The sequence below is a fragment of the Varroa destructor genome, unplaced genomic scaffold (genome assembly GCF_002443255.2).
Source record: "Varroa destructor unplaced genomic scaffold, Vdes_3.0 BEIS01000003.1, whole genome shotgun sequence".
NCBI classification, from domain to species: Eukaryota; Metazoa; Arthropoda; class Arachnida; order Mesostigmata; family Varroidae; genus Varroa; species Varroa destructor.
The window spans coordinates 44449108-44516968 of record NW_019211456.1 but is presented as its reverse complement, the minus strand read 5'-3'; the positions used below and the strand labels follow the sequence as shown (position 1 = coordinate 44516968).

Here is a 67861-nt window from a genome sequence, read left to right as displayed (position 1 = left end):
TACAAAGCTGCATAAATACATTTTACTCATTGAGTATAATTATATCATGTGAATGTGTTAATTAGGAAATACTGTCTAATATAAATTTGATATGCGTGATTTTCAAAGTTAGGCATCAGTACCTCTTAAAGATATTTTCGAATGTTGAAGCTCTCGTTGAAGCTACTGAAGCGACTAGCAGCGCAAGTATCCCGGGATGAGATATCGGTGCCGTCCAGCTTATGCTTCATGAAACGGACGTCGGTATGATTGTGCCTTAGAATAATCTGCACCGTAAAATCCAGTACTGGATATTGCCACGTCTAGCCAATTTTATCAATTGTTATCGCCACACATGAGATTGTCCTTTGAGCATCCACCGGACGTGAGGCGTATTTAGAAATTTCTCGAGATAGCGCTTATAGAGTACCAAGAATAATCTCGTCTTGCTACATCATAAGGAAGATATATAACTCGAAGAAATGAGGGTATTGCCATAAGAATTTCCAGACAAAACGGCAATTATCATATATCTAATAGCAAGATAAAAGTCATATTTGAGATTCAATGAGATAATTCTAAGTGTCTAAGCGCATGGAAACCGCATGCTCTTTTGCTTGGAATGTCCAAATAAACTTGGACTAGCTTGCTGTTTCTGTGTTAGAATTTAGCCAAACTCTTCGAATGGAACATGCCTAAATAATAGGATAAGTTGTTCCCGTTAGGCGTTGGAGTTCATTCTATTTTTCACCCAAAAACAATAAGAAGAATTCGTTCGTTCATGAAAAAAGTCTCCGTTGTTTTTTTTACGATTAAAAAAATAACTTCTCATTGACTACTTAGTAACAATCAAATGATCTATTACGAGTTACTTCCTAGAGCCGTATTTTGCATCGCCGTTAGTTTGTGATTGATGATATTACTTAAATAGATACTAATCATTATTGACATTTTTAAGACTCTATAGTTTATTATCTCAGGGTCCAATGCACCATCTTGAATTAGAGACGACGAATCACATTATTTTTTTATATCAAACTGTGATCGTTTGATTCAATGTTTATCACTAAGCGTTATTTATGTCAGGATAATCGACCAAAATAACGGCTCGCCGAACGTGATTGATTTATCATATAATTTAGACAGAAATAGTCACTCACGAAATACGGTAACGATAAGCGACTTCGTCTTGAGGACTATTAGTGATATCATTGTAAATATCTTAAGGTGTACGTAGGAGACCTTGTAAAACGACCAAAGGTCAGTAAAAGGACTAAAGAAAGAAAACAATACCATTGAAACTTATCATCACAGAATAAAGTGCAGATCGTGCTAAGTCTACTTACTGATCAAAAGAGTATCTCTGATAAGTATCGGACATGCGGACTCGGGAAAACCAGCAATTCAGTTCAATTCGAAATATATTCTCAAGTCAAGCTACTCTATCTTTGCCTAAAATCCTTAATATCAAGCGACTCTTGATAACTGGGGGAGTTTCAGTGGACTGATTTATTAATAGCACCACTTACATTTTATATGGTTCCAGACTTCAAGACTTGTTCTTCAAAAGTCACCTTATGCAGAATCAACGGGCCCGTTTTGAGTTACTGCTCAAGAAGACAAAGATTTAAAACGTGTATATTATAATAAAATTAACGACCAGCTTTTTCGGAATCAGTTTTTTCACACTTAAATCTTTTCGAACAATCAGTTCGAGTGAAACAGTCTGCTAAATGCTGATCTTATTGTCGTCAGTCTTTCTATCTTGTGCCATCTTTGTGGTGTGTCTTAAGAAGTAATGAAAGCAGGTTTTCATTATATCTCAAGATAATTCTGTCTGGTCCATTGATCTAGGTACGTACCCGCACATCAAAATTTCTTGCAGGGCTCACGTTTAAGAAATGTAAGCGACATCAACTCACGTATCATACCTTCCAATTCATCTGGTAGATGTGGCTCCGACCAAAACAATGTATTTGATGTGACCGTTCCATTTAAAGGATTAAGCAAACCCAAAAGGCGACACGAATGCCAAGCGGTTAGACTGCGACATCGACACCGGTCGTATTAGGCTATTCGACGGGGCCAAAAACCCTATTTAAATATTGGCGGCAAATCAGCAGCGCCGTTCTAAACAGCAGCGCTCTATGCAAAAGGTAAACATTTTTCAACAAAGGATAAAGCTATTAACTACAAAAAAAGATGATCATAAAGAACGTACATTAACATATCTATGTTTTAACGCACTCCTCTCTATTATTTACTATGTGCTAATTTGATCCCTATAGTTCCAGTTCTATTGGAACGCTAATATATTATACTGAAATAACATTGGAATAGTTTACTAATTATCGTTGTTATTCCAGGCTTCCACAGCACTCGGGTCAATAATCGTTGTTGTGGCGAAATGTCGTTTACAGAGTCGCCTAGAGTTATTCATAAGCGAAGTCAAAAATATCAGAAAGCCAGTAATGGACTGCATGAATTTAGGTTGTGGCAATTCTGGCAAGCTTGTACGTACAAAATTTATTGTATTCAAAGCTCAGTGTCCAGGACTGGCACAACCTTAACCTGTACTATACCATTTCAAAAATCTATCACGGATTTTTGAAAATGCTTTAAGTAAAAAGTAAGCAAATATCATAAGTTCTCTATACTCCACTTATTTTCGATTCGATTTTGAGGGGGTTGTCCGGATTCCCGGGACGATTTTCGATAATGTGGTGTTAGGCCTCATGTCAAATGAGGCGGCTGTAACCTAGCAACGTACCGTTCTGGCGGGCCGGATTCAAAATCCTGCATTGCACTCAGTTAATTAAACTGTTCTATTCCATCACATGTAAATACATATTAATGACGAGACATATACAGTTATAATATAATTGTGATAGATTATCTAAAACAAGTCTAGCAGTCACGAACGAATCCTTCTATTTGAATTTACTGTGTTAAAATGAAAAGCGCCAACTATTTGCTAACCCTCCAAATACCCATATTTATAACTTAGTAATAGTAAGACCCAGCTGTCTGGCCTAGTAGCTGCGGTTTATCGTGAGCTAACTAGAACGACTTCCTTTCCATGAGAGACGGAAGAAGTTGACAAAGGTCAATTTCTGTAAAGGATAGACGAAGAAATAAGAGAAATTTCATATGACATGAGCAGTATGCTAACTATGATCATATGAACCTTTGTTAAACAAAAATAGAACGAATATTATTAATCAGTCGACATCGCCTAAAATCATGTAGGTCTTATGACTTTCAATTAAGGTTCTAGTTTATCACATAAAAAACCTGCTTCGCTTAGAAATTAACAACGATTGTATCAACAGTACGCAAATCTTTCGCGACGTTCGTTATTAATGGTACACCGGTAACCAGCGCTCAGATCTCACGGAACTAACCAATCGTTGATACTGATTTGGTGTGTTAAACCTAATTTGTGTAAAAAGTATAGATGCAAAGAGCATTTCCATCTCATCTATCTACCGCTCTTATAGGTCATCAGCAAGTGGGTTTCCTATAAACGTTCTTCGTATCAATCTGTCGGATGTCATCGATCACACAATCGGTAGGTTTGGAAAATGCTTGCCTGAAATGCCATTCGGAACGCTGAGTGCTGGCGTTCTCAATACGCTCAAGGAGTACACTGCTTTTTTTAACTTCATACATCGGGAAGCTACTATGCTTAGTACACGAATTAATCAGCCCAACTACTGCGATGGCTGGCAGTTGTTATAATAAAAAAAACCATACAATACTGCAGGGACGCGGAATAAGAGCGCGCACATTTGAACCGCGGAGTTCTTTGACTTGCTACACGAAAGATGCCCTCGAGTTTCTTGAATTGTCTCATGTGTGAAAGCATCTGTGAAGCATTCGAAGCCAGACGAGGTATGGAGCCTAATATAACTCTGTTTATGGTGCAAAGAACAATTCATATGATTTTTTAGTTTTCATACCGGCGTTGTCGTTAAGCATCATTTTAGACTGCTTACGCCCAGTTCGAAAAAAAGTGTGTGTACGTCCAACTTTTTTTTTTAGATCACCTCGCGTGTCTCTATGTTCAGTAGGCAAACACGTCACTGCCGAGACAGTACAAGGACACTAAGTAAGCTTAAGGCAACATAGATTAGTTCCGAACCAAGATATTAGGATGCAAGACCTAGATTTTTGCTGATGAGAATCTCACACTATCAAACGAATGCACCACGGTTTGCTTTGAATTAATGCATTAGCCCTTTATTTACTATAAAAAAAACACATTATTAAAGAGATGAAGTATGTTGCCAAGTCAAGGTGTGAAAAGGTTTTCAATGATTTTTTGGTATTTGAGGAGAGTTGCCTTAATACAATATCATGCTATCATATCATGATGCTACCAAGTTGAATGTATTTGAACCTTTCTTATTCAGTGGTACTTAATCGATACTCTTTATAAGCCCCCAGCTAGGATTTTAAACTTCTGTATGTAGGAGAATCGTCCATTAATAACTAGTTAAAAGTTGTCTTAATTACGGAACTTACTTTATTTGAGTTTCGTTACTTTGTCTTTTCTTCAACTTCACAAAAATGGTCCTTGAACATGCCGACTTTTTTGTAAACTTTGTGGGTTGACCACGTTTGTAGTTGTGCTACATTATAATGGTAACTTTACTAATAACGCTTGAGATATTTCATAGAAGTTCACCTTGTCGTAACTAGGCACCGCTATCACTATGGTACAATCGAATCGAACGAATCGGCGGTTGGCAATATGGGTAAAATCAAACCGTCACACTGGACATAGTGAACAGCAGTAAGACGCTAAATGCCCTCAGCTCATTATAGCGTGTGTGTGACCGCAGCTCATGTGTTCATTCAAAGTATAAGTCTATGATATGTATAGCCATTCACAGATACTCCTTGGGAAAAGGGGGTACCGTATCGTAAGTGCTAGATAGAAAGCGATAGGTTTACATTTTTATTAAAATTCGGAGGTTTATAATCGGAACGCAACAGCAGTTGGGATCAGTTTTATGTAGAACTTGTTGTCGGTCTACAGCTATACGTATCTTCTACATTCTTCCGGTAGCGAAGCCTTTCTACCGCTTTGTCTCAAGACTTTGATGATAACTATAGGTTCCTAGTTATTTTCTCAAACAACTTACTTTTTACAGAAATCTAATGTTGCTACTTATCGTAAAAATGGGTAGAGTAAGCACCTAAATTTATTCATTCATCCTAAAATTACAAGGCTGAAAATAACGTAGACATTGCGTAACGTATTTGGTCGACAACCCTCGTATTTTATATCTTGTTTGAGTCATTATTATCGAGTCAATAAATTTGAATTTTGTAGATTCGGAAGTTCTGATGATGGACGCGATCTGTTTTCATAATTAATTTGAGTAGTACTTTTCTTTTGTTGTTAGTGAAATACTCCTCGCTTTGGTCAGCCAACCGGCAGTTAGTTAATAGCCGTCTGTCCCAAAAAAGACTTTACGTCCACGAGCACCAACCCGAAATTTATCCTAGTGTGGTGAACCAGTTCTATAATGAGGGAAAAATAGTACGGTGCGAGGCATCTCTGCCAGTATGTTAATCGTGCACATATACTGAATCGTAGGCGAATTTGGCAGTGCCGGATATTAGGCAACATGTGGAACATATCGTTGCCCTTAGACTTGGGCCCACGAAACAAACTCTGCACAAATACTCAAACAAATATTCAACCTTATGTATAAAGTAACTTCCTTTTCTATTTTTTAAGATAAACATGCCACAAACTGAACTGACCTGGACGACGTGTATTCACGGAGATGATCAGAGAAAACCTCCTACCAAGGTCGATATAAGCTAGCAGGTTAAACTACGGCAAATAAGGAAGCACCAAAGTGTTTTAGTAATCTTTGTTGAATCACAAAAAATATCGGAGGGTACTTTATAATTATTTGAATATAATAATTGTAGAAATTATGAATAATATCATGAAATGTACTTTCAATAACCTATAATGGTTATTATTAATAAATATATGCTACGTCCTGCATAAAAAGGGCTCAATTATATCGTAATATATACCTTCGGATTCACAATATTTTGTTTCCCTATGCAATTTATCTGTCCCCGTGATGGATCAGTGGGTAACGCATTTACCTGCTAATGATAAGGACACGTTGTGATATAGCTTCAAGTTTGGGCATAGGCACGCTTTGTTTGGCGCTGGAAACCAACCGTCCGGTGGAATGCTTAAGGGCGATGCCAGACGTAAAAACCATAACACGGCGAGGCACTTTATCTGAGCAGTTAATGCGACAACCCACATAGGCCCTTTAGATTATTAGCGCTTCACAGGACTCCACGTGGCCTGACGGATAAGGCCCCTGATTGCAGGTCAGGAGGAAGCAGGTCCGACTTCCCTCGTAGACGTATCACGTTTTTCTTTTACATGTGAAAGTACAACGTTAATACAGTTCAGTATTGACTATTTCACCACGGGATGTCTCATTAAACTTTTCACTTTTGTAGCACATGTGGTACAAGCGTCTAATTTTGACTCAAGAAGCGTACATGAGCAATATGATTAACCGTCAATGAAACAGAACTGAAATGTGATAGAATAAAAACAGCCTTTGATCACTTCAACCTGTCACAGATTAACATATTCTCTATATACTCATCTCTCACAAATTGAGCTCACTATAGTGACGACTAAGGAGGTAGATTGTGTAACGTTCATAGACGAAGAATTAATCTCACTTCTCGTCACGTCGTGGGATTTGGTAATAGTTTCAAATGGTCGCTATAGTGGCTCAAGGTACAACTGACTTTCGAACAAAAAATCACTTCAGTATAGTAACGTTGGTTTCACCCCTTCATTAACTTATATTTTACACACTGTGTGTAAATATATAATCTGTATTAAACGATCCTACATGTATGCTATCCAACATATATCATAAAACATGATTGCATACGCGTATGAGCATTGCTAGATATCAGAGTTTGCACATTAACGAGTGGCTTAGATAAAGCTCCTTGGCCCTCATAAACCACTTTTCAATGAACCCTGTACCATGTGGAGTGCTTTTTTTGCCATAGCCTGGGTAGATGAATGTTACTACAAAGCGATATCCCTCAATAAGATTCTACAGTGGGGGAACTAATGCAAGGTCTCCCAAGCCTTTTCAAATAGGGCCTGCGACGACACCTCAGATACGCCGTTGTACCACTATCGTGGTGGATGGCACTATGCAATAAATGTCTACAAATCGGTGCACTTTCAACCCAGTAAAAAGGTGCTATCCTGTGTGTGATCCCACCAAACCACGCTACCATCATGTCAGAAAACAACGAAGGGAAAACCTTTGTTTTAAGCTCCTTTTCGGTTTGCTGGCCAGAGAATTCCGCAGCTACTTAGAAAACGTACATGCTATCCCAACGGAGCGATATGGGTTGAATTTGGTTGCAATGCTCCACAGAAACGGCGTGCAAGATATTGATGGCCGACGTCAAAAGGGCATTGGCCACCGTGCAGCCCGTTACACTCGGTGTTCGTCAATTTCAAGGCGACGTTCGACTCGGCGCCTAGGGAGGCTAACGGTGGCCCAAGTGGGTGTGTCTTTGAGTGCGCTCTACGTTTTCGCTGCGATTCTACAAGAGAGTAGAATAATTGTTGAGGATCTAGTGGCTGAAATCTCGCTTTTCACACAGATGACTGGCCTAGCTCAGAGGACAAACCTGAGTTCATTCTTATTCTCTATCTTCCTAGAGGGCCTTCCATACCAATTAGGAAAACCGGGAAAATCAGTCGAACTCATCTTGTATCTAGAAGATTTTGTGATATATAGGTCGAACAGATTTCGAGAGTAGTAAGCACTTAATCTCACCTCACGCAATAATCCCAGATTCAGGACTGATTGTAAACCTGATTAAGATGGAGGCGATGAAGTTTAGGAGTCAGGACTGCGGCCACGGGCACTTTATACCTCCTATGGATGGCTCCCTTCCACTGTTTCGGAGATGTTCTCCTCCGCAGATGGCAGAACCTTAACTGCGCAAAAATGCAACGTCATCCGCGTGAGCGATCGGATCATCTCAACGCTTGTTTCTCGCAACCGCTCTCAGCTTGATCGACCTCAACCTAGCTCCGATCGCAACGTGTTGGATACGTGTCGTTTGCAAAGGTCTCTAAACTGAAAATTTCCAACAATTAAATCGGGTCAAAGCAAGCCTCCTGCTTCAAAAGAGAGCTGGAACTACACCTAGTGGCCCCAACATCATCGTGCGTATCTTCTAGCTGACCTGTCACTACTGTCCGAGGTCCCTAGTCCGAGGTCCGTGTTTTAAACAGCGGAGGTTTGAAAACCAGCTTTAGTAACTGGAAGCAAAATCTACGGGGACCGATAGAGATTTCTTTGCTTCAAGCATGATGTGGAATGACGAGTTGAAAGGCACGAATCAGCTAAAGAGGAACGTAGTCATTCGCTTTGCCATGCATGGGTTCCGCCACAGACTTGACAGTAAATTGGGTAAAGTTGACGATACATGTTGGTTGCCCATATGCGGAATTAATTGTGATAGCTAACACGCCACTCGTTCTTTCCTGATACCGTCTTTGGAACACCTGGCAGACTTTTCACTTCGTTTGATAAATTCATATAGTGTTTTAAATGGTTCTATGTACATTGGGATATTGTGTTGTTGACCTTTACATACCTAGCTTTTGACTACCACTAACAAAGACAAATAAATAAGTTCAGCATTCTAAGTTGGCACTAATCTTTGTGTCTCTGCGAATGTCCCACATGCTTCCAAAACTAAAAACCCAATACCAATTTTAATATATAGAGATGACACGTGGAGAAGCTGACAAGTTTCTCCGTTCACACCAAACAAATACCTATTAGCAAGTGTTCCGCTTCTTAACTTCGAAGGTTCCGCCCTGGTCCTGTTGATTTATAACCCCAGCTTGATGACAGAGTTGGTCAGAATTACTAGAGCCTACTCCAGGGGGTCTGCAAGTTTAGGGTGGGTGTTGCTATTATAAATATTGGTCCTTTTTAGAAGGCCCTTACGACAGCTTTAGAAGGTTTTCGGGTCGTATGGAGTTCCTGTTGGAATTTTTTTACAAAGATGACTTAAACTGAAGGCCAACACGATAGACCATTTAGGACAAAACACACTGTAGGCCATTGGTGTCCGAACTACAATAGGCATTCTGCTTAAATAAGAATGATTCAATGATTAATTTGAAATGCACAAAAGTTTGCGATATGTTTCTAACCATGATTGCCATCAACACATATATATATATATATATATATATATATATTAATAATAGTATATACACACATACATAATATTTTAAAGAAGGACAAGTGTAACATTTTATTAAATCGAGCCTTAAATTGAATTTAGAGAAGTCTTGCCAAACACAAGCGTTCCTCGCGCTCGATTATCTTTGTAAAGATAGTAGACATACCCAGACATAGTAGAATGAACGGGATAACACTGAAATACATAGTTTTCACCTCTAAAGATCAAACAAACAGCTGCTTCTGAATATGAAAGATGTACACGAGTGCTAACTAAAAATAAAGATAAACAGGAGAAAAGTATATGTATACGTTTTCGTTTACGAGATATTTTACCTTTATTTTTTATAGCTATTTCGCAGAACGCTTAACGGAACAGTAGATATCGACGTAATTACCCGCTCTTGAAATCCTTTGTTAGTGTTTTGATGCAAGCATCATTATAGCTTATTAATCATTATAGCTTGAATAAAAGCCTAAGCTCAGTCTTTTAGATATTTTCTTCCATTACTGGGTATCCACGTTCGACTTTTCTTGGAACGTTTCTAGGTATAACGTACCGCTTGAAACTGACCAACTTGAAAAAATAATGTCATGTAGACATCTTTCACATAAAAGTCGTCAGCTCAATACCACTAAAAATGATGGTCATCCAAAAAAAAAAACATAATCAACCGAGCCTGGTGAGATGTTTCATAAAATATAGTACTCGGCTATTTAATAATAATTTTGAGTAAAGCTATTTGTCCACTTAGTATTTATTATCTACTTATTATTTACCCATTACTATACTTATTAGAGCTGTATCATACACTTGATTACACTGAATATCAAACTTTATTTGCGACGATTAGTCCTTATCATTTAGGTTATTCCAGAGAACTTGATCACCGAAGATATAGCCGATAGTGAAGAAGATGTATTTGATAAACAAGATTATCAAAGCTATCCAGCATCTGGAATTGTTATAAACAGCAAACGTTCCATTCCACGAGGTAAACCCATGTATGGCCTCTTAGGCTCTTAAATCATCATCATCATCAACAACATCAAATATCTTTAGGATAAACTTTGTTAAAAAAGTGTTTGTATAATAAGCTTTAATAAAAGTTCCACACAGGTCAAAATAAACTCAAATTGACCAGGATGATTGATCTCTACCAGAAGGTCCTGCCAGAGCAAAGGCGTCATGGCACACTCCCATATAATAGATCGATGCAGCCGTCATAGTCATAGAAGATTAATCGTAGGAACAGGAGATGTAATAAGTCTCAGTGGAAATATTCCGAAAAAGAGTGGATTCCTCTACAGCTAGAGAAATATACCGGCTTCCTATAGTAACCTAAAAAAATCGACGAAAGCTATTTCATATGATTTCTTTCACTGATGCACAATGCATTTAAACTTGCTTGTTGCTATAACATAAATGGCGTTTGTAAAATGGTCATCGACAGCGCTCGTTTACTTCTTTGTTTCGTATTTTTGCCGAGCATCGTTCGATCAGGACATGTAACCTAAAACCCGTATCAGGCCAACGGCAAATTCCGTTGAGAGATAACTCCCACGTTACGTTGTTCATGGAATTACCGAATGAATATTCTGCTGTGTCGCTAAACGAATAACTTTTACCTATCGTTTAACCTCTCATTGAGAATATGGTGTACGTCCAATGTATTCATCACTTACTTCGAAAGTCAATGGATGCGTCTTGTGACCAAGGAGCAAATAAGGAGCTTCTCGAAATACATAGGTATTGTCGTTGACCGTTGTGCATTGATTCTTTAATCCAATTACCATATCGAATTCGTGACATTTCGATTATTATCTGTGCTGAAACGTCTGAGAAATGAGGTCAGACCCACGTGTCAATACAGAGGAAATAAGACCTAATATTATTGAATTTATACCTAACTAAAAGTACCTTTAAAGATTTTTTAAGTCCAATAAGGTTAACCTAGTCTATTCAGTTAAGACCATACATATATATATATATATATATATATATTGGACGTCAATGGTCTCTTTCACTACGTACAGGAACGTGATCATTGTCAAATAAGCATGCATTTAAGCTTAATGTAATGGAACTACGTTCAAATTTGCCGCCAGAAAATGGCTAATGATATCTCTTATTGAAAGTCTAACAAAACAACATTTGCAAGTTTAACTTAATAACGACAACACTTGCAAGAAACCTAGAAACGGTAGCGTCATTTTTGGCAAACGCTTCTTCTATTTTAACGATCGAATAGTTTACTGTTGTCACTTTAACGAAACCCGTGACAGCGCTATATGTGTATAGCAGCTTAATAGAAAAATGCGCAAATTTGTATTTAGAAACTGTTTCGTCATATGCTTTTAATTATGCTTCACATTTTTGCGTAAGTATCCATCGGTTCGTCCGTGCGCTTATTTCTCTACTAGACATCAATCGGAAATTCGATTTAGTTTACGTATATTCAACTTTTTGACAAGGTATTTACTCACTTTTTTTTTTTTGTTTTTTTGTTTTTTCTTTTCTATTGATTCTGTTCGTTCAGAAAAACTGATCATAACATTAAACATATGTACCCGTTTCGTCGAACGCTGGCCATTTTTCTTCACTGCTTTTTGTTGTCCAACGCGTAAGTGCTGAAGTCCAGAATCGTCTTCTCATACAGAAGTTTGGGCAGTGAAAAAGCTCGACAGAAATTGCTGGCCAAAGGATTTGTGTTATATGCGGTTGTGGTTGACTATGACGGAGCCACCGTTAGCAAAGAAGCCGATATGTTCATAGCAACTACAACGACAACTATAGCAAGTGTGCCAAAAGAACTGCCTTAGTATACGTAGTTTTTTATCGTATCGCCGTATTCTCATCATGGTTATTTCTGCTTTAAGTTAATATCTATCCGGTTTTGGCTAGCAATTGACACCAAGGCCAGCTGTTACACGTTCATCGAAGACCAATGAGCCATCGCCAATGAACAAAACACTGCGGACGCCGATAACGATTTTAACAAGTACAAAGTATTCTCAGATTCACGGACGCTTGCAGTGGGCTAAATAGTACATTAAGGTAATGACGACTCTGGCGATGGTCATGGTGATGTTACTACATGGAAAATAGTATCTGACCCAAACAGTCGAGAGTTACTCATTATAGAGGGCCAGACAGGTGGGCAAATACGGACACCTCATTTAATAAATACTCTAGTAAATTAAACTGCTGTAATTTCCCACTTGTTTACATTCATATTCTAACTGGGTGATTTGAAAGATGCACGTTCTAGGCTAGCAACTTCTAGTCATGCCTCTTTTTAACGCATCGAATATCACATATGCTTCATATTGTCTGTGCAATTATCGAGTTATAGTTGCTAGCCAAATGCTACCTAGCTTAGATTTTTTTTATGTTTGCAGTAGAGTTGTCGTCTCCAAACAGATATTTCTGCCCGTTTGCCTACGTTCGTACATCATTGTACTTATTCGATCTATAATGACATCCATGTTTAATAAACGAACTTATAGTTTATTCATTAATTCGTTATTACGTCATCGACAGCTGACCTGAGTAAGCAGATATTGGTGTGGCATCGGCGTATTGAAGACGCATAAACTCTGTTTCTGGAAAGCCAGAGTAGCTTTTTTCGTATTGTATATCCCCGCTATGTACAGCAATACACAGACATAGTAAATTTAAGAAAAATGATTCCGTAAAAGGCAATAGAATCTTGCCAAGCGAGGCAACTTTGTGGCACCGTTCACATAGCCAAGTCCGAAATTTTAAAACGATCTCAATAGACTATGGCAAAAATAGGATTCAAAGCGCTCAAATCTGTATAGTAGGTTACGTTATGCGCAGGAAGATGCAAGGGCATTTTCTCTAGTCAGTACCGTATGCAAGGTTTCCTGATTTCTCCTATGGAAACTCTGCAGTTTTGCTCGACTATAGATAATCTGAGGTAACATCGGACACCGTAAATAGGTCAGCTATATGTCCTAGTGTAAACCTTGTAATTAGCTCGCTTCTAGGGCAGGACTGTGAAGTGTGTGTTCACGCTAATTGATCCGATTCCACTGATATCTGCGGTTCACGGATATTTTCAAAACAACGTATTCCATCGTTTCGCTGAGGCATAAAACACAAAAACCAGAGGCGGTCTGCGGGCGCACCCAGTACCGCTAACTGGGTGTAAACAGAGCGACTTCTGCCTCGGTAAAGGCCAACCCAACAGCTGCGAGTTGGTGTTCATTGATGTGTTATTAAGTCGTCGTTTTTTCAATGTTATAAAATAGTTTTAACAGGATCGACGTTAGCGAAGAAAGGCGCGTACCTTACCTCGTTAACAACTCGGTAAGACGTCTGTCTTTCACATGTACTAGTTTTGAGACAAAACCAGAATGGAACGATTGTACGGTAGCATAGTTCCGAGACATTCCGTTGAACGTATATAGATAGTCGTTATGACGAAGGCATCCGAAAACGTTCTGCGTGTATCTAAGGAACGGCCAGTGAAGTTCTGTGTCCCGACAATGTTGTGCTGAAGTACAGCACATAGCTCAGAAGAGCAAGCGGCTTGGCGAATTCGCAGATGCTTGTTAGAAAATTGGCTTATGTTCGTTTCAACGTTTACAGCCCTAAATTTTTTATTTAGAGAGAATTTTTTAGAAAGAAACAATTTAGATATTGTCGTTTGCTGCAGGAGTAGTGGCTGGGGGGGACCGTAGCATTTGTAGAGGTTTGAGTGAGACTAATAATAATATTATTGCACCTCGCACCAGCAGTCGTGTTCTTCTGAACAGAATAGCACAGAACAATGATTGAAATCATTGTACAGGTAGCTGGTGAAACTCTACAACACTGTATGAATCCATACAATCCGTGTAGCTATGTAGGTTGAATGAACGAAATAATCATGCACTAACTGCCAATATGGTGACGACCTAAAATAAATTATACCTGAAAATCAAAGTACCTTAAAGAGTGGCGGACTCCCATCAACATCCACAACCAATACGGTCCTAAACAGCGCGTGCATTTATCGAAAATTTATCTAAAAAGGCGTCAACAATTATTTTTCTGTCAGCTAAAACTCGATACCTTTGAACGCCAACAGATTTCTGCAGGTTTGGCTCTATCGCGTGTTGCGATTTTCGCATTGATTTACTGTGGCTAGAAATTGCTAAAAGTTTCAAGCTAACATTACATTGGCATAAAACGGAGACGACCGCAAATAAAGGATTAAGAAGCTAGAATAGCGTTGAAGTGTTCAATCTTATCTAAAAGAATCGTCTATAGTTGATAATAATATTGATAACTTCCTCATCAAAAACTTCCCTTACAGATCCTCAATATTTGACTCCACGTCTGCATTTCTAGATTTTGCGATCTGCCTAAAACTTTTGGAATGGTGTTTGTATTGCCGCAAGTTGAACTTGATCGACTTCGTCCGACCCGAATAACGAGAACAAATAGTTTAATAACAATAGATTTGAGTACTATTAACGCTTAGCGCTATCTGAATTTTACTGGCGAACATAATAATAAGATTGTTATGAAAGAATATAGCTTGTATTCTCAATATAATTAGATTATTGCAGGTTACATAACGTTTCACCTCACTGATTTCTAGATCGTGGATAGAAAGAATTTCTAGATCCTGCATTGGTCGCCGTCATATAGAGTACGAAAGTGTAGAAGGACCGTTTTATATTAGGCTCTCATCTGATCACTCACTTAACAACTTTATGTCTAAAATTAAGCACATATTTAATAAACGCATAGTATTGGAGGCTTCCTTTGTTTTCGAAACTGCAAACTCGTTCCATCACTGTTCTCTTAAAAGGTTCTCGTCCAGAAAGTACCTTCCCAGAGTTGTACCGTTGCTCTTGATACCGTGTTTACCTCTTCCAAATGCGTCTTCCTTATTTCATAAATTGCGCGACTTTAGGCTTTTTTATGGAACTAGATACTCCCAGTCATCCTGGCTTATCATAGATTCATAACAAACCGTTAACTCTTTCTTCTAATCGCCAGTGTCCATTTTCCCGAATAACTCGCTCAAACAGGCGTGCCTAGTCCGACTGCCAACGGCCTGCATCGATGACTGGAAGTTTGCCTAGCTGCCGGCTGAACTCGACCTTCGATTGTCGGGGCATCCGGTCAGCACTTCGCCCTAATATCGGTTGAAAGCCGCCATATTTCTCTCCGCCTAGCCTTCTTTCAATTTCTCTCGGCAGAAGCAGATGCTGATGCAGAGCATACTTTGAGTTTTCGAGTCGTCTGCGTTTCTTGCTAGGAAACGCGACGCACATACATATACTTCATCGGTGCATCGGGGATGTTAGGCTTCGGGCCGCGGTTCTGGAGCCCCGCACTGCGTAGATTGTAAAAGGTGTGCATAGAGCATTCCTGCCACCAGCGATTTTCAAAAAAAGTCGCTATTAATATCCACCCATCCTGGAAGTAAATAGCTTTTTAGACATACAAATACAGACGTTTATGCGACAGACGTATGTAGCCCGATGCAGTCTTCTAGCAGACGACGCAACGTGACCACTCGAACGTAGCGGAGTATGCTAAATTTTTGGTATTAGTTTGCCACATCTAAGATAATTATGCACGTGTCCGTGATAGCTTAGTGGGTAACGTATTTGCCTGCGAACCTTAGGGACACGTTACGGTCTGGCTTCAAACCAGGCCATAGACTTCGTTTCGTGCTGGGAGCTAGCAGTCCAATGGAATAGGTAACGGAAATACCGGACGTAAAACTCGAAACGTTGGGGAGAATTATACATATAATATTACAACGTATGTGTTACCTGTTACTGTAAACGTAGCGATGTATGAATGTTAATTACACCTATTGGAAGCGGCCATCGAAAATCTGCAAAAGCTAAATCCAGAACGTCATCTCTCTGTCCTTACTTCTACTCTTCAGAATACAGACAGTTGTTTATTAGACTCCTATTGTACATGAAACATATACCCATTTGCGGAGGGTATGGTCAAAATAAGCTAAGAGTTGCGTAATATCTTAGTTTGTGATTTATAATAAAAGTAGATTTTCTCGGATAATGAGCGCAGGTATTGCTCCAACGGTTAGCGTACTTTTTCATGATTGACATTTATTTTTCCTAAAGATAAACTCATATTTCAGTGAGATTAAACCCTATCCCCTTGAACCTTTTTTGTACTGTATTTTACATTATTAATACATCAGGAGAGTAGGTTAGACATTACGACGATGATTAGAGGTGAACTTAGCGAACCACAAGACGAGAGAAGTATTCATGTAGAAGATTAGTTAAAACTAGCCAGTTTTGAACGTAAGGATTCAGTCTGTCTTCTTTATTTCACACCTAACTACTACGTATAAATCCAACAGACATCTCAAAATTGTGAAGGAGTCAGTGCTTTTAGTATACGGCTAATCGTTTATTGTTCAAGATCTTACCAGCATTGACGCAGTAGATCTTTTGGGATGCTTCATAATTTTGCTAGCAACCGAAAACGTTGCTCGAAGATTGTAAAATTCTGATGGGTTCCAGACGACGTTTCAATTTGATGTTTGACATCGCTGTTGGGCATTTCGTCAGACGGATGGCACGCAGCAAAGTGTGTCGATGCCCGGATTCGAAGCTAGAGCGCACTGTGTCTCTACTCGTTAACTCAGTTATGGATATTCTGTCATTTTCGGCTTGCTTAGAAAGTGTTACAGCGTTCAGCCTAGCTCAAATACATAATGAGAAAACGGATCTGTTGATTTCGTATATGATATCGATATAGTGTTGCTTCGTACAGTTGTACGTTTGCGTCAATTATGCGGAACTCATCTGCAGACCTACTGAGTCGAAAAAGTTGTTATTACTAAATTAATTAGTTTTCTATATAAACACTTGCTGCGCTAATCAGTAGCCTGAAATCAATTAAATATCTTAATATAGACTTTTCTCTAAAAACAAGCTAGCCCGAGCCTTGACATCTACCAATGACAACACGGTCACGATGTCAATGTTTTTTTTGTCAAAAAAACATGCTACACACAACGCAGCTTGTTGATGTTGTAAAAAATACGATTCCCCTGTCTATTAGAAAAGCCTATATTAAGATATTTAATAGATTTCGGACTACTGATTAGTATTCATATCGTAAACTAATAAATTTCGTATATTATCTAATACTACTAACTATAATAATACTATAGTTTATAGCAATAATGAGTACTACATATATTCTCAGCCCTATACAATACCAAAATGTTATCTTTGGGCACAAGTTATATTTTTGACGATCCTAAAATCGTTACTGGCTGAAAACATTCAAAGCGGCTTGAAACATGGCTGAATGCCCGTAAATAAACAAAGTTATGATAAGGTACCAAAAAACAAACACCCCACGGTATTCTAATCTGCAGTTCAGTGCCGTATCATTGATGGAACATTATAGGGTTGTGTGGAGATCAGCCAAAGTCTAATTTATGATGCATCGCTAATGTTAGACCCATTTTTTTTTTTACTATTATGAAATATTTCGCTCTGCTTTATAATCGCTCAGCAAGTATTCTAGCCAGTCAGTTTGCCAATTAGGAAATTTGTTAACTTGTCATGATAAATGTCGTCGTTTGGTCCATTGTTGGAGCGCGACAGCAGAGGCATGAAACGTACCTATTAGTAAGCAGGACTGCAACGTTCTACCTGAGATATCAGCTAATGTTAAAAATGCCTTATGGCCTTCAAGTTTAGATATTGTCTGTAGATTTTGTGATCTACTACCTAGCGGAGACCACACGTGTTTCGTCAAGAACGAATCTACCAAAGGCGAAGAACTTCCACTATCGGATTTTCCTTAATTTATACGTAACAGAAATGTATTCAAACCGTGGAAATTCAAAATCGTGAGGCACTAAAAAAACAGGTTTGTGATAAGATCATGTTTATTGTATACAGATATTTACATATTATACAGTGTTAGATTTGGCACCTGAATATGTTCGCATTCGTGCTGGCAGTGGTTTATCTTAGTTTACTTTAACTCAAGTCACATGATTTTAGACTTGGTGTCCTCTTGAAGATCTTAAAACGATTAAGATGCAAGAGGAAATTCGGTTTTCCCATATCACAGTCTAAAAAGTTACATATCGCTTTAAGACAATTAAGAAACCTCTTTTAAAGCTTTTTCACTCGCTTCTCTCGTGGAGCTTCCATATCGCTCATGCTATTCAAGAAGCTCGCGTGGCAAAGAAGCTTGCAATGGTATCAGAAAAATATGTATATAGTAAATCGTTGTTTTTTTTATAAATTGCTCTTCTTCCGACGATCGCTGGCTAGTTCGGGCCCAAGATTTCTGGGCTTACCTTGCCAACCAAGTCTTCTAAACGTGTTAGTTCTAGTTATAAACTTTATCTAGTTCGGCCGAAGTCTATACGTGTGAACTTCGACGTTTCCGCTGGGCTGAGAGGCCGACCAAAGCCAGCTTCACCATGCTCGTTGCGCACCTAAGCGTTGGAGGTGTAATCTGTAAACAATAAAATGCAGAAAAATTTATTTCGTTTCACAGGTACGTATTATCCATAGTCGAAAAGAAATGTAGACCATAGACTACGGCAAAACCAGATCGGTTGTAGATAGTGGCCTAAATCTCTTGAAAGAAGGGTAGAACCGCGAAGGAAAGAGCGCAGATTGCGCAATGCTGTTGCTAAGCTTGAAGGTCGCTCGAATTGTGAGTACAACTCGACTTTTTTTATTACTACTCACGTGACCTAAACTGCTACTTCGGGTCCTTGTCGAAGTTCGGTTTGTGTCCTTTATACTAGCATATCGGCACGTGACTGGCATGAGGGTATGGTCCTTAGTGAATGTGTAGAAATGCTGAGTTGAATCTTTAAATGCATGTCCACGTCCACGGACATCTTCGATAATTTTCTGTTCAACGAACTTTTGTAACAGGAGCGTCACCTTTTCACGAGTGATCTCCTTGCTTTTTGGATCGAACAGTGTGTCTTGATTCCGCTCAAGGTAATCCAGCGTCCATGTCACAGCGTCCTTTCCAGCAAAACAGTTCGTAAACATGCGGAACCCTTTACGATACTGTCGAACAGGTAGCTCACTCTGTACCGCCAACACAATCGTGTTCCACGTTCTCGTGGCACGAAACTGCTCCGTTGAGTGTCCTTGCAAGGCCATCCTCTGTGTGTTATCGAGCAGCTTTTCGTTGCTTTGTTAAATTGCTAAAACGTTTGTTTGCTATAGTAATACACTATTTCTTCAACAACGTCTAGTCCAGGTAGTTCTGCCACTTCGTTATACGACAACACCACGCCCCACTGCACCATTAATAACGTCGATTTTTTCATCAATCGCTAGCCTGACAATGGCGACCGAACCGACAAATGTACAGTATTTCTTTTAATGCCGGCATCAGTTCCCTCGCCGAAAGGAGAGGGTATCCGCTTAACCGCAAACAATAACCCAGTAAAAACGCAGAGCCCGGTCTAGTCATTATCTCGCTGCACTATTTGAATAGTAAATCTAAAGGCACTTGCCTATCCTCCGATGCGCTCAGGACCATCGGATGTATTCAAATGAAGTTAGACAGCCATAGCAGGAATTAGAGAGACAGGAATAATGCTATACTCTAGGCATGTAAACTTATTCACGAACATATTCATAGGTCAAAGTGAGTCATAGTCATCATTCGAGGGACGTTCAGCGATAGCTGTAACAGAGTTTGTTTATAGCTATTTCACCCGAAGTGCGCAATCGTACTAAGTAAATATTTTTTTTAGACCTATGTTGGTGCCATATTGTCTACGAGTTGTGACGGTTGTCTGTCATCTTATATGTTGTACTACGAGGTAAGCTTGCTTAGAATGGACATTGCTTGTTTGTGAAACTTTATGGATCTTTCTATTTGTTCGTGTAACACTTGTCAGTCTGACCCTGCAATTCATTCTGCGTGTCCACGTAGTAATGTTAAATGATCGACGATCTGTCCGACTTCAAATCCTTTTCCATCAAGGTTTTTTTTAGGCCTTAATGTGACAATCCTACTTTAATCGCTTCGTCGAGAAAAGCACAGAATACGATCAGAAGCTTGTAAACCGTAACCCATATATTTGAGCCTCAATATTGGCACAAACATAAGGAAAAAAAAAAAATAAGACGAATATCTGAGACAGTAATTATGTACCAAGTTGAAACAATCTGTACTTTGATTCATATGACTACACGGTTATTTTGTACGGGAGGCCGAGACACGTCACGTTTGGTTTTACAACTTTCCTAAAATATGACAAGAAATTTTGTTATATCAGGTTTATTTTGCAAACAATCTATAGTTAATACGATATAGTGAAGCTTAAACCAGCCAGTTCCTGCTTATTTCAGTGATATACATATAGCCACCCAAGCTATTACGCCCACGACATTCACACTGACCAGTTTGGTCAACGCTAATTGTTGATTGCTATGGGTAGCTCACTCGCAACCCGCATTCGAGTACGCTAGAGTACGCCATAAGATATTTTAAACACTCTCTTGCGCTTCTAGAATTGTTGGCATATAAACTCACCAAACGCTTTTTCATTTTTATAAAATTCAGCGGGATATATGAATGTCTAAAAAATAAATTGGAGGAAGATTGGCAAACAAACCATCTATGTAGCCATGTTAACTCATTGACTTTCAAAGGCCTGCTTGCCATACGTCCCTTGCTGTAACGTTGAAGCGAGCAGCTGACCTCACGTATGACCGACCATACGCTTCGTACACTTACGCTATATATACGAGCAACGATACAGAAAATATATCGCTGGTACGAGTTAGCAATGGCTACATTGGAAATGGAACCTAAATTGGGATATAGAAACGGAACGAAACGCTTTGACCTACTTCAATCGCTCGAACTGGACCAGTCGACATAGGAGCTGATCACTAATGTAGCTAGCCATTCGACCTTGCAGCCTAGATCGTAAAACTTTATTCTATAATTTACAACAATTAACGCAATAAGTTGTATCATTACGATTGCCCCGATTATCAACTGAGTCTTTGATGACGTTCGGAAATGGTACTACTAGCTTTTGCCGCCCGTTTAGCAGTCATTCACCATACTGCCGGCACCCACGTTAATGCTGACCGAAAAGTTTGACAACAATGGACATATAACAACGAATGGAATTGTCGTCTCAACCATAAATCTGTCTCTGTTACGTATGTGTGGGGTTTACGAGTGGGTAAAGGTGCGCTCTGATGACATACATGAGCGACCGGCTGAACATGCATCAGCATCACTCGTGCCTCGTAGAACGTCTTCCGTTTTACTGATTTTCGATGTTTGCAAACATTCTGAGCTGAAGAAGCAACAAAGTTTGTTATGCGACACTCACCACGCGAGTATATGGCATTGCTGTTCAAATGCCTAGAATACAGGAAGGATTGATTCATTCGTTCAAAGCAAGGCTTGTACTGAACATAAGTCCTATATATCGTGTAGGATTACGAAATTGGGCTATATAAGAAATAAATACATACATACCGGTATCATTTTTGCAAATAAACACTAACAGTTTTTGTGGTAATTTATCCATACGGTGAAATAAAATTTGGGGGGCGATTAGTTTTTGGCGGAAACTCTACGACGTCCGTTTGCAAATGTATACAGCATTTTGTATATGGCTATGCCTGGACCAATTTTAAATAAGTAAAATAATAACTTTCACTTGCCAACAGTGTATTCGAGACACAACCCGATTAACGTACGTTGTTTGTCGATATACGGAACAGATTGCTTCGATTGGACCAACAGCAACCTATACTTGGTAGTAAAATCCTCGTAGGTAACAAAAGATCAACTGTTTCCGTGTGATCATCAGAGACAATCATTTGTCTTTCCGGTTCAAAGCTGTAGCACTACAAAATATTCAGTGCTACAAAAATGCTCATTGATATTGATAAAAGGTGTTCATTGATGCTTTGGAACCAGTGATGTCTTCGGTGAGTATATGTTGTACAATGATAAAGGTAGGTCTGCTAGTCGTCGCATTGTGGTCAACTCACTCTGTTCTCTACTCGTTGTGGTTTTAAACAAATGATGGCTTTTCTCGCTAGTGCTTACCGAGAAGCATCTGGTTGGTATCTTATGTGCATTTCGAATAGATAGACAAATAAATTTCCAAAATCGGACCGTATAGTCCGATTAGCGAAAACAATTTATCAGAAACTAGCACGACGCTGAAAAAACCAGTAAGAGTAGTGCACATGTCTATTCTTGAGACTCTTCGAAGGGCCTATGTGTTTTGAGGTTTAACTCCTGCATCGCAGTCTTGCACACAAAACGTCTACGCCCAGATTCAAACCTAAACCACAGCGTGTCCCGATATTTTGAACGGGGCTTCGGGAGCATTTTAGTCAGGCATATCACCTATATATATATATATATATATATATATATATATATATATATATATATATGCATGGCGGAACGTCTAAATCCAGGCAGAGCTGTTTGTAAGACCATATCTAAACAAAGCAGATAGTTAAATTAAATCGTTTAGTTATACTAGAAGCGTTATCCTGCGTTCATTCACCGTCGACCGAGTTTTAATCAATTCTAAATTTTACATAATTTCAGTTTACATGATAAGGGCAAAGGAGGGTTGAATATTGTGCGTATAACTTTGGCAGTGAGCACTAAACAAGTCAGAATTTTAGAAATTTTTACATGTTTATATGAAACGTAGAGCAGAGACTGTGCTAACCGTTCGGAGTGCGATATTATGTAAGACTTAATTAAAATGATGAAAAAACAACGGTGCAGTAGAAGAGTTCCGTCGATGAACAGATGCTTTTGTTGAAGTTTCCATCCGTGTTGCGCGGAGCTAGTTCCCTTGGCCAAATTCAGTGCATTGATATATTTCGATCTGTTGTAGCTCTAAACTCTCGTTAACTTCTGGCGTTCGGCATTGCGCAAAAAACAAGTTTTAGATTCTAACTAAAAAGTGTCACCGCAAGCTATCCGCATATCGAGCCTGTATGCTCGCTACAATCTCGTCACGCATCAGCACGAAGCTATTACAAAACAACGATAGACAGCCCTGTGGTACGAAAACACACATTAATTTGTTTATCTTTAATTGACATTGCAGTTATTTTACTTGCTTTGGTTATTAAAGCCTCAACAGCCAAAAATGTCACCACTGATCTTGTTATCAGCTTTGAGCGCATAGCTAACCCTAACGGCGTCTGGTATTCTACGCGTGGCGTTCGATGGGCACGAAAATATTGTCGGGCCCTTGGCGACCAGGCCTGGCCTGCTTATGTAAATGAGTCATGACAAAGCTTTCAACATGCTATTAACTCAATTTGCTTGATTCGTTTATACAGTTTATGATCGTGACGCGTAGTGGCCGCTGATTTGTTAGGCGTATTGCAACAAGGCAGAGTAGGATTTACACAATTTCTACTTGACAACATCTCTTAGTATAGAGAGAGAGAGAGAGAGAGAGAGACTAGTATAGAGCTGGGACGAGCGCGTAACTTTACAATCAGAGAAATTACTGTATATAAAAAAAAATGCAATATTATCCGATTTGCGTTCACATTGTATCTAGATGTACGTGCCGTATTATGGTATCATAAATAATTTAAACTTATAAACTGAATGAAGATATCCGTGGGAAATGTTGTTATGTTCTAGCTGAAGAATGTTTTTGTTTTACCCTAACTTTATTAAATAAAGAGACAAATTTCCCCGAAACATGCTTAATTGTGCTGCTAATAGTCGTAACTATATGCAGTGCTTTATTAGCTGGTAAGCCACAACACGTGGCCCGAATAATAGATAGCATTAACAAGCAAACAACTAACTCGAATTTTGCAAGCAAGTTACTGTCCATAAAATCTGTGGTTTATTAAACTTAGTTACAGCAAAGTCAACCTGAGTGAACAATAACTAACATCACATAAGCATGCTTCTAAGCAGTGGTCCTTATTTTATGATGGCCTTATTTGAGTCAATTTGTAATGGATACGACTTATGAGAGCTGACCATACGGTTCAGTAGTTTCACTGTAGTTTTCAGTAGTTTTTACTGAGAGCGAGCATTGTTCTATCTGACGAACGCTTTGGATTTCCAGGCTACTTTATTATAACAGTAGAACCGTAATAACATGCTACTACAGCATTTACTCCTTTCAAGGCGCTCATCGAAGTGCCTGGAACCCTCTGTGCTGGCTTGACCTGTGATGCTTTTTATGTTTCGATGACAACATTGTCACCGAGAGTTTCGTGGGCTTTCGAGTAACAACAGCCAGCAGCAGCAGCAGCAGCAGTAGTAGTAATAATTGTTAGTCTGGCAGAAAAAAAATGCAGACAAACACCGGTAGCCTGCTATGTGTCGTTCGAACTCTAAATGCAGTTTGAGCTGATAGACAAAGTATACAATGCATCGACGCCAGAGCTCATGTAAGATTACTCCAATTAGAGCGTATCTTTCGATACCGCTCTTTTGGTTTATCTGTATGTAACACGTGTTGCTCTATACTATTTACCTTACCTTCATCGTCATATTTACTATCAACACCAGAGCCTCCGATCACTTAACAGGCTAAAGACGTCCATAAATAGCGCCCTATGATGATTCGACATTTATCTTGCCGGTGAAAATGTACGATATGTTATGAACGGAAGAGTTTTCTAATGTTTCTCTAATGCAAGTACGTTTTTGTCTAAAACCAGAGCGAGTTACGCGAATAGGACAAAGAAATCGACCGAACACTTCCGAGTTGACGTCAGCCTGACGATGCACTGCTTTTCAATAGTTTTTTGTTTTTCCAGACGTAGACTCGATCTATGATAGATTAAATGAATATCTTTTAATACACAACGAGCTCGAGGAAGACCTGCGAGACCTCATGAAAAGAGTGGTTCTATCGTATGCTGTCAGCGGTCGAGGAAGTACTACGCTGTACAACGAACACACATATTGTTTAACGAGCTACTGGCCTCGTTCAGGCAAACTGAGGTCATTAGTCCTGTTTGGTTTGTGCCACGTAAATGGCTCTGTTACATAATATATATGGACCTTTTAAAAACGTTACTTACAATTAACTAAAGCCATCTATTAAGGTGAGCAAAATGTAGTTAAATAAAACTTATCTCAAAAGAGTCTTGAGCTGTCAGAAAACTTTCAAATGGAAAGAGTTGATAGAAAAACTGAGTCATTGTATCATTTTCTACTAGAGTGTGTGCTTCGGGCTCTTAGAGATACAATAGAGTACTTATCTACTATGATTTGTAAGTAACAAATCAGAGCGCAGGTTCTTACTTACTAGAAAATAGCAAGCAATTATCCTTTATAAAAAGCCTTGATATAAGCTTGATATAAGCCTTGAAAAAATTGATATAAGGCTTTTTTAATTACACAATGTTGATTGGCGGCCACAACGCGCACTTTCTGTACGCCACAATTTGTCTTGCTTTGTATTACTATTTCCGATACATATATATTTATTCTGGCAATGAAAAAAAAAAGTATGTATACTAAAGAATAAACCTGCACTCCATTGCTTTCTCACCCAAAAGCAACGTTTATTTAGATAGTGCAATATTTGAAATCTCGCATGTATATTTGCATTCTTATGGGCCTTAGCCCATAAATCAGTTCATCGTGTATAACCTTAGAATTTAGTACAAATAGTATGAAAAAACTGTAAAAAAAAAAGAAACTAAATTAGTAAGTAATGATTTTCAACTATCTGCGTTACCATTAATGAGGCACACTTCGATTCTACCAGCTCGCATTGAAACTCGGCTAGCTGTAGAGTTTAATCGTTACTGCTCATTTATGATGTGATGCATAGGTCTATTTCATAAGAACTAACGGCCACACGAAGTAGGCCTAAAAAGCCATTCATGTTCCATTCGTTTAGTTACTACTACTACTATTAGCACTATGCCTAGATGCATGGAAAAGGCATGTAGGCAGAACTAGGCCTGCAATATTCACACCATAACAGTTTCCGGCGCAATTCCCCTACATGTAGTGTAAGACGTGAAGAAACCCTTTGCCTTCAGGTTCATAACTCTTCCCTTAGGCAGTGTATCCCTTAGACAGCAATAAATGCACACATTTGCAAACATGCCTTTTCCCTCTGAAATTTGTGTATATTTCAGTTTTATGGAACGAATAAATGTAATCTTTTCAAGCAGTTCCGGCGGCAGTGCTGCATGATACGTACATGTGTGAAAAATCTATTTTTGAGAAGTTGAATTTAGAAATAAAAAACGGCCGTCCGCTAGTTATTCAGTTCGATTACCGAAACAGTACGCATTTGGGTAGCAATAGTCTAACTATCCAGCAGAATTTGCATTTTCGACTAAGAAGATGGGTCGATTTTTCCAAAAGGTATGATAAAAGCGGTCAGGTCGGGCGTGGATTATAGGCTGAAAGTAAACAGATTTTGGCGTGCTCAAAAAAAATGCCTAAATCACAAGGGACAAATACAAACTTACGCTATTGGAAAAATAAACTTCGAGCAGAAATAGAGATTCTTGGTACTTACGTGTAGAAAAACATTTCAAAATATTAATTATTGTTACAATTGGATGTGTTAAAAGATGACGGCGAAACAATATTAACGAGCTCCTCTGATAAATGTTTCTGTAACACCTGTTCACACATTGTCCTAATTCACTCGTAGCAACGCCTGTGTATATGTTAATGCACTCTTACTTGTCGCTCGTCCAATACTTTACACAAACACAAAGATTCTGTTTTTCACCTCTTAACAAAGCTTCATTGAAGTGAGGCCTGTTTGTCAGGGAGGCTACCCTATGAAGCCTCGTCAGCTCATTCATTTCTAGTCGATTACTCGATTGAGACAGTTACAGCAAACGTAATTATAGCAACAAAGGAGAACTGCTCTAAAAAGCCTAACTAGACCTCATGTGACTCGATCAGACCCGCAAATTCGTCAAGGATCTAAAAGTCAATGAATTAATGATAGCTAATAGCGACATGACGCCACGCATATAAACAATACAGGCATACCTTTTTAATGCTTATTTACATATCCTGGACAGATTTAATATATATATAAAGGGATTTTCATATGGCATAGTTGAAGGTCTACTCTGTGAGCCTATTTTGTATAAAAGTGTGGGCCTACTTGTGCCCCTTTCCGATGTATAGTTGGCAAACGTTTACACGTTTCTTTTAAATGTAATATTCCCCTGTAGAAGCATTACTACTTGGACAATCAATTCCAAATAAAAGTTGCGTTTTCCATAAAGTATAGCTGTGTTTTCATGAACGCCGATACAAAGCAGTATAATTTTTATAGGTACATCTGGGGCAAATTTTGCTTTCGACGAACACTGGCGAAATGCAGTGTAGAATGATTACCAAAATTATTAAATTATAGATCATTATAAGATTGTATAGTTAGATGGTTTTCGAAACCGATATATATTAGGCGAAATTACTTAGGTTTTCAGCTTTTAGATCAACAACAATTAGCATCATCTAACACATACAATTAGGGAATGAACGCGTATGGTGGTTTACGCAAGAGGTTCAACAGAGGTGCTACGTATAAATGAGAAGAGTATTATTATATCGCTATATGCTACTCGTACACAACATTGCTGAGCATTGTGAGAGTAAAACGTTATCATACCGCTAGTAGCGCTGCAGTAAATTATTGTTATTATTGTTATTGTTATTATTACGGAGGCCAACTTCGTTTCGGGTTTGATCCTGTTCTCGGCGAAGTTTTTTTCACATCGTTTTCTCCAAATTTCTATTATTCCTGCCCGTGTTCCTGCTATTAATTTTAGCAGACGTTTGTTTGTATCCATTTGCCTCTTTAGAGACAGGGAGTTTTAATTCTGTAGGCTTGGGAAATTTCGGACGTAGACTATACGTCTCTATCCGACAGGCCTTTCCCTAACAACGTTGAATCATCGTGCCGCTGAAGATGCCCTAGCATAATTGCACAAAGGTTCGTGACTGCTAACGTCTGGTAAAACTGCCCACAAGTCGCTTTGCAGCGGCGATAGTTTCTGGGTATAGGATTGGGCAGGTTATGTGTTCATTAGCACAATTTTAAATAGCTAGCTTGATTTCTAAACGTTGTATTGTGAAGAACGATTCAACTAGAAAGATATGCGCAGATAACAAACAATAACGTGTGTGTCACTATTACTATCCAAGATTAAAAGTTTTCTAAGCAAACTATGCATTCCGGGCAAATGGTATATATGACCAATACCCCGTACTCGTAATAAGGTCGCTCATCTATTTTACCTACAAACCTTTTGCGTCATCCCATATTTTCTATCATTTTCATTACTTCGAGGTAAACGTAGGTATTCTGACCAACTATCACAATCGAAGAGCTCGCTGTTTCCTTATTCTCGTAGTTCAATGCACTTACTCTGATTGTTCTGTTGCAGATGTTTTTCCGGGATCTTCCTGATAATCTAAATCCTGGTCGAATTTCATTGTCACCAGTGGGGGGCGTGGACGGCATCATCACGACATGCGACGCATGCGGCGAATTCAGTCTTCGACGGGTGCTCGGGTCTTGCGGACACGTGTTCTGCTGGAGCTGTTGTATCGTGAGAAATAGTCCAGCGGGTCTGGAACTTCGATGTTCTGAATGCAAAAAGAATTCGGCTTGCGAACGCGTGGAGTTGACAGAAAGTTTCCTTAGAGACATGGCATTTATCTGCGGATGCGGGCACGAGGGTAACTTAGCGCAAATCAGGGAACATCTTTGGACTTGCGAAACCGATCATTTTATTAAAGACCCATCGTCGGCGCCGTCATCCTCTACTCCAAACCTAGCAGTTACGACTAACCAAACTTTCCAAGATCATGCGTCCCAAATGGCATTAATTCCTGCAAAATCAGTTGTGCCAGATAGTACCCTAGCAGCGGCAAGAAAGGAAAATTTGATCAAGATAATTCAAGCAGAGTTAAAACCGCTTTGGATGATATCCGCCCGAATCGGATTAGCAAAAACGAAAGCATATTTCTGTTTTGAATTGCACAAGCTCATGGATGACTTTGTATATAAGAGGTTTACTCAGGAACACTCAACATTGACGTGGGCAACTGGTGAATACCCCGCTCAGGTTTATTGCAAGATCACCGTTGTCGCTGACAAACGCTATTTGAGTGTTTTTTTCAAACCAATTAACGACCCGCCATCATTCAGCGGCTGGCCAATGAAGAAAAAAATTATTATTGAACTGTACAATATCAAAGGAGAACCGGTGCATAAAAAGATGGCGGTGACATTTGCCAATAATGAGCCGACATGGGATGGATTTATTCGTCCATATCATCCCCAGGAGCTGGGTGGACACGGATTTGAAAAATTCTACGCCATCGATGACCTCTTGACTTATGACCCTAGAATCGTCGTTAATGGAAAGGTGTGCCTATCCGTCAAACTGGAAGATCTATAGATAGGACTGAACGGAATGCCGTCAGCGCCCGTTGAACTGAGTGGGTAGGCCATTGAAGCCCAATACGTTATAGAGGCATGTTCGAGTTATCATATAGTTTTGCTACGCTTATTGTTCCAAAAATATTTTTTTGTACATGCCGGCTGTTACCCGTCAGTTGGCTGGTTGATACATGAAAGGTACACGTAAGTGAGGATTTTTGTTTAGATTTTGGAGCATACGATGTCTCATCGGATGATTTAACATTATGAATAATAAACTCAAATGTCTATGTACTTTAACGCGTCATTTGTATTAGCTAATATATTCGAATGCATCAATACAGTTAATACGATTCGAGTGTATCGAAGCCCAAAAATTTCGCCTATTCTTTCTTGGTCGACCCTGAGTTAGGGGAACGTCCTAGCTTACGTATCTGTTCTCACCACGCTGCCATGAGAACCACAAAGTGCGCGCTCGGCTCTGTAATGGCGGCGTTCTTTACACGTGTCGCACTAACTCAGCAGCAAACTTCAACTTCGTACTCAACTTCTTATTGCAAAGAAACTTACCTTCTCTAGGTATCAAGTAGCTGCTATTTTACGCCAATTCGGAAAACGGTAAAAGACATCCACGGATACCATACCAAAGGAGTTTATTATTAATAATTTTTAACTGTTGCTATGTTTCGATGGGTAAAATCGATCCTTGGTAGTGATGACATGAACAAAACCACCGGAAACTTAATCTCTGTGCGATTATAGGCTTAGAGACCTGAATATCATTTCAGCAAAGGGTCGCTGGCTAAAATTCTGTTATCGACACATAGTATGCGACAGCACATGTGATAAAGTTAAATATAATATCACTATCTTACCGAAGAAGTGGAATATATATTTAGTAGGATCGGCACCCGTTACACGTGATCACTATTCTCAACACGGTAACAACCGGTGATGCATACAAACTGAGATAGATGGTTGGGTTCTGTCTATAGATCAAGCTACACTATTAAGTAGCGAACTTTGCCTGGTATTATCAACGTGAGTTCGTGACTTTAGATTCTTGTCAAGCATAACTTCGAAGTGACTTCTGAAGCCTTTCTGAGTCTGTCTTCATTGAGTGTTTTCGCAGACAAAGTGGTCAGTTTTTCGCAATTCCATTGCCTTCTGCCCGTAATATCTCGCAAGCCTCATCCATTTCTGTGCCTATACATCGAAATATTGAATATTTATTACAATAATTAGTACCGTGACCGTAGAGAAACTTTCGAAGCTGCGATAAAGTGGGACTGCTCCATATTTTTCTAAACGACTTTTAAATGGCACAAGGAAAATCGATTTTGGCTAGATCTCGCAAAACAACTCGCGGTTTAGCGTCGTTATTTAAAATAATAGCTGATGAAAGAGTTCTGCCATATAGTTGATAATAGTGTGTTGTTCTCTCTTCGTAACGAAGGGTCACAATGGACGCTTTGTCAGGTCGTACGCACTTCGCTAATCTATACTACAGGAAGATTTATCGAATTTCAACTGCGTTCATCCCTAAGTAGACAGTTCATTGCTAATATTTCACTGTATTATTGTAAATTTGAACGCACGGACGGATCCTACGGTTGAGAATTAGTATGGCCTTTATGGTGAGTGTTGAGGAACAATGAAACTTCTTGATAAACTAAGCTGAGTGAAGATTACAGTGTTGGCGGGGTAATTATAGGCGTTCGGAAAGGGCATCTGAAATTTCGGTTCAGTTTATTTAAAAGTTCGGATACTCATCAGTATGGACTACACGGGGATTATGAATGTTATTTAGGTCGACATTTAAAATGTTTTCACACAAACGGAATGTTTCTTTATCAGTATATATATATGATACGCTTCGGATAGTTTATTTGAACTGAACAGGGAGTCCGGCTCCCTAATCTGCTATGGATGCATTCATTAAAAAGTAGTTCATTAAAGAAAACTTTGGTCGAACCAATCGACTAAGGCGAACAAACCTAACTTTGCAAATATTGGATTGCAGACAATATCTTTGACACTGTAGAGTTGGCTGGCGCTTGATTCCCTTATTGGCGTCTCTGGTTACTTGCGAGTGGGTTTCGGAACCGTATAACTTATCGGAAACAACGTAATTACTTCTCATTCAAAAGTTTTTTGCTAATCGGAAACAACAGTGTACGGATGTTTGTGCCCATATGATATGCAAAGTGTTTCCGTGCACTGTGAGAGAATATACTTTTTTGATCTGATAGCGTTTTAGTCACCGTTCCGGCTGGTGGTGAATTAATTAAAGCTTCGTAAAATTGTGTAGGGTACGCGTGTACACGAATTGTGAACTTGAATGTTTTTTGTGAGCTCATTGTACCCTTTAGAGACGTTTTGGAGCGCTAAGAAGATGAACTCGAAGAAATAATTCAACCACTTGTGTAGGGCACGAAAAGGAACAAAAAATGCACGACTCCCGAAACTGAAATGTCGAAATTTCCCGTTTGCACGGAGATACCTTGTTAACTGTATAGATATATTTCATTGTAGGTTGAGCACCTGCTTTGTAAGTTATAGACCCGATAGAATATATATGAGTACCACGATCGCTCTCCATATATATATATATATATATATATGGTCGTTCGACCAGGAACCTACGAAACTGTGGTGACAGATAATTTGTCTACAGGGTGTATAGACGACAACTAATAGAAAATGTTAAAGATGCAACGTACAGATATCAATTGCATGCATGCCTTAGAATCATTCAGGAATTAGCCAGCCTAAAATGGCGTCAATAGGTCGCTGCAAACGCATCAGGCTACTGCAGGTATTAAGTGAGCAAGTTTCGCGTCTGCTCACCTGTAGTGCTTGTTTGCAGATGTTTTTTCGAGAGTTACCGCAGGAATTAAATCCCGGCCGAATTCCGCTGACTCCGCTGGACCGAGCTGCCAGGTTCGTCACGCCCTGTGATGCATGTGGGGAATTTACTCCCCGAAGAATCGTTGTATTATGCGGCCACATCTATTGCTTAAGTTGTTGTCGAACTCAGGAAAGCCCAGAAGGCCTGCAACTTTTCTGTGCTGTCTGTAAGCAACACACTATTGGAGAACGCAACGAAATAGGCGAGTCCTTCCTTAAGAGTATGAAGTTCGCTTGCAGCTGTGGCCAGGAAGGTAGCCTTACCGAGATCAAGGCGCATCTCGCTAAAGGCGACGTTGAACATTCGCTATACGACGAAATGGAGCAAACTCCATTGGTTTCTGACGTACTCTATAACAATATACGTCCCCTGCAGCAAATGAGATCGTCCAATCCACCAACAGTGTTAAACAGACGCAAAGCATATTTTTGCTTCGAACTGCAGAAGAGGATAGACGAGTTCATGCAGACAAAGATCACCCAGGAGACATCAAGCGTCGCGTGGACCAGCGCCGAGTACCCAATAGAGGTATTTTGTAAAATTGCCGCTTTTAGCGGCGAGTGCTTTTTGGGAGTTTACATACGGATGCTTGGCGATCACCCCTCGTTTAGTTCTTGGCCAATAAAGAGGAATATCAGCTTTGAATTGTATAACACGAATGGGGAGTCCGTTCATAAAAAGGAAGCGGCTACATTTGCTGAAGGCAAAACAACTTGGAAAGGTTTTATCTTTGCTTGCCGGCCGAATAACAACAAAGGGTGGGGCTTCAAGAAGTTCTGCAGCCTGGAGAAACTCATCTCCCCTGAAGAAAATCTACTGTGCAATGGAGCTATGTGCGTATCGGTTGAGTTTCAGGATTTAGACTACGTTTGAAGCTGGCTGGTAGAAAGAATACTAATGAATCTGAAAGTGTAAGCCCGACTGCACCCCACGTTTTCTCGTCAAGAAGCATTTGAATATTTTTATGTTGGGTAATAAACATTCGCTTGAGCACTGACACGCAGGTACGTGCGATCAATTAAAATAAAAACGAATTTATTGACTAAAGTGTCTATGAACTATCTACAGCATCAGACATATTTCGATTAACACATGAGTACAGTCAAAGAAGTGGGCAAAAAAGTTCTATTATTTGAGAAGCGTTCATTGCGTTGCTCAAAGACAAAAATTTGTATGCAGTAACAAGCGGTGCGAGGGAAAAGCTACCGTGCTTGCTAAACATGTTTTATCTTTCTCGTATTTTTTCTTTAATCTATTCAACTAGTTCCGTTCATCCATCTTTATCATAATGTGCTAAGAGCAGGGACCAGCACCCGTTACGTTAACACGTGACGTTAGATTCTACATGCCATTTCCGTTATTTAATAACCTACACACATGTGATGCTCGAGCTGAATGCACACATACTCCAGAGATGCCTATAAGAAACGACATGGAGAACTGACAGACTGTGAACTAGCCACCTTCGCCGGCCTAGACGAAACCAAATCTGCCCGATAATCAACACCAGACGCCAATGCCCCATCATGCACCCAACTATTTACTTGCGACTCTGCCTAATTTACGCATATCTTATATTCCCTCAACCCGTTTACTCCTTGCCACTACTGATTTGGCTTTTTCGCTTCAGTTTGCTAACCGTACTTTCATGGGACGTCCTTTCGGCCGACGCTGTTTTGTTGAACCTCGGCGCACAAGTTATAGCGCATGAGCAAATACTGATGTGCCCATCCTGCCAATTTTGTACTCTGCAATATCAAACACAAATGTATTCTTAGCACGTAAATTTAAAACTATGAATTTATATTTTCCCGCCAGAGAATAGATTTATTATTCAATAAATCAATTGATCTTATTGGTTCTCACCATCTATGGGTTGCATACATCGTATTATATTAGATAGCACAAATAGTTCAATAGATTCAAGCTCTGTTAACTCATATATAGCGAAACATCTGATACCTGTCTTTTTCATGAATTGTTTCTAAAACAGTATCTAGTCAATTTTATAATTCAATTTTATATACTCAACACGATCAAGCTTCAGTGGCGAACATAAAGTATTAACTAGTTAATCTTGAAAAAAATACACACCACATATAAACACTTCGAACGGAATTGAATTTCGTTAGTAACAATTGTGGTAATAATAATACTAACCGAATTGGCTAGTAAAAGGCTGAAAATCTAAAAAAATCAAGGGTTGAAAACAGTATAGAATCAAAATGGCCAGCCGTTTGAGCTCACGCGAACGATCCGATTCGCAATTGATATTCGTGTTTGTTAAATGGTAGGTCTAAAAATTTCTGTACGAAAAATCTAGGCGTATCAAGTTAGTTTGATGAACCATTAAAAGCCTCAAATTTAACCCCTGTTCAAAGTCTGCGTCATAGAAATCTTCTTGGGATTTTTGAGAAGCTTTATGAAAACTACCAGAAACTGATAGCAAATGGCAAAAGAAGTTACTAACCATAGTGAGGATTCGCCCAGCGCGAAAATATTAAATATATATATTTCTTCTATTGTATATTTTTTTTTTAGCTTATTTTCGCTTGAAGTAAGAAACGACGTGCTATTTTACTCAATAATGAGCTCGTTATTTTGTTCTAGAAACAACTGGCTTTCATTTGGTAGTGGGGATAGCGGGTGAATGCATACCTGCATGATAAACGGTCCATCAAAATTTGCTAGGATGCCCATTCTGTGGATTCTAGGCTGTTACAAGCAAAGATGATGGACCTTGAAACTGAGTGATTTTTACTGTGTAGCTAAGTTAATAGACCAAAATTGGCTGATAAATGTTTCTGTCTTCTAAAAACCTGCAAGCGAAAACCAATTGAATTTGCCATAGGAGAAATAAATTCAAAGTAAAAGATGTCTTTTAATTTTAAAAATAAACACTCGATTGTCAGGTTTTTGTTCTTCGAAGATCACACCGTTGTGGAAGATTACCGACAACAGTTGAGGACATTAAACAAAGAGGCCTTAAGCAAGAGCACAGTATGAAGACGGCGCAAATGTTTCGAGAACTGTGACCGGAATATTTAAGATGAATAAGGAAATGGCCAGGTGCCGGAACCCGAAAGGCAAGAATGCATTGCCACAATCGAGGAAACTTTTTACGAGGGCAAAGCATAGAATCTGAGGGCCTTGTTGGTCAACACTGGTATTTCACATATAACATGTTAAAGGATTATGACCCAAAAACTGGGTATCTGAAAGCAGAGCTAAAGAATAGACCCTCGTAAACTGATTCTAAGCCGGTTGGAAATTCGTGTGATGTATTCCACTGGCAATCTGTGGAGGTTTAATGAATAAGAAACCAGCCTAGACCATGCGGTCACCAAAGGTGAGGCATGGTTTACTCTCCTGCCGGTCAAACAGGGATCTAACCAGAGAATGGCGTCATTTTGAAAACAACTTGAGTTCCATGACTATGTTTGAACGTAATATGATGATAATAGTTGAAATGACTATCAGGAGCATCTGCTACCATGAGAGACTCGTTTAAAATAAAAAAAATCACTGCGGTCCGCTATATCAAGCTTCTACTAACTGTAGCACTGTTAGCATGGCAATGAAGAGCACGCAATCTGATTAGTTTATGACAACGCCTTGCTTAGTAGAATGCTGAGTCAGCTCGCAAACAGAACAGCTACCACTATTTTCGGTTGTAGAAAAACTGTTCGTGATTTATTTGCTGGGTCTCAAATATTCACGGAGAATGCCCCTGCCGGTTCACGAAATATATCGTCGAGCCTTTTAGCTGGGTCGAAGCTTTTAGCCTTTGACTGGGTCGGAGTAAGCACAATACTGTTAACTCATTTAATTGTCGTATTAAATTGCTTTTTTACTACTTGTGATAGTTGCACGATCAGGAAGTTACTATCTCTAATATACCGCATATGATTCTGGGAAGCAAAGCTACAATAGGAATTAAGAAATCCCTGAAGGCTGTTCTCAACGCACATATACGGGCGTTGATGTTACCGATTATTTTGAAAGTTTTTTATTGTATTAAATAGAAATGGTAAGATGCTAATGATACATGCACGTTTCATTTTCAAACAATGTTTATCTCGCAGGTAGATTTAACGCTGGAAATCTGGAAACATAATGTTTCCTTTTAAATTTTATAGGATGCACACAAATGCTATTATCAAGTAATGTTTTTTTTCTTTGAAGTAGGTAACGTCTACGCTGTTAAATAGGCTATTGGTTCTCACTAGAATCAAAGAACTGGGCCGAAACTATTATCTCTAGAAATACATAATTTAGAATAGTTCGAAATACGGAAAGCGGATTCCATGTTCAGCCCAACAGAAGTGTGCTGCATTCCAAATTGTGTACTTTTGAGTGAGCGCAGAGTCAATGTATTGGCAATATTTTCTCCAGATATAGCGTCGATTAAGCAACATGTAGATTACATTTAAAAATAGACAGCAATATATGCTATAAACTACTGCTGTCTGCAAATGTATATTTATAAGTTTCATTGTATATTCGCAAAAAAACGTTTTCTGCCTCATATATATGGAAGGAACGTTCGAACTGACACAAATCGAGAGGCCCTATAACAAACTTTAATTGGGAATTTAGCCCGCGAATTTCGAAACGCATAGAATCAGATAGTGATTTGTGCAACGACTCGTGTAATACAATGACTACACGCATATTTCTGTTTGTCCAGTAAAGTTTTTCAAGCCTTTCCCATTTTATCTCGATTTTATCTACGTAGCAACAAATGTTGGCAGTTGCTTTTGTTTTTCTATTTCCAATAGGTTACAGTAACGTTTCGATAACAGCGAAAAACACATGATCACTTTAAGGCGAGGATTCTGATGCTATATATGATATATTTCGAATCAGTATAACATTTTCGTTCTTAATGTAATGTCGATAGTCAGACTGGGTTGGTAGATTGACATCGTAGTGAATATTATATTTTGGCGGGCTTGCGCTGCGTCCACTAAGCCTTGACACGAATATGCATCTAATAGTATATAAACTATTACTCCAATAGGCTTCGGATCGGAAACCGGATCATCGCGACGACAATTTACATCCTGCAATAACAAAAAATCACTTACTACTAATTAAAATAATAATATAGAACAGTAGCGGTTTTTATTTGCAAAAATCAATGCAATCTCGTATGGCTGTTGGTTCTACAATTCTAAATTTATTCTCGATTAGAGTATGTAACAAAAAAAGTTACGTAAAACTGATGTTTGCGACACCAGAATCAGTATAGGAGTACTTATTATTTACAAATAAACACAAAATCAGGCTCTGTTAGTTTATCATGTACTTCAGGTGAATATAACATTTTTTTTCTAGTTTTACCAGATTAACATAATATAGTAGTTTCATAATACTATTTTAAGCTTAGTTTACACTTTAGACTAAGATTAAGAAAGGTTGTGCAGTTGAAGGGATATGTTGGATTACGTATATGATTGGAACTTATATGATTAGCGCCTAGGCACAGCTTCACCCCATTCACGTTCCTACTTTTTGTTGTGCGTAGGCCGTTAGAAGTATGAGAGGCAAAGGGGAAAATCTGCTATGCTCTTACCACTCGTTTGATGGGTTCATGTGGAAATGTTAAGGAGTGGAGTGCTGTACGACTTGTTGAGTTGAAATGGCAGACGCTCTGTATAGGCATGGGCAAAATTAGCAAATATTTTTTTCGAAAAAAAAAAAAACGATGAGGAGCTGAACGTACAGAAAATTTACATTTTTAGCAAGTTCGCTACAACGATAACATGAAACATAAATTACTTCTACTTTTTTCTATGCTAAGATGAAAAACAAATAATTGAAACTAATAGCCATTACCACATCAACGAAAGTGATAGTCACTGAATAGGTCGATACAATTTTCTATAAGGCGACTGAAAGATTGTCTTTGGCACACATTGTTTTTCCTTAGCAAGCTTTACATACGTGCCTGTATTATGGCATTGACGAAATTGTAATTATCTTTTCTATCGTTGTCGTTAAAATTGTTTTTGCCAGTATGAACTGCCTTTGGAACGATCTATCACTATCATGAATCATTCGTACTTAGCCTCACCGTTGTGTCATATAGATTGGTTATAGAAATAAAATTAAACCAGAAAATAAGAGAAGAGAGATAATAGTATGCTATAACAATACGGTTTAAAATGGGCTTTTCTTTTTACAAAAAAAATCAAGGAATTATCGAACTTTTCTCCATTTACAGATGCAGATATATCCTTCTTCTTCTAAAAGCGTCAACTCGTTTGGAAATGTAAGGACTTGCTTTTTTTCTTTATGAATTAATAGATGCGCATTACCTTTGGTCTTGGTCATTAGTTAGGACTGACTCAAATTTGACCATCGACGTGTAAGTGAATGGAAATAAGGAACATGAAGTTACCTATCGACGGGCAGCCCGAAGTCTAAAAATAATGGCTACTTTCGAACTTAGAGAGTTGGGTGTGTGAATTATATAATGCCCGATGCCATCACAATGCTTTTGTCTTGCTGGCAGTGTTTAACAAGGACGTCAGAAACTACATCTGCCATTTTAGCGATTCAAGGCTTTCAAACCAAGATAGGCAGAAAGCACACCGATTTCTAATAAAAAAAAAAAAAAAAAAGAAAACGTTTATTAGGTGTTAAGGATATTTTAATCCATCTGAACTGTTGGTATAAAGTCAGGCTAACTGCTTTAAGACCTTGTAAAATGTGCCAGCCATATATTAGAATACTGATTATAACTTTAAAATTAGTATATGAAAACAAGACATGTGTCTATGTGAAATAGAACGCTAAGAGCGCGTATTTATAATTTAGCTTTAGCGCACTTCTAACCAAAGGTTTTGCGTGCCTCACAAGTACTTTGGCTCAAGGCTTGGGCGACAAATTCGCTGAAAATAGTTCCACCATACAAACACATTAAATAGAAATCGACGGACGGCTACGAACGCAAGCTACTTTTTGATAATCAGATCACTACCGGACCATCCTCGAGGCTAGCCGCATCAAGCTAGCAAACAGAAAATTTTGAGCTCGATTGTTTCAGTGAACTAATTCTTCTGATATTTATTTAAAACGAAATAGACAATCGATTATTGCCAGCCACGTATCGCAGATTTGCTGTCGAAATCTTCGTCGCATTGAAAGCGCGGCCATCATCTGGCGGCGGGAGCTGTAGTTATTCCGGGGTGGTGCACTTACTTCGAACAGTCAAGGGCTCCTAGATATTCCCTTCTGATTTAGAAAAGCAACAAGCAAAAAAAGCCGTGCGGTGGTGCCAATGGCAATGCAGTGAATCTTCTGGCACGATCTTTTTGCCGACAGTGGCGAAGTTCTTTGGCGACTAGGGTATTGGGATACAATGACTGATATGGCTTCTGGTCTTTTGCGCGCTGTTTTTCTGAACCCTACCGCTGGTTCGAGCCCCGGCAGGGAGCCCTGAAACTGAAGTGCAATTCCGGACTAAACCTTGATCTTGGCCACCCTCTGCTCCGACTGAGGGTCAAACGTTGATCGTATACCGAGATAAGCAAATATCCGCCAATCTATAGAGCCAATTATACCATTTACGTTCCATGATATCATTCTAGACGTTCATTTCGAGTACGGGAAAATAGCTGTTGAAAATCGCTAACCACGAATTGCAGTATTTTTACTCGGAACGTAAATACCTTGCGTCGAATAGAACATTTTTAAACACGAATTTTCTAGACTCGGATCAGAATTATTTTCCGGTGTCGTGATCAGCTTGGTGTACAGATACACTATTAAGCAATAATTAGTAAATACTGTTCCAATATATACATAACTTTGATTAATATGAGTATTTATATTTTCCAGATTGCGTCCTTTAAATCCGATTTTGGCCTATTTAATAAACGATGCTAAACTTGTTGTGTGTCAGAGATCTATATTAAATCGTATTCAACGCGACGATATTAGCAAAAAAAATAGCTTATCCTTAATTTTGAATTCTCTTTAGTCGTGATTGCAGGTATCTATATGGAAAGGAAAATTGAATATAGAATAGAATTTGGTAGACGTGTTAAACCTCTATATTAGTCTTAAGGCGATAGACTAGCATACATTTGTACCTATTTATTCACGCTCTACACAAACAGATACCGTCAATTTCGTATAGTATTCTTGAAAGGCATACTTAGGAGGCAGCCCAATTCCTAGAGTCTTGAAGGCTGATAATATCGGTTCAACTATTATTACAAGTACCAGGACTCCAAATGAGGATAAGGAAGCATTCATTCTACGTAGACACTAGGGCGAAAGTTGGCTTCAGTATGTCAAGGGACAAAGTACATGGCTAATCGTCATTCACACAGTTCATGACGAAGGACTACACGGGCAATGCAAAAAAGCTCAAAAATATGTGAGCGTGAGGCCTAAGTTAGTACAAAAAAATTGTCGCTGCTTTTTTGTTGAAGTGCTCGTTGAAACTATGATGGGGGTTTCTTGATAGAAGGCGTCGAATTTAGCAGCAGCTAGATTATAAATCACAGAAACCTGGTACAAATCTACGATTAACGTAACTATTTATTTTAATGAAGTAAATGGAAATGTTATATCATTGAGCTGATTGATAGGCTTGTGGGCACTGTCGCGTGCCCAGAAACATTTCGTCGTAATCAAGAACGTTTTCTGCGTCTGTTTGCGATGACCCAGCGGGCAAGGGCGAGTAGTGACACAAAAAGATAATACTACGCGAAAGAAAGCTATCTTGGATGGTTTCATAATAATTGACAAGCATTATATAAAGAGTAAAAATTGTCGTGTTTGACAGAAGGGCTAAACCTCGAATTAGGTAGTAAATATCTACTGTAACATTCTGTTGATACAGCGTCCAATGTAGTCTACAAGTGTCGTAGTTTTCTGTGCATCCAGAAAAACTGTGAGTAGTGTTCAATTAAAACCAAATTAGTCAGTTAATAAAGTACCTTCCCTCATAGAAAGGAAGTATTTCAAATTTAAGTTCTTCTCAATAGACGCAGACAAATTCTTCCTCTTTTAACAGAGTCGATGACGCTTAATACCAAATCTACAATACTCGTCCTTTAACACCGCAGTTGTAAAAAAATTAGAAGTCAGACCGAATAACGTCACATTCTTGAAAGCCATGTTTTATTTTGTTGTCAGATGTTCCTAAGTCGATACACAGTTATTTGTAGGACTAATTAAATATGCGTTGACGCATTTCGGTTATTAGGACGAAAACTGCTAAGCTCACAAGGAGACCAATATACGAAGCTATAAAATATCGAACGTTCAGTATATCAATAAAGCTAATTTATTTACTATTGTCAAATGACATCTCGAAGCTCTATAATAAATACATGCACATGTACAACAGCTGGCATACTAAACTTTATATGATACCGTATTTATGACGGCCTTATGAGTCTAATTAAAGTAAATGCCATAAAAGCACTCCTGGAATAATTACCCTAGGGATCACGAGGGTATTTGTTTAGGACCTCCCTATAATTGCATTAAACATTATACACTATGATACTGTCATTCTTCACTGAACATTCAAACTAAATTCAGCTGTCCAGTGACTGAATTTGTGTGCAGCGACAAGCATGATACGGACCACAAGATTGTCTACAGACGCGACATTCATTAGATTTACGAAACTCTTGTACACGGCATAGAAAATGCTAAAAACTATGCGTTGTGTAGCGCATCACTGCATGCCTATTAGGCCGATAAAGTCCCTTCCAGGTCTCATCCGGCGTGGCCTCCCTTTAATAAAAATCGGGATCAATCTCTGCGTTCTTAGAGTGTTGGAATTAACCACAGGTCAAAACTGCGACGGAGCTCTTGTGGTATAGCCGCCAGAAAATAGGTAGACCTGTTATGGGTTATCCGATGCAATCCTAAGGCTCTTTTGAGGAGCGAGATTTTTGTTCGGTTCAAATGCTCGAATCTTTTCACTGGTAGAGCATTACAAATTAAGTTCACTCCATAAGAAATAACTGGTGCATCTTTTCGGTCGAAAAGTTACAAAGCGGGTGAGAAACGCAATCCGTGAAAGCTAAGTACCGAGGACGAAGCTATCAAGGCCTTTCTGTTTTTTTCTCTAATATGCTAGGAAAAACTTCGGTCGCTGTACGGGATCAGCAGTTCTAAGTAGGTGAATATATAGTATGTGTCAACAGTCAGCCCGAAAGATATGGCGTGTCACAAGCCAACTTTCCCGAATTTCATTGCCTCGATTTTGCTTTGGTTGATAGTCAGTTCCAGTTCCGAGACGGCGGAATATAATCTGGCTAGGGTCTACTGCACATGGAAGCAACTACTCCCGTAAATAATCACATTGTGTGCATAGAGAAGAACCTCCACCATATTTCTAGCTTTAAGTACCTCGTTCGCAAGATCCTTGAGCAAAACTAAGAAAAAGAAAAAGCTTAAGTTATTACTTTGGGTTACGCCGATAGTCTGAGAGAACGTTGGCAGCTCCAAAATGTCACCATCGTTTGTAACATTGTTGTTTTTGGGGGGATCGCAGGTTATCACACATTTCCAAAAGCTCCGACTTGACGAGAATGCTTAGACCTCACTTCCTTATGCTCGAAGGCAGCTTTGAATTCTACAAATACCGCGTACGCATACTGTCGAGGGCTACTTAAAGTTCACTCGATATCGTCAAATAGAATCCTGCATACCATCTTTATCGAATGCCCCCTCCTGAATCCGACTTGCGCCTAGGGCATTGTGCTTACGTTCTCCATGCGCACGTTTAGTTGTCTCATATAAAGGAACTTTCCTCATGACCCTACGCTACGACGTTGATTAGAATCGCAATGTATCTTCCAGTAGATTATTTTGAAAGCCCCGCTGCTGATTGTAGTGTTTCCGGTAGTCTAGCAGCGACCTTGGTAGTTCAGGCGAAATGGAAACTGCAATTAAACTACGACCACGATATTTCCTGGCGCGGGCTGGACGAATCGAAACACCTCGACGAAATGAAGAAAATAGATGTCAAAATTAATCGAGTTTGGTGTTGGGATGACCTCACTAGTCTGTTCCAGGATTTTCCAGTTTGTGCGGTAATGGTTCATTTCTCTGGGGGAGCAACACTCCTAAGGAGCTTTTGAGATCTAATCCGACGCGCGGAGCTGCCCCTTATCACAAAGAGAGTAATTCTCTCCGACGTATTTACTTTTATACCCACTCGCGTTCGTTGCAAATGTATCTATAAGAGGGTTTTCTAGAGGATCGACAAACGTTGATATCACGTTGGAGTTGACTATCCAGAAATGATGTTCCACGAGCGTGTCTCAAAATTTTGACGTTCGTTCAAGTTAAACTGATCCGGGTGCGCATCGAAGTGTGCTGCTACAGTGATGGGAACGCTGAAAGTAACGTCCGCCATGGCCCGTAGATTGCTGACAAGCTTCTTCACGAGGGTAAGTGGACTCTTTGTTATTTGGTGGTACGTACGTTGCCACAAGCGGTATTCTGTAGCCAGACGAAGGCCATGACGTCGCTTTCCGCAAGACGCAGTATGACAGCCTCAACTCCATGATTGTAAAACAATCGAGATTCTATCATTAGCGCGGCTACGGGCAAGCTTTAATGAAACTGAAACTTAATACTGCGCCTGACCAGCAAGAGCAAAACACAGCTCGAATTGCACCATTCTGCATGATTTTTTATAAGTCTCACCGTAGATGACAATACAGTAATGTAATCGTAGGTTACACGCAACGTAAGGCTAGTGGATCCTACTATCGCGAGGATAGGACAAACATTCGAACTACTGCCTTACAGGCAATGAACATCGTACGTAACGAGCTGCACGGTGTACCCCCTTGACTTCGGCCACCAGGATCCTACGCATGATCTCCCCAGAATGTGTTACTATGTTGCTATGCTACGCTTTCTGAGTAACTGTTTAGTCTCAAGATCAGCCGTTGTTTCGACGTTGTGGCAAAGAAAGAATTTGGATTTTTTACTAGCTATGCTTTGTGTCCATTCGAGATGATACACAATCGAGACTATCGTTGGCCGAGAGTCGGACGGAAATGTGATCTGCGAATAGAACGGATATATACGAAGAAAAATCATAGCTAAAGAAGTCCTAAGGCAGTATTTCAACGTTTCGTATTCTACGACAGTGCTGCTGCTAGTGGGAAAAGCGTATCAATCAACACAGTGGTGGTGCCAACGGCGGCGTCTCCCATTTTTTGTTCCATAACTTTGCCATATAAATTAGCTGAAAATGACGCGTCGGGATTGTCGTCTCGGAGAGAAAGTATTGCCAACAGGATGTCGTACTTCAGCGAACTGAAAACCTTGGAATGAGGAAGAGACTAGTGAGCTGAGGGCTACTTTAGTGGATCGTAATTGACGAAAACGACAAAGGCACACTTCATTTATCCAGGCTTCAACTAGATTCCTGATATGACAATGAGCTATCAGTAATTGGTAATAGCAAGATTTGTTATTGTTATTACGATAATAGTGCCAATATAACGAGCAATCATTATAATAGTGCAAGGTTTAATCTAAAACACAAAGCTCATTCATCACAAACAAGAACGACATAATAAGCTAATGAAACGGCTGAATATTTGAGGCGTGGTGTGGTATTGTGTTCTCGTATCTGCTTCCCAAATGGGTTCGGTTTCTAACCGATGCACTGGTAAATTTTAGCTAAGTTGATTTATAGGCTATGTATAATAGCTTGATATAATATATGTCCACATAATAAAGATTTGCAACGTATCTGTGAAAAGTACATTCTATGACTATTAAAAAAAAACAATATTTTTTGTTTTTCTATACAACTCTAACGTATATTGGGTGAAACGAGACGGTTGTTTGAAAATCAGACAGTGTTTGAGTACTTTTGAACGATTTACACGAAAAAGCTGCTTAATCCAAGTTCATAGTAAAAACTTCATTTATTTTTATCTCGAGGCAAGAAGCTATGGTTTGGCCTCGCATAGTAAGCAACTTAGAAAGCGCTTTTCACTAAATATAGCGCCAGTTGAATAAGCTTCACTCGGGGTCATTTAGGGTTAACCTGAAGATGCAGGCGGGTTATTAGCAAATGGGCGATCTCTCGTGAGCGGCAACCGTCGGCGATTGCTATGGTCGTAATAGCTCATTAACACATAGTTCGGTAGATTCAAATAGTCTATCAAATAAGCAATCGGACGAGCTATCGTTTTTTTTTCAGAGCCGCAAAGATCGCCCGAAATAGGAACCTTTCTTATGTCTATGTTTTTTATGTCTGTGGCATTAAATGACAAAAATTCATGTGATCATGGAGCCGATTGTTACGCAATGTCTGCTATGTTTCCTAGCTTATTGGACAAAGCCTATGACGTGCAAGTAGACTGGTTGCAGTCGTGCACATGCAGCACACAGAAAGCACCAAGATCAACGGGACAACCAGTTGATTCCGGAACTAGAGAGCGCCTTCGATGAATTACTCAACGGTACTTCATACAACAGACATAACTATTCACGGCCGGATAAAAAATATCCACCGTACACCTTGAATCTAATTATAACAAAACACAAAATGTTCACCTGTTACTTCAAGCTTTTAGGGGACCAAACAACGAAGTAACTCGTGATAATAACATTATCTGATATGTTCACACATTACAAGCAGCGGTTAATTTACCATTACTTAAAGGCAGAGACAACATTAGCGTTATTATTATAGCGTTATTTACGGAGAATGTGGTATGGAATTGTTGCTTGAAATGTTTTAACTGAGTTTCACCTGCCGATTTAGCGAACGGCTCAGCCTTAAGATATATCAATGATCCACCATTTTTATGTTCGATACGTGCTTCTTTTGACTTTTCAAGCAAAATACCATCGTTGCCCAATGAATTTCTGTGAACCGTTTATTATTTGCCGTATCCGAAGTCTGGGCGAAATCCTTGATAATTCTTTTTTATCGACGTTATCAACACGTGGGTGGTGGCGGCGGCGGCGGCGGCGGCGGCGGCATATTTTCGCAAGGTCGTTTCCTATAGAATACCCAATCGTCAACGCCGACGCTTCTTAACATTTCCAGAGCCTTCCTTTTTAGAGCTGTAGTTGTAAATGTAAGTTGAACTGAATATCTGTAACAATAGTTTAACATTAAACTGTGTAGCGGCCCTTTGAATTCTAATTACGCGATCACTTGTCAATGCTAAAGGCAACAATGGTTGCAGATCGTACTGGTGTTGAATCTTCGAAGCTTCAGACTTTCGATTTGTGTTCTACTTTATTCTACACACTCACTGGGTCTTCTGTGTTCAAATTGATTGCCTCGGGCGACAAAAAGAAAGCTATGGACAGGGTAACAGTGGCGAGGTTTTGAATCACGACCAAATTCTACACACGTCTCAAAAGTCATGCATTGAACTAAGCAATCGTTGTCAGTAACTATCGATTTTTGACCCCTGGTACACACTGAAGGGGGCGGCGGGGGTGGGTGGGCGGGCCTGTAAAATGTCGGAGAAAAGAAACTTGGACCGATGTCTGTCGGTTGGCGCGACGATTGTCAGCCTGAAAGAGTTCTCCAATACAGCATCGACAGCAGTAGCAAGAGCGCACAATCAGAAACAAAATTGGGACTAATTGCGTTTACTATTGGGCAGCGTGCTGTTACGAAACGAATACGACGAGTGAGTGGTGGCCGTCACTGCGGCATAGGGATCTGCTTTCACACTTCAGTCGAAAGCCAATCAGCAGTACGCCGTGCCTTAAGTCCCGTATGTACGCTAACGGTTCAGTCCGCCATGCCATCGTTGACTCTTAGCATTTTAGTCTGCGTGCGTGCGCGCATAATTCTTCCAGTAAACAGAGAATAGTGTATACCTGTATAGTGCTTTGGTCATGGAGAATTTCTGTGTGCGGTGTGCCGTTGTGGGTCAGGGCCGACGGCCAATTGGACCGGATTATTAGATAGCGACAGAGGATAGCAGCAAAACGGCGACATAACATGGGGTCTGCTGACTTATTTAAGTAGCGTTTCGGACATTGGAGCCGATCTGAAAGCCGTAAATGCATAGGAACACAGCAAATAGGAAGCAAAATCGGCGATGAGAGCACTATATAAAATGGCCGCAGCAGATAGCAGAAAAAAAGTCGCCAGATCAGAGACCAACGCTCAATTAAGCGAAGCAAACTTAGAGTAAGCCAGTCACATCTTAATAATCATAATGTTTGTTCTGTACTTAATAAGGTTATCCTAGCTTGACGCTAACATAAGACTGATTTATCGAGATCCCTTATGTGTTCGTTTCATCTTCTTGCTATAAACTAATCATATAACTAACGCATGGGTGGCAGACTCGCATCGTCTATCGTTAAAATTTTGGTTATCGGGTGTTTGTGTGGAGAGTGCAATTTTCATGTGAACTTATATTCCAAAGTACTCTATGTGAGCAAATACATATTGCATACTGAAAAAGTTGAACCATTACGGGCAAACTTTTTGGGTCTGCCTAAAATTTGGAACTTCCCTTCAAAGTTACGTGTGTAATTGCCACAAAGAGTCTACGAGACGCGACTATACGCCGGTACACCTTTCGGTGATCCTAAATCTCTGTTTCAACAATAGAAACTCAAAGGAAATCTGGATCGCGAAAAAGATGGATCCGTTCGCTTCTTCAGACATCTTTTAAATGAATTCCTCTAAGAAAAAGGTTGACTATTAAAACACTATTTAATCAAAACGCGTAATCGATAAGGGAATCACCCGCCGCACAAAACGCTGAGGAACGGTGGTCGGACCAAATATTGAGCATTTGTTTAGCATGGCTGTTCAGCCAATAGCAACGTATCTACACTCGATCCACAGATGCATATGTAAACGATTAACTCAAAAATTTATACATCCCTATTAAAACAGGTCAGTCTGAGTTTTATTTTTCAGCATAAATTTCGTCCAGTTTGTCTTCACACTTTATTCTTTCATCGACAGTGAAGGTTCGAGCGGAAAAGGAAGGAAAAATCCTAGAAAGGAGGACGTCGAATTTCGATTACCGTCGAACATTCATAACTTCAAAGTTGAAGATCTTTTAAAGCATTTCAAAGATTTCAGCATTATTTTCGTTCTTTGCTCGTTCATCATAAACGTTATTAGTTCGACACGTATTATGTGCTACGAGAATCAACGCTAAAGAGCTTGTCCGATCCACGCAGGATTACCGAACTTGTTGAATACCCCGTACGTGATTTAATAATTCTCTGTTAAATAATCAATTCACAAATATTAAATCCTTGATGATGTAATTCTCCGAACGCATTTAATTAGCTTCATCACAATTCGAACCTTTGGACCACCGCTACAATTAAGATAAAAATCCATTACGACTATTTAAGATTACATAACGTGTCTTCGGTAACGTATGATACTTTTTGTTTACGTAATTAATATTACATAAGTATTTTCTGTTTATAGATTGTGTAGGTAGCGTGTCTGTGTTTTGCGTAAAGTGTGTCACGGTCGACAGAAGTTGCGTTTTGCGGCAGAGATCTATATAGCGTACGGTATTCGGTATATTAGTTCGGCTATCAGTGACATTATGGATGTGCATTTGAATCAACATATGTGTGCCATATCTCTGGGAGGGCATGCATCAGATGCTACGTCTTCTATTATCAACATGTACTATTCGGGCAGGGGCTTGTCAGCGACCCAGTGTATATCGACTATTCGATTATGTACGTAATACTGAATAAATGTATTCGCACGCTGGCCGTTTTGAGAACAATGTTTGCACCTCGATTTTGATACAATCTTTTGCGTTGGGGCATCGTACGGAATGCACTTTGAACAGCGATAGACCTAATTTTTAGGTGGGTATACTGTTTACTAAATGCTAAATTACGACTCTGCACTTTCGCACGCTTAAATGTTATGTATTATCCAGCAGAGGGTGTCGACGGCCTTCGTTCTAGCTATGTTATGTTTCTGCAAAGCTATTACAATCACTTCGTTGGAGCCCCCCACTTTGTAGCCATCAATCGAAGCTAATTATTCTTACTAACCGCTGTCTCAAGATAATTTTGGCCAAGATATTTACCAATATTGCGTTGCGTGCTCTTCATTAAGAGTTAATAGCCAAGCGGCCCACTAGAAAACGATTTCGCTAGCGTATATCTTTCTACGTAGAGCATAAAAGCTACCAAATTGTTTCCGTTTATTCGATGCGGATCTGGGTCTAAATCGGTCGAGGATTCGAATAAGAATCAGTTATCCGTTGGGGAGGAGTGAGCTCGGAGAGACTGCGTTCTTCGTTTTGAATGAAAATCTACTTCGGCCGTAGGACTGACTCTATAAAACCAGTTAAGTAGTACACCGATTCGTGCATTAGTAGAGTGACCACAGGTTGAATTCTGGAACGACACAACTGTACCATTTATATACACGCTTCTTACATCACTTGAGGATCTGAATAGTGAAAGCCTATTCTTGGGTTTACCTTTCGGTTTAGAAGCAAATTAAAGCCAAGGCCTAAGTATTCTTCGGAGCTTCAATACAGTAAATATGGCCGAGCTAGCTTCATAATTACAGGACAAGTTACTTCGAGATGTTTCGCACATTTCGACAAGGCTGTTGTCCAATCCTACACATCCACCCAATGCTTCAATCGTAGTCAGCTGACGCCGGTAATCGTTTTTTAGAAAATCAAGCTCCCCAGAATAGAAACCTAAACCTGTTATGCCTTTATGATTCTAAACTAAGCACATCACAAATGATTTCGAGTGGTCATAAACTGAACCTGCAGTCAAACTGACACCTGGCTGTCAATCATCTAAACCGTCATATGACGACAATATAACCATAATATTATAAAATCTATTCTGGATGGAATGAATATGAAAGTAATATAAAAATCAGACAGAAAGAGACATGCTTTAAACGTACATATTTCATTATTATTTTGAGGTCTAATGAAGATATTTCTTGCGACGTACGTATTATACGGTACATACTTTGTTTGTTTTTCATAGCTAATTCTCTATCTACATGGCTATGAAGAATAAACACCGAAAAGACGTTAAGAAATTTCTGAAGCAAGCTCGATCAGAAGTATGATAGAAGAAAGACTGTGTGTACTGGAAAGAACAACAATTCGAATGCTCCCTAATAGACAATACCAGTTCGATAGACATTATGCCATGCAGGTCAGTACCTATCGTTTATAAATAACAAAGTAGGACGATAAAAGTCCTATGTTATTTATAAACCCGGAGCAGCTCAGTGGGTCTTTACGAATCACTCTTTGCTATGCGCGACGCAGCTGCATTTGCTTGGCACCAGCTATTCATAGCTTTAGTACCAAAAGATCAGCTTGCTTAACGACGCTCATCTGATCAGCAGTGGGATACGGCTATAGCGGTTTACCGAAAAGTTCCAGCGTGACGTAACACTACAAAGTTGACAGGCAATAATTGCTAGCGACCATTCTCTATTTTCTATTGTTCAATCAGCTTTCTACGAGATTTCAGTAAGTTATCCGTACGATAGCACTTCCTGCTTTATCGGCGTACATGTCCACGCTAACGGCTTCGACAAAAAAAATATATTTCAGCTTGAACCTAAACAATACTAAAAGATCTCCGAAATTGATTAGTGTTACTTCGAGTCGTCGATCAAATGGTAGTACCCTCTGCGAAACAGATAGAATACTATAATAAATTAGAAAAGCGTAATCAAGTTTCTCAGATCTTTGTTCCATGTGTGTCTGTCTGAAAAAGGACGCATGTTGTGGATTGGTCTGTAAGTGAGCTCAGCAACAAGCTAGAGCGATTGATTAATGAAAAGAGCCAAATTAGTAAATTTTAATGAAATCAGTGAATGGTTAACAGATCACAAGGATCGGCGGCGAGAATAGCCTAGTAACTCAGAATCGATATGCATGTATCAAGCATATAGGTCACCCTTTAAGGCCTTACTTTGAAAAAAGTCTTGTATCAATTTAGCGTATTATTAATAGAAAACTTCTCTCAAAAATAGCAAACATATGTTTGCGTCTTTATCTCCCTTTATAGGCCCCGCAGGGACCATTTAAAACTAATTTCATCCTCTTGTAACGCATGGGGCCTTCAAGTCACAGCAGTTGCGTTTAAGATAATTGTTACAATAAAACCAATTATAATCAGCACTGCTATCATGAATACGTATCCTAGGGATGCCTAATGGCATCCTATAGCGTTCTTGAAATGGTGCCCTATATTTCCACTGAGTTTCAAGATTTATCCCATTTCGACACCTGCCTGCTGAAAGCTACCAAAGCCGGCGCGGTTGTCTAAGAAGTGACATTAAGTACAAAATAACGTGTCTTCTATTCATGCGATGTATAAAAGGTACTATAATGAATTGATGTTTCTGCTATTCAAACATGATTCTACATCAGCTCAGTGCAAAGATCTATCGAGCAGGCGCACACACACAGACACGTATACATACACACAAAAATCGCGTAAGACAGTCGATACTCATCACCGAGAAGCTGTTTTTTTTTTTCGCTGTATGGCTAAAAACTCCCTACATCTGTACCCACTAACACCCTCAACATGATCACTAGCGAACGCAGTACTAGCCGTAGCGAAGCGCTATCGTGGATCGATAGCTCTTACAGGCTGGGTATGCCCTTCGATGGCAAACGCATCTGTCTTTGTCCGTCTGTTTGTCGCGGCAATTTGCGTTAACAATTCACTGCGCCGATACTGCCACAGCAGCGAACGGCAGTATCAAGAAAGCGTGCCTCTCCGTGACCTCGCTTCGTGTGTATGCACAGACACCAGCGTGGTTCTGGTGGATCCAGACTGGGCCAGTAGCGGCAGCTAATAGGACGGAGGAGCAAGGGTGTATGTGCAGTGTGATGCACGACCTGTGTGCCAGCACGACTCTCTGATGGAATGTCGCCTCTCGCTGCGGCTGCTTTGAAGGCGCCCGTGTAGCAGATGTTGTACTATTTGTATTAGCAGTGTCTCGTTGCATGATGATTCGATCATACTTGCTGCTGATGGTTATGACGAACGATGCTGTTAATGATGCCGCTGCTGCTGTTGGCATAGCGGGCGAATGGTAAGGGCAGGTCTTCTTTTCGCCCTCCTCTCCTGACCCAGCAGCACTTGCACAGACCAGGTGTCGAGTGAGACTCGAGGGTCAACAGGTACCTATTTGTGGCCGTAAGGCTCTTGCTGACAGGCAAGTGGCAACAGCGCTATCGGTATCGGTGGTAGGTGGAAGGAGGATCGACAAGTAGACGAAACGAGCTAATGAAGGAGACGAACTGCAGACGTCGACTACACCGAATCGACTTGATCGCCCAGTGGTGTCACCGAACGAATACCGAAGGGCGGCAGTAGCTTTTCGTGCTGTTTCTGTTCGGTAGCTGAAGTCTATCGATTTTGCTCGTAGCAGACAGACGGATGAGCGCGGCCACATTTATCTATCTTGAGTTCACACTCGAGCTGTCGAACATTCGATTGATCCGTGTTCACGCATCGGCGGCCACACCGAATTGCAATTAGGGCCAGAGTTCTAGCTTCTTTTTTTTTTGAGACCGATACGAATTTCCATCTGTATCGACACGAATCGCATCAAACGTACATTGTCACGCTTATCATAGAGTCTCATTCTCTCCAGCATTATCATTATTATCATTGCCATCATCATCATCATCATCATCATCGCCATCGCCATCGCCATTATTGTGATCATCGCGTTTTCGCTGATAAAGGTTGTTATGGCTCTACTGTGGCATCTTCATCTCTGTTTGTGAACGTGTGCTGTTAATGAATGCACTCAGATTGATGTCGCCTCCGTAGGCCTGCATCAGCAGGCGTCATCTGTCCTCAGCTAACATCGCCTTCTTGATCAGTGCGCGCGACAGGAGATATTCATCGGATATGCGTATAGGGCAGTTGTGACACATATTTGTATGTGTATGCACTGACAGTGATCTGTGACCCGTGTCGGATGTTGGTGACGTCGTCCGAAACTGGATATAAATGTTCGGAGCGGCGAGCTAACATGTGAGTCGAGACATTCTCAAGGCATGAGTTTTGTGGGGGATGTCGACCTTCTGACCGAGTGCTGGGGGCACTGCTTCGAATCCTGCTTGTGGTGATGGCGCAGTGAAGCTCATATCGTAACAGAATGCAAGCAGAAAGGAAAGCTGAAGTACAGCAACTAACATAATGGGAGCACCTGTATTGTGAGAGCAGTCGGGAACGGGTTTGCCAGCGAATCTAGCGTACTAGACGAAAGAGAATAACTCGGTAGGTGCAGCGGTCAGACTGTTCGTGCTTCGATATACCAGCGTGTGGAAACGATACAAAATAAGTGCTTTGTGGACCATTCTTCAAGGGAAGAATTTTCTTGGACAGTGTTGATTCGTGTACAGAATACGATGATTTTAACGGGTGTACCACGATGGGTAGCTTTCATAGTATTTGCAGCTTCTGCCGTAGTTTTCATTTTGGGAGTGGTCGGATACTATATGGTGCCCTCGATCATTGGCGCAAAAGTCAGCCAGGTAGGAATTGATTAGCACACAAAGTATTAGGTAAGGGCCATACCACGGTAGGCGGAATAAAATTCATGTTGCCGTACGGCTAATGCCTCTATCATAGCATCCACATGGGGAGACATAATTCAAGAAAAGCTTCCGTCGCGCTAAAAAAGCTTTTTTTTTTGTTCATTTTGAGTTTACATTTTAGACATACTTGCGATGTAGCAGTCCTTTGGGAAATTGTAGTACCGTCCGTCTATGGAATTTAAAGTTGACTTGATTTGACATACATTGGTGCCAACTAATGACGAGTTTCAAGCGGTCAAACGAAAGACGAGCGACATCCTACAGCAATTAATTTAATTAGCGGACCCTTAAGCCTTTTTTCACGCTGTGAACTTAACTCAAAAAGTATACTTATCGAGCACATTTTTTGACATCTGAATAAACCCCATAAAAAAAAAATACAAAAATATTCGTAAGATTTTGAGGAGTCTAAGCATTTATTAGGGTAACCAACAAGATAATCAGCTAGCAGGATAAAGATATGTCTAGTGTTTAATTCAAACGACGATGACTTAGACTGAAATCAAATCAAAACTTCGGTACAGACAGCTTTCGTTGGCCCGCGAAGTTTTCATACGACATGGTATGAGTATGTTTCATTTAAACACGTGGTAGGATAAAGCATTTTAGGCAAGATGGCTGTTTTAGCGCGGTGGACTGACTGGGAAGAGTATATATATATATATGTGTGTCTTAGAACTATATAGGTGTCTTATAATAGGCCTGCGGGTTGAATGCCGAATGCTTTCCTTGCGGTTCCATCCATGCAAGAAAATTTATTGCAAGAATAGTTTACAGAATATCAAATGCGAGAATCAGATACAAGTTTTGTCCAGGATGCGGTCTAAGGGCGGCGCCTGCGCACATTTAGGCGCAATTTTAGGTATTTAATTTATGCGTATCCTATCACCGCAACGTAATTTAAATAGAAGTATATTTAAAGTTGTTCCCTTAGTACAAATAACGTGGTAAATTAGCCATTACGCCAACTTGATACATTTTGATTCAAAAGGTTATACTACTACCCTTTTGTGAAGATAATGCCACAAGTTCCTTGCAAAAACTTTTTACCTGCCTACGATAAATATACGCTTGATATAGAGGAGGTCTATGAAGAAAATTAGCTACTGGAAATTTTCCAATTTGGGGAACAAATGTATATTAGGAGGTCATGGAAATAACTGTAGCCTAGAGATGCTCCCAACGAAACATACTAATTAATATATAATAAAATAGCTATTAAACTGTAATAGGCGATACAGTATTTAATTCTCTGATCTTCTGCCTTATATTCTAAAGCCTGGCCAACCTGTAGTTCATCGTTGTGTTAAAGTGAAATCTTTTCAATCTCATCAATATGGTATAGGGAACAAGATGTCAATTACTTCTATCTGTTAAGTATCTAAAGACGCAAATGCTGCTAACTAGAGTGAGTAGATAGTTTAATTTTCAGATAATTCAGATGGAACTAGCATACGGGTTTGATTCAGCTTGACCCCGTTGCATGCCTCACTTAAGGCCAAAATACAATATCACATGATCAAAAATGGACAGTGGGCAGTAATAATACAAATATAGAAATGACAATAATCATATGTATCATTTGGCTGTTACCTACACGTGACCCGCTATAGCTATGTGTCTGAGTTTCTGTGGATGTATACTTTGCCGACGATTCGTATTTCGTACAGAAAAAAGCGCGATTAACTTTGCTAAGAACGAACGTTGCGGTATGACAGACAGCCCATGATTATTTATTACCTGTATCAGGGACAATCACCGCCATCTTGGCTAAACGTAGCAGTCGTCGTTACTGCTATTGACGCTGATCGAGCTGCCACACGCAAAATTTGCTCCCGTCTGCGCGTACCGTAGTGTTTGCAGTCTGTCTTGGCTTGAATAACAGCGACAAAGCCTCTGACACAATTGTACGGCCGCAGCTGCGACCAGGGATCTTCCATAAAACCGCGCAACGGATCCCGACCATTCAAATCGATTAGATTTGCCACTGACCACTTCAGTCTTCCGCTTTCGCAATCGTCTATTAACTTGTTTGGCCTATTGTTATGATAGGTCGCGTAGCAAATCACCAAGTTAACAATAAGACTGCAAGATGCTAACTGAAAATATAGTTTATACCTCTAGTGGTCGATGTCACCGTGGTACTATGATGGTATCGCGTTTACCCACTACATTTAACGGTGTAGACATGAGTCCAAATATAGACGGACATTTTTCGTTCAGACAGCCATCTGAAGTAACGCTTAACGATAGTCTAATGGGCATAGGAAAGGACACATCTATTTATCATTTAAGAGGACAATGATAAAAACGTCATCGTCATCGTCATCGTCATCGAGGTGCAATAGGCTGGCCGATGCGCGTCGGCTAAGGCGACTGAAAGTGACTTCTGTCAATTGATATAATTCGCACGAGACCACCATAAAGCGCGTATCTTTTGACATGTAGAACGCATTGACGGAACGTTACACCTATCACAGTTGCAATGGTCGCGGAGTCTGCGGACTGGGAATTTGTTAGGCTTTGTCCCGAAATAAAATTCGTTCAATCTAATAATGCGATTACCTATCTAGAATAAAGCAATTGAAAATTATCGCAATGCGTATTTAGTAAACATCCCAAGTCAACGGGATGCAAACAAATAAACGACGCACAACATATCGTCAATAATACTCGTCTGGCATACCAAAAAGAAACAATAAAGGAACGTGGCGGTACGTCAGCGTGAAGACAGCGAGCAAATCCTCTAGCGGCTTTTCTATATTCTTTAATTAACATAAGAGGGCGGAAAGAAGCATAGAATCGACACATGTTGTCGCCCATAGTCGACTGAATATGAAAAGTGTCAGAAAGTACCCAGAACGTGTTTGTCGGTGTCGTTAAGCAAAAACGCTTCGCCTGTTAGGCGACAGAAAACTATTGCGCTATATGTTCTACGTACGTTTGAATTCAACATTCAACGAAAGGCCAATTTCTTGAAAAGAAAGTATATTCAGCATAAAGTGGTACCGAGTTTTACTTCGGTTTATGCTAGCGAAGTTCGCGTGGCGTTCACCATACGTCTACACTTCTCCCCCGTGGCTCTTCCGTGTGATCTTGTTTGTGACGGCTATAAATATGTGGCTCGTGGCAATAGTTGTACAGTGCCAACAAGTCGAAATAAAAATTCTCAGTTTTAGGAGAATCGAAAACAGCTCCCCTCTCCAGTAGAAATAAGGGTATGGGTGTCGTTTTTGAAAATACGATACGGGTTAATCTCAGTCCTTTGACAAGCCTTGGCGAACATTTCTCCAAGGCATTTACACCGAACAAAAAAATAGAATAGAACTATGGGTCTGGCTGTCATCTGTAGAAGGAATATGGACTTGATATGATATTTAGAAGGCGCTTCAAAGAACTGTCCTGCCGCTCCCAGCTCCGTATCGATCTGGTTTAGCTACGACAAACAACGAGCTACCAAAACTGATTTCTAAAACGAGGTGAAGACATTGACGTTCACGACACATTCGTTGCTCACATAATTTTCGACGCCAACGTACGGCGACGAGTAAGACAGCTATATATTTCCAGCTGCTGCCAATGGGCGTCACGACGCGAGACTATGCAAAAGCGACTGTATTGACGCCGGCCAATTAATAGACACAACTTTTCATAGCAGAATAGGTTAAACTAGGACTAAAAGTTAGAGCTTTTTGCATCGATACACGTTTGCACACATGCGACCTCGAGGTCAAACGGCAAAATTCAGTCAGCGATAACAGTTAGTGAATCGACCTTGAAAGGTCGGTCGATGACAGAAGAGCCATAGTAAAAGCACGGCAGGAAAGCGGTCCATTCGGTGGACGGTGAACGTATTCGAAAGTTCATCTTTACATGCACGATTACAATCTACCACTGCGATCGCTCATAGCAGACCGCCGACGTACTACACTTCATCAAAAAGACGGAAGAAAAATTTTCCTAAAAAACATCTTCTTTCCTAGTTATATCGCTTTTATCGTTTCGCCTCACACGATACCAAAATGACCGTCTATGAATTTCAATTGATTCAGTTTCCCACGGCTGTATTCCACTTGTTGATTTCACTATGGAGCAAACGTTGGGATATAAGTCACGACTGTTACACAAATGTGCCGTCTGGTCGAGCATAGAACGAGACGCGGATCCACAATAAGAACTGCAAAGCGCTATAGATTAGTACGCGCTTTCTGTGTTTTACGGTGTTGCTGCTAGCGATAGCCTGGTTCTGCTGAAAGGGCGATACGTGTCTGGCGATGCGTCAAATTTCTGTATTCTGTATGTTCTGGATTAATTCACCATCGTCATGGTGCGCTACAAAGCGAAATGTACATAGGGAAAAAAAACTCTGCCGTCGTACAGAACATTTCAGCTATCAGCGATCAAGCCAATGTTCAGACTTCGACGCCGTACGTGCCAGGATTCCGTGTGTTTCGGCAAGGCTGTACTTTCGATGGGGCGACCTCCCCTTCCACCGTCGCACCGCCGATGTTCAGACAGAACGAAAACTGTGTGGGTTATCTTCGGGATCAATTTAGTTCCTCGTTACAATATTCGCTTACGTCGATAATGGCTCGCAGACAACTATTCTGAACTCACATACACGAACCACTTATAGATGGGGGCTTAAAAAGGTCTTACGCAATGCAAAAACTCCGATATGTGTATTTAACGGTTCGTGGTGTACTGATAAGACAGATGATTTGACCTTCAGCATCGCAAGTTCGAACAGAGGCTCAGACACCTGATCGTCAGCTGTGTACATTAAGAAAGCGTCAATCAGTCATGTAAATAGTTCAGACGATAGATACGAAACGCTATGTAGCCAGCTCATCGCTGCTATGGCTGTCCGCTATATGCCGCTGGCAGTGCGAAGCAGTAACGAATTTCGAACCGAAGCTGGTAACTTCATGATTCGGTTTTTGACAAAATAAAATCGCCATCAATTGCTTCATGTGGCGATGCCACCCCTATCGAACGAAACGAAGTCGGATGCAAAAGCTGATTGGTCGCGACAAATGAGGGACAGAACGTGCCTCAGTCCATGATTCGATAACGCTTGATCTCATCCAATAGTAGATAGCGAGTCTCGTAAACATAAGCTTGTTTACAGGATGACTGTCAGCTATGCGCTTATGTAAGTTGACTGAGTGTAAGTGCAATTCCACCTGTGTTCCACATAATAGAAAGTTCGAAAATCGAAATAGTTCTCTCAGGTTTAGGCACATAATCTCTATTCACATATGAAAGCCAAAGGAGATCAATTTGAGAGAGACACGTAGATTGGGCGATGAAGATCTGAGCGAGACACGTATAAAAACGTTGTTCGAAATTAAGGGTTAACACCTTCGAGTAGATAGTGTATACAACTGGAGAAAATGGTTAAGATAGTTCTATGTTTTGTCGATGCTGACAAAATTGTTACTGGGTCGAAACCTGCTAAGGCAGCTGGTCATTTTCGTCACGACTGTAAAAGTGGGCAAAATTCAGTCAACGCTAACATCACTACCGGAACTCTCCATCAAGTGCATTGTTAGTGCCGGTGCGCAGAAGGTCACATGAATTAAATGTTAGCCATGTTTGAGGCCCTCTTGGTAAACTATGAACAAGAAACCCCTTTCTACTGCAGAAACAACAGGCATAACTATGTTGCTCTGATCGTGGAAGGGCAGATAGCCTAACATGGTGCGACTGGTTGCTGGTGGAACCTCACTCCAACTTTTGCCCCACCCTAAACAGGAGGTATAACAACAACAATTTATTCCAATTTACGCTAATAGCTGTTATTTATATAAATCTAAACAAATATTTTGATCAGTTGAATTATTTGGGTACAAGCAATACACTGCAGGATGTACAGTAACGGTATTGTGCCACCAACGTGTTTAGAGAACCGCGCATCCATCTAGGCTATTTACTGTTTCTGAAGGCATAAGTCTGAAGACATCATTCATTCATGTTTTGAGCAATTTACCTCAGTGCGCTATAACGACACGCATTGATGAAACAGTCCATTCCATTAGATGCCTTAACTGCAGAATGATTGTTGTTTTAGCTCCAGGTTGGTCAGGCTGTCATTTAGTGCTCACGTGGCAGCCTTCCTTGAATTTCCATCGCAACTACAACAAAGCCTTACGAGCTACGACGGTGTGACACGAGCGTAATATCAACAACGTCAGGACACCCAATGCACTGTATCTCTGCATGACGAAATCCTTCAGCAAGGTACCTATTGATCACCGAACAAAGCTGCCGGCTAAACTTCGTCCATGGGACTCTAGCAGACGACGCATCCTGTACGCAAAACAAGTCAAATGATACGCGAGCGTCAACCTTTCATTGCTATCCACACAAAATACTGTCGCGGTAAACAAAGGCCAGTAGACGTCGCTAACGGCAACGGTGGGCGAGTTATTTCCGTCAACGGCCATCCTTAACCCCCACAAACGATGTCTGAAGTCGAGTTCTTATAGCAAGGTGGAATCCCTGAAATGTGAAATGATGTTACTTTGATTGGAAATCACCCTTCCTTGTCTATATTGAAATACTACTGTGTGACTGATTACAGGTAAATGTATAGGGAAGCAAATCTATGCTATTTATTATCTTAGAGATCTTGCAATGCAGTTGAAGATTAGTAATGATCAATTCATAGACTATAGAACCCTTCGTATTTTTCTGATGACCTGTGCATTTCAAAGAGCTTAATGTCACTGAAGTGTTTTAGTCCTTTCAAAAGAGAATCGCCACTTCGAAACGAAGATCACTATCAAGTAAGAGTACACGACTCTCAGAAGTCAACGGTATTAGTTCGAAGCTTAGGTACCGACGTGCTGGCAGCCGGATCGCGCTTCTAACCACCAAATTCAAAATGCAGTTTTATGTCCTTTTCGACGTCAGAATTTTTCAATCTGGCAATGGGTGTCAACGCTATTTTGAGCTCAATATGTTTCAACTAGTTTTATATCCAATCGAACCGCTATGATCGTAGCACGTTTCATGGTACTGCCAAAAAAAACATACATACGACATAACCTGAGCCATTGCATCGGCTCTACGGTCAGGGCATCGTAGGCGATAATCTTTTACTCAAGGCCAATAAAGAAAAAACCTTTAAACAAACATATTCGATAGTACAACGTATGTTCATAGAATTAATGTCACTACATTATGACAGCTTGTGCGTAGAGCAAGGGTTTCCGGGTAACCTAGTATCAGGTCTGCCGTTAGAACGATGGTTGATCAAGTGCTGACTATACCTACTTGACCAGATCACTCAGACAGCTACTCTGGATACTTTCTTCCCATTAGCGTGCTTCATCACCGAAAATGCAGAAATAGTGTAATATCTGTGCGCTTGTTTCGATAATGATATACATATATATTTAAGATACATCTTTGTCGCTGTTCATTGATAGTTGCTTGACAAGTTAGCGTTCGTCTATAGTTGAAGGGAAATTCCGCTCCATTCATGTACTTACAGCGTACCGTGCCGTCGCTCGACTCATTACCACTTCCTGTTTATAAGGAAACTTTCCGTTTTGAAAAATGTTTTCTTTAGTGTTTGTTTTCGATAGACAGAAAAATCGAATAGGTACTCTAAGAATGAAGTCGATTTTCGTAGACATTCCAGAGAACAACTCGGTAAGCAATCGAAAGGTTTATTCCCTTTGCTAGTTCTATAAAAGCTTCAAGCCTAGGTATTGTACTGTATGTTTTTCACCATGAAGGTCAAATGTGATTCCGACATCATACAAATTTGGGGTCAAACGACGAATGGTTTTGATTGGTAGGGGCATTGTTTTGGAAATAGACGGGACTCAGTTGGCTGCTAGATTACAATTGTGCTGCCAAGAGTAGGAAAACGCTAAGGGCAAAAAAAATTAGTGGTACTAATAATTTTCGAATACATGCTTACATAAAAGAGTAGACACCACGTACAATATAAACCCACACCTTTTTTTCTAAACAGCAAAAAAAAAAACATTAAATCTAGCACCGAAGACTTTGTTCATCTAAAAAACCTCTAGTTCTGGAAAATATAGAAAGTAGTCTTTAGCCTACAATGTGGAGCATTTACATCGGGAACTTCTTATGGATTCTTTCCAAGACTGTCTTTAGGCAAGAATAGATTCCTCAGCGATTTCCTTGCGTGTGCTAGAAGCGTCACTCCTGATAGTCATGCTTGTTCAGCGTAACAACCTTTCACATCAATTAAGAAGATTTACATTACCCAGTAAACATTTCCAGACAATTTCTTCCTCGATCCACAAGAAACAACTTCGTGATCGTACTCGTGCGTTGAAGTGGCGCTCAAACACGCTATATAGCAAAAAGGCAAAAGGCCGCAAACAGCGCGAACAATCTTAAAAGGACTAACTGTTGGAGTACGTCTGAAGCTACCAACTAATGTTTTCGTTCCCAAAATGGCCATTAGGTTTCACATCAATATTCCGAAAAATATCAAAAATACTAATACACTTTCTAATACACTTAAATTATTTTTTGAGCCATTCAAATATCAGCTTTATTAAGAATCTGCCGATTTGTTTCATAGAATTCTTCCTAGGATTTTTCAAAAGCCGTATAAAAACTGACAATAACGTCAATCATCAATTGCTGGCGGTTTTTAGGAGAAAGCAAGTAAGTAAGTTTCTAGCTTGAAATGCAGACAACTCCGAAAAGAGCTCTATATTTAGATTTTTAAATTTATACTCACGTATAAAAAACTAAAATCTGCGCATTTTTTAAGATGTTTTTCTTGGAATGCTTACGAGGCGCATAGCAGAATCCACCGAGTGAAGTGCAATGGTAAGGTACAGGGTACATTTCTTTCAAAAGTTGAAGTTACTTATCATTAATGCAAAAACTATTAGGAAAGAATCAAAACAAACCGCTGCTCTTTTTCAGTGTTATGTATAAGGACATCAGTAAAAATGTCCTGTGCCACTATAGAATAGATACTGAACTTGTCATAAGAACAGTGGATTTAGAGTTTAATGTGCAAGTTAAATAAAAATATCAAAAAATCCGCCAATGATGTCTATGGTGATAGCAAAGCGCGAGCTTCTTGTAAATTTGTTAGGAAAACATGGCGGTCCGTTTGTGTATAAGCCGCAATTGGATTAAAGAATATGGGAATAGATCATTTTAGATAGAATGTATAATTCCAGGGTTCCAGGTGCGGTTCCGCTGTTGAGCACTGCTTGAGACCTTCCACTCCAACTTATTACTACTATACGAAATGTTATAATAAGTAAGTAAGAAGTAAATAATAATTCAGTCGAAGGTTCGTGTAGATTGTAAAGCAACTCCCCTATGAATTTTCATATATCGATTTATTGATCGGAAACAATTAGATACTCGCCGAAAAAAAAAAGCAGTACACAATAATTGAAAGTTTTTGGCGCATGGTTTGTTGGTTTTGATTGAGACCAGTATCGGTGTAGATTATCGTAAGCTTTACCAATGAAGCAAAATCCAAAAATGAGCATTGCAATGATCGTTCTACATTTGTTTCCGTCCCATTTTCTAGGTGGAGCTGAACGACTACATGTGCGTGTGTGTGCGTTATATCTACTATTGAGCTCCATTATCAAAAACAGACAACAACAAAAAAAAATCTTAAAAAGGTGTGCTCGCTCCGTCACATAATAGCTTACAATAGGGTGCTTCCAGACACACTCGATCGAAATTCAGAAGCGACAAGAAATATGTAAAAATAACTGTAGTTAATACAATTTCAATGATGGATATACATGATCCGGCAGTAGCCTATAGGAGAACAGGAAGAGAGAAGTTACTTATTACGGCTGGCGCGGATAAGAGTAAGCTTGATAGCCAGGGTCAGGGTCGGCTCATCGAAGACTTAAATATTCTGTGACTTAAATATAGTTAAATATTCTGGTGACGTTATTTAGAGCAAAATTAATATATACACCCATATATATATATATATATATATATATATGCAAAACCGCATGAGAGAAATAATTGTCCGTATGGCATCGTTATGCCGGAGCCACCCCCCTTAACCAGCTGCTAAACGTGGAGCATTGGACGCCTCCGATCAATTGATATGGTAGCTTTTGCGAGAAAATAACAGGATATTACATCTTTTTGGACGTATTTACTGTTAAAAATCATGAAAACTTATGCGGCACATAGAAAGTATTACAATTTTTGGCTATGAGATCATGAACATTATTTTCCAATTAACTACTATTTTTAAAAAATGATACTCGAAATAATTAAGAGTAGAAAGTGTATTGCGAACGATCGTTCTAAGTTTGAAGCGAACAATGCGGTTATGGCAGAAAACTATTCGTTTTACATTATCGTAAATTTATAGATAAGTGACCGATAAACATCTCTATATATAATCGATATATAATTTGTCTTATCTTTCTTTAGCGATAAAGAACACGATAAGTACGTGATTCCTGACATAACAAGCTTACGTGAAAACTATTTTTTTTTTTTTTTTTAATTATTACTATTGAAGAAGCGTTGTACTTTTGTGGGAGCGAACTAGCGTTTACCGTTTAGCAAACTGACACAAAATATTGCCTCCATGGACAAGTACAAGTTTGTTGAATAGCTATTTTAAGCGTCACACCCATCTCTATGAACTCCGTATACCTGCTCTATGTTGAAATCGGTTATATTGCTTTGATTAGAATCTGCCCCTAAACATTCAGTTACCGTATAACGCGTTATACTTTTACATGTAATTCTACTTTCGTATAAATAATTTGCTAATGCTGCTACAGCGGCAAACGTTGCCATCAGAGACGATGTGATCCACTGACACCATGAAATGCAGAGACTAAATAGATCACCGATCGACGGCAAAACAAAATACTTTTTTTTTTTTTGCCGTAAATCGCTTTCTTTAAACGCTGCTACTTGACCTAAAGAAATACGAAGAAGACACCGTGTTTTATTAATTGTAGTTTCCCTGAAAATCCACTAAACCAAAGGCGGTTTCACAGCCGCCGTAAAATTGGTGATTTTGTTTCCATATCTTCTCTATCATTCAACCCGCGGTAGACTTTCTAACTAAAGTCCGTCGGTAAAGCACTGGTGACGCTAACCCCAACAACTACTTCGAAGTTCGAACTGAAAAAGGTTTATTTTCAGTATAATCACAAATTCTTACATATTATACATAGGAGCATGTTGGTTTCGATAGTGGTATATAAATGATTACGTACGCTTAAAACAATCGATTATTTTGTTTCTCATTGACGGTCAGTTGGGCGCTTTAACAATAGACCGCGATCGAATTCACTCAGAGCCCTACCTCGCCACAGAATTATTTTAAATAAAAATAAAGTCAGTTTTCGGTATTTCTGCCGAACCGGCAGTTCGGCAGAAATACCGAAAATACAAGTTCAATGCTTTGTCTGTTTTCAAAGCCAAGGACGAACATCTATTAAGATTTACCAGGTTTCCAAAAAGATAATTGCTAATCATCATTATTAATGCTTTCTAGAGTTTTTCGTGTCTTGGTGATTCTAACCCCCCAAAGATGGGCATGTTCGCCTGGCAGAGAAGGACCTTACCAATGCTTCTTAGCCACTGTTTAGCGACACCAAAAAAAATGGAATCTATTTTGGGAATATTATTCGGGGTTAGATTGCTAAATTCAGGGATGGCATTTTCGATTCAAAATGCGTGCTCTATTTGGTTTTTAACAGTTGGCGAAAATCGTTTTGAGCCAGCATTGATGGGGGGCAATTTTTAAATGAGTCTGCATATTTTAGCTACGGGACCTTCAAGGCGATCGTCATAGGCTTGCTGAATTACTTCCGCAGATTTTTGATATTGACAGAAAGTCAGCACCATATACGCGCCTCTGTTACCTAACCTATTTGGTAAGACCTGAACTTGAAATAGTTTTTCATGAAAAATTATTTCAAGTACATTTAAAGTACCTTTTAAGTACATTTGAACAATATATAACACAGGACCTTCAGCAAACAACATATTGAAAGTAGATGGTCTGAAATAGCAATAATCACTGCTTTGTAAATAACCTAATCTGTTGGCGAATAACTCAAACTCAAACACCGGCATTAAGTGGGGAAGGAACTTTTAAACGTTTTTTAAGGCCAAAAACAGTGCTCTTTACAAATATTTGACGAAGCCCAATGACATCAAACCCGCTCGTTTATATCGTTCAACGCAACAACGAACCCCAACGTTATATTCCATACGGCATTGTGATAGTGTGGGATCGTCTGTTATTTCTTCACCTTCTTTGCCGGTAGCTCGCTCTTTAAATACTAACCCGCTAGCATAAACGCGAAAAACAAACGACTGCTTCATACTGCGAAACTCAGCTACGGCTCTCGCAATAGTTGTCGTTGTTGACATTGCGATAACGGCGAAAGAGGTAACCAACGTAGACGCGCAACCTTCCGTCTATACCTGTTGCTTCGGCTCGGGGGTCTGAGGGAATTAGGGGAGGGAAACGTTTTGGTTTGTGTAAGGGGTATCTTGTTTCTATTCACAATGACAGAGGCGACGGCATTCAAATGGGTCATTCGGTGTGTGTCGTTCATTGATAGTATGCAAGCAACCGTAACCAGATGGTTTACGGCGGTAGCTGTGGTTCTTTTAAAGGCTGCTAGCGGTATCATGTTCGGCGTTCTACGTCAAGATTAGCATGTTTAAAATGCCGAAAGTATAACCGCAACATAAAATCTCAACATTGAAGATTCTCGAAGCTTAGGACAAAATAAAAGGTACACATACTGAAACCATCTTGACTCAACTCTAAGGGAAACTACGTTACTCTATATAAATCGCTATAACTTACAAATTTAGTGTTAATAGTTTGAATTTCTCTATATACCCTATTCATTAGTAGCTGTAGTAGCAAACTTGCCCCCGTGTAAAATGTATAAAACAAACTAACATCTGTCCAACGGTTCGTGGCATATTCGCCATGTAGTATTCACTTCAGGCTAATCCGCAATGCTGAATTTACGCATACTTATCAGCAATTACAATTTTGCCAAAACATTTTCGACAATTAAACGACCATGCAGTGAGTAGACAAAAGCACCCATTCAGGGAAAGGATATGCATACACTAAACGAATGGGGAAATTTTTGCTGACAAAATCTTGATACCGTTATTATCGACCCGCCAAGCCTCTGACATAACAAGCACAAAATTTTTGGCAACAACTGATCACATCACACAGGTGACTTAGGCGAGAGACGAAGTGAGCATGAAAAGTATTCCTTAGCCATCTAGACATAATATAATAAATACAATTAAGACGTTTTAAAAAATAACGCAGCCCGTTTAAGTCTGTGCAAGGTAATAAAAGTGTGCGTCGGCCGGGAATCGAACCCGGGTCAACTGCTTGGAAGGCAGCTATGCTAACCACTATACCACCGACGCTTGATAGGCCGTCACATGACTACGGTCAATTGAGCTGGACGAAAATATGGAACTTCTCTAAACATACGCAAGCAGAAACACTGATAGATATTAAGAGAGGATTAAGCTTGCTTTTATTATATGCATGCTACCCTAGTAGTAACACAGCTTTAATGATTATATAAGATTGCCATGTTAATCTTGTCGTGTCTTACA

The 67861-nt window shown here is 39.7% G+C and overlaps 5 protein-coding genes, 1 long non-coding RNA gene and 1 other non-coding gene across 23 annotated transcripts in view; 3 read left to right on the top strand and 4 right to left on the bottom strand.

The window, feature by feature from the left end:
• LOC111246991 (DEP domain-containing protein 1A-like) overlaps positions 1-4785 on the bottom strand; it is a 14989-nt gene extending 10204 nt beyond the window's left edge. For 2 of the 6 annotated variants that reach the window (XR_015323911.1, XM_086983877.1), the window contains exons 1-2: positions 1911-2038; positions 1509-1586 (exon numbers count right to left, since the gene is read on the bottom strand). The gene's annotated coding sequence lies outside the window, so the exon portion shown is untranslated. Of the gene's footprint in view, positions 1-1508; positions 1819-1841; positions 2039-4506 lie in introns of those variants that run through there. The other 4 variants (XR_015323912.1, XR_015323910.1, XM_086983876.1 and 1 more) reach the window with 4 other exon arrangements.
• A 5340-nt stretch (positions 4786-10125) lies between these two features.
• On the bottom strand, positions 10126-13535 carry LOC147757006 (uncharacterized). Its single transcript, XR_015324085.1, has 3 exons — positions 11850-13535; positions 10965-11117; positions 10126-10234 (listed from the first exon to the last, which is right to left on the bottom strand). It is a non-coding gene; the product is annotated as an uncharacterized LOC147757006 (long non-coding RNA).
• LOC111248100 (uncharacterized) lies at positions 13477-30013 on the top strand. Of its 5 annotated transcripts, none has more exons than XM_086984082.1 (2): positions 13477-13614; positions 28719-30013. In XM_086984082.1, the coding sequence occupies exon 2, from the start codon at positions 28719-28721 to the stop codon at positions 29736-29738; it is 1020 nt and encodes a 339-aa protein (XP_086840208.1). In that variant the 5' UTR covers positions 13477-13614; the 3' UTR covers positions 29739-30013. The 5 variants fall into 5 exon arrangements, with proteins under 5 accessions (XP_086840208.1, XP_022655609.1, XP_086840207.1 ...); XM_022799874.2 differs by lacking the exon at positions 13477-13614 and adding an exon at positions 19959-20116; XM_086984081.1 differs by lacking the exon at positions 13477-13614 and adding an exon at positions 22233-22256.
• Positions 18167-19638, bottom strand: LOC111248101 (DEP domain-containing protein 1A-like). The gene is made up of 2 exons (XM_022799876.2): positions 19017-19638; positions 18167-18777 (listed from the first exon to the last, which is right to left on the bottom strand). The coding sequence occupies exons 1-2, from the start codon at positions 19443-19445 to the stop codon at positions 18682-18684; spliced, it is 525 nt and encodes a 174-aa protein (XP_022655611.1). The 5' UTR covers positions 19446-19638; the 3' UTR covers positions 18167-18681.
• A 1163-nt stretch (positions 30014-31176) lies between the features above and the next one.
• On the top strand, positions 31177-33503 carry LOC111246580 (uncharacterized). The gene is made up of 2 exons (XM_022796404.2): positions 31177-31356; positions 32589-33503. Exons 1-2 carry the CDS (start codon positions 31345-31347, stop codon positions 33501-33503), a joined length of 927 nt encoding a protein of 308 aa, XP_022652139.1. The 5' UTR covers positions 31177-31344.
• Positions 33504-52634: 19131 nt separating this feature from the next.
• The window catches only part of LOC111246579 (lysosome membrane protein 2-like), a 48771-nt gene continuing 33544 nt past the window's right edge, over positions 52635-67861 (top strand). For 3 of the 8 annotated variants that reach the window (XR_002671714.2, XR_015323443.1, XM_022796400.2), the window contains exon 1: positions 52705-54166. Coding sequence is in view for 4 of the 8 variants with exons in the window: in XM_022796400.2 (XP_022652135.1) it covers positions 54041-54166 (126 nt within the window). In the remaining 4 variants the exon portion in view is untranslated. Of the gene's footprint in view, positions 54167-67861 lie in introns of all 8 variants that reach the window. The other 5 variants (XM_086983249.1, XM_086983248.1, XM_022796401.2 and 2 more) reach the window with 5 other exon arrangements.
• On the bottom strand, positions 67595-67666 carry TRNAG-UCC (transfer RNA glycine (anticodon UCC)). The gene has a single exon. It is a non-coding gene; the product is annotated as a tRNA-Gly (tRNA).

Excerpts from the sequence above, each read along its gene's own strand:
- LOC111248101 (XM_022799876.2), bottom strand. The coding sequence starts at position 19,445 with ATGGCCTTGCAAGGACACTCAACGGAGCAGTTTCGTGCCACGAGAACG. Across the intron at positions 18,778-19,016 it reads GAAGTAGCAGTTTAGGTCAC|ATTACACCTCCAACGCTTAG; the intron begins GTGAGTAGTAAT and ends TATTGTTTACAG.